Source organism: Geotrypetes seraphini, chromosome 2, assembly GCF_902459505.1.
Source record: "Geotrypetes seraphini chromosome 2, aGeoSer1.1, whole genome shotgun sequence".
Lineage (NCBI taxonomy): Eukaryota > Metazoa > Chordata > Amphibia > Gymnophiona > Dermophiidae > Geotrypetes > Geotrypetes seraphini.
In genome coordinates, this window is record NC_047085.1 from 398136848 (window position 1) to 398208936 (window position 72089).

A 72089-nucleotide genomic window follows, 5' to 3' on the forward strand; every position below is an offset into this window, starting at 1 on the left:
TCCTTTTGATAGTGTGGCCTCCAAAATTGAACACAATATTCCAGATGTGATCTCACCATGGATCTGTACAGCGGCATTACCACTTCGGGCTTTCGGCTGACGAAACTTCTCCGGATGCAACCCAGCATTTGTCTAGCCTTGGATGAAGCTTTCTCCACTTGATTGGCCGTCTTCATATCTTCATTAAAGATTACTCCCAGGTCCCGTTCTGTAACAGTTCTAGTTAAGGTCTCACCATTCAGAGTGTAGGTTCTGCATGAGTTTCCGCTACCAAGGTGCATAACTTTACACTTCTTGGCATTAAAACTCAGTTGCCAAATAGTAGACCATTGCTCCAGTAAAAGTAGGTCCTGTGTCAGTGTCGGGCACAGTACCTCCGCCCACAACATTGCATGATTTAGCATCATCGGCAAATAATGCAATTTTACCCTGAAGTCCCTGAGGCAGATCCCGTACGAAGATATTAAATAGGATTGGACCCAGGACCGATCCCTGCGGTACTCCACTAAACACCTTCGACGTTTCGGAGGGAGTACTGTTTACACTACCCTTTGAAGTCTACCACTGAGCCAGTCTTTAACCCATGTAGTTAATGTATCTCCTAGTCCCAGCGAGCTCATCTTGTTCAATAATCTATGGTGTGGGACACTATCAAAAGCCTTACTGAAGTCCAGATACACTACATCCAGGGACTCTCCCTTATCTAGTTTTTTCGTTACCCAGTCAAAGAAGCTGATTAGAGTGGATTGGTAGGACCTTCCCTTTGTAAATCCATGCTGATGGGGGTCCCTCAGCCTCTCATCGTCCAGAACCGTATCTAATTTGTGTTTAATCAACGTTTCCATAAGTTTACACATTATTGATGTAAGACTTACCGGCCTGTAATTTGCAGTCTCTGACCTGCATCCCTTTTTGTGAAGCGGAATGACGTTAGCTGTTTTCCAGTCTAATGGGATTTTTCCCGTGCTCAGGGAAAGATTGAAGAGCTTGGCTAAGAGTTCTGCTAGAACATCTCTCAATTCCCTAAGCACTCTGGGGTGCAACTTATCCGGTCCCATGGCTTTATTCACTTTGAGCCTTGACAATTCTTGGTAGATGCTGTTGGTGGAAAATTCAAAATTCATGAATGGGTCTTCTGAGCTCTCCCTTGTTTGCAGCTGTGGACCGGATCCCGGCATCTCACAGGTAAATACTGAGCAGAAGTATTTGTTCAGTAGTTCGGCTTTATCGGAGTCCGATTCTGCAAAGTTGCCGTCGGGTTTCCTCAGGCGCACTATCCCGTCAGTATTCCTCTTTCTATCACTAACATACCTGAAAAATGATTTATCCCCTTTTTTTAATATTCCTAGCTAAATTTTCTTCCATCCGGAGTTTGGCGTTTCTGACCTCTGTTTTAACAGTTCTAGATTTCTCTAGATAAGCTTCTTTGGCTTCTGGTCGTTGTGATTGTTTGTAGGATACAAATGCTCTTTTCTTCTGTTTTACGAGTTCCGAGATCTCCGCAGAGAACCATTGGGGTTTGTTATTTCTCTGCCGTTTACTCACGGTTTTTATAAATAGGTTGGTTGCTTCCTGTAGGGTAGATTTCAGAGCTGACCACATTACCTCCACATTATATGTTGTGTCTTGGTTTTGCAGTGCCTCAAAGACAAAATCTCCCATGCTCTCGAAGTCAGTGTTCTTAAAGTTAAGGACCTTCGTTGACGTGTTTGACCTCGTGGATCCCTTCCTGAGGTGAAATCACACCATGTTGTGGTCGCTGGAGGCCAACGCCTCACCTACCGAAACCTCTGTGATGCTATCTCCATTGGTGAGTATCAGGTCCAGAATTGCCTGATCCCTGGTGGGCTCCATTTCCATTTGTTTGAGTCGTGCTCCTCGTATAGAGGTTAGTAGCCTTCTGCTGCTGCTGCTGAAAGTTTATTCCAGTTTATATCCGGCATGTTGAAATCCCCCAACAGTACAGTGTCTCCACGCAGAGTGATGGTCTCGATGTCTTCGATTAATTCTTTGTCTATGTTGTCCTGTTGTTTAGGAGGAGGTCTGTATACAATGCCCAGATACAGGCATTTGCCACTTCCCCTGGCAAGGTTCACCAAGAGGGACTCCCCTGTATACTTGACCCCTGTGATTCTGGTAATTTTGATTTCTTCCTTGAGATGAGAACCATTGTCCTATAATTACCAAACTTTCTTACAAGTCAGTTTACCCCATGGTAGATTTGGCCTCCAGGACAGAAATAGTAAGAATATTCCACTCCATTACATTGTGCTTATTAACCGCGTTAACAAAAAGTTTTATGTGGTTTACAAAAGATTATTAATTATAAACATGATCCAGGGAATAGGATGGATCAAGTAGTCAAGTATTTAGAGAAAAGATAAGGGGGGGCGCTAGTGAGCACCGTAAGGTATGGACGCTTGATCCCTGAGCTCCGTTGCGACTCACATAAAAGTCTCAATTTTCATCGATACCTCGAATAAAAAAATTGCTCACACTTCTACCTGAGGGTAATGGATCCACATGGCAGCTGCTAAATCTGGGAAGCGACGCAACACGGATCCGGTTTCCTCAGCGAAATCAGCTCCTAAGGTGGACGACGACACGGCCTGCTCCATACTGGAGGAAATGCGCACCATGCGCTCGCTAATGGCGGAAATCAAGTCAAAAATAAGAGACCTTAGATATAAATACAGTTTATCCCGTTTAGGACCTCAGCGGTGCTAACTGTGAGAGAGTTTCATTCACAGATTACAAGCACAGAAGTCTTCATCGGTCATAATTTTTTATATTTTTTCATATAAGTTTCGATTATAGTACTTCATTTAGTAAATAGATTTTTGAAAAAAGTACTCATCTCTTTGTTAAAGAAGCATAGCAGGGGTTCTTCACCAACATAGGCTATGTTTCGCCCAGGGGGCTTTATCAAGGTATTTCCCCTGACAAATGAAGAGAGAGTTACCATAAATAATTTCAGCCTTTATCATTCTATATTACAGAACTAACTCATACAGGCATAACTTAGAGCCTATATCAGTAGTCTAACACAGTTTATAAAAACACTCGAAAATATTTTAAGCACATACCTTTATTATGCCGATTCCATGAATACTGCCGGAAGAGTTTGCAGCAGAAACATGGCGGTGGCGTTCTTTTATCAAAAGTGTCAACGTAATGACCTCATACAAACGTACCCTATCAGAATCGAAAGCGAGCATGGAGACATTTAAACTAATGTCATCCATTCCACTTCAGTATTCAAACCATTCGGTTTAACTGTATTAATTTATATGAAAAAATATAAAAAATTATGACCGATGAAGACTTCTGTGCTTGTAATCTGTGAATGAAACTCTCTCACAGTTAGCACCGCTGAGGTCCTAAACGGGATAAACTGTATTTATATCTAAGGTCTCTTATTTTTGACTTTTGTAATTAACCTTAGTATAACAGATATTTACTGCCTTATAAAACTGTACTTTGGGGAAATCAAGTCAGACATTTCAACGTTTCGAGCAGAACTTACAGATCTCAATCAGAGAATGAAGAATGCAGACACCAAAATTAAGGTCAATGCAGAGAATATCTCTACACTACAGCGCCAAACTAAAAGAATTGAACGGCTTGAGACGGAGCTGGAGGAGGCGAACAATCGCTCGAGACGGAGTAATTTCCGGATCTTGGGCCTACTGGAAGCTAGGGAAGGAAGAGATATGCCTCGATTTTTAGAAACCACGCTCCCGAAACTGCTGGGGCTCGAATTCTCTCATCCGTTCGAGATAGAGAGAGCTCACCGGGTGCCGGCTCAACAAAACCTCAATGACAAATACCCGAGAGCGGTGGTGGTTCGCTTGCTGAGGTACACGCAGGTACTCGATATTATGCAAAAGGCCCATTTACAGTCCCCGATAAAATTTGAGGGGCACACCCTGATGTTTGTACCGGATCTTAGCAAACAAACAGCCAAAACTCGCAAGCTACTTCTTGAATATCGGCCGAAACGTAAGTCGCTGGGCGCCAAATTTGGTATGCTGTACCCCGCTAAAATGAGGGTCACATATAATAACTGTACCAAAGATTTCATAAGACCCACTGACCTGGCTGAGTACTTGGAGAAAATTTCCCCTTCTAGCATTGATAACACCTAACTTGTGATAGAACTATGTCTCATCTCTATCTGCTGTTTCATGTTCACACAGTTCCATTTAGTGAATGTGTTTTACTGCCTTGGAATTCCTTACTGGTTTCAAACAACATTAATTGATGAATTCCAGATAACTTTAAACTTCGCACGGAGTGACCTGGGACTGTTCTTCCTGCGGTCTTACTGACCCGTGATTCACCATACTTCATGTTTCATATGTTCTGGTTCACTGTTATTTTTTTCTATAGGATGTCTTACATGTCTTATTGGATATATAACATAGATAGAGATTACAGATGTCACAGAATGTACTGCCCTGCATTATCGTTGTGGGCCATTTCTTTCTGTCTTATGATAATGGTCCTGATTGTACTCACATACTTTCTCTCATAATGCCATTGAAATGTGTTACTCTTAATGTTAAAGGTTTGAACAACATAATTAAAAAGAAAAATTTTTTATCCTACATCACAGAACTGCACCCTGATATTGTGCTATTACAAGAGACACACCTGAATGCACATGACTCTGATAAACTTAGCGTGTCTTGGGCGTTTCCAAGCGTCTCCTCTCCCTCGCAGGATAGGAAAAATGGAGTACTGACTCTTATCAGAAAAAGATCGGACATTACCATAGTATCACAGACTCATGATGATATGGGGAGATGGGCTGTTGTGCTTATCAATGTTGGGGGATCTCCTGTTATGATTATGAATATATATGGTCCTAATATAGATGACTTGAATTTCTATACCTCTGTAGCTGAACAATTGTACAATTATGATAGTATTCCATGTATATTGGGGGGTGATTTTAATCTCGTTTGTGATCCTCTTATTGATCGCCAGTCTTCTTGTACATTTAAGAGATCTAAAATGTGGTTTCAGTTACAGGAACTGATTGCCCAGTTTCATCTTACCGACCCATGGAGACTGCTACATCAGACTGCTCGTGAGTATTCATTCTTCTCAGCTCCACATAATTCCTACTCCCGCATTGACTACTTCCTGGTTACTCCATCTTTGGTGGAACATATTAATCCTCCAATATGCCTGGCATATCTATTTCTGATCACGCACCCGTTTTGCTAAATCTAAAGGGTATTGATAAACCTCCTCCAAGTAAAGTGTGGCGTTTCAATAATAACTTATTGCAAGATCCTGAGTTCAAACCATACATAGAAGCTGCTATATCTGATTATTTTGAATTGAATATCACCGATGACACGAATTGGCGGATTATCTGGGACGCGTTCAAGGCGTATATAAGGGGAATAATTATCTCTTAGGCTTCTCACAAAAAGAAGAAAATTACAGCAAATACCAGAGCACTAGAACAAGAAATCAAACGTCTTGAACTTCTGCACAGCAACGCTACATCTGATATGAACATTCTACGGCAGCTTCAGGCGGCTAAGTATAAACACAATGTACTCCTTAGCGAATCAGCTGCAGATCAACTCCTCTCACAATCAGCCAACTATTACATGGAAGTTAACCGCTGTGGACATGGTCTGGCTACTTACCTAAAAGGTAAACGTGACAAGACCAACATCTCGGCTGATGGTAGTCTCCTGACCACACCTGCAGATATACTTCACCAATTCCAATCATATTATAAAAGGCTTTACATCTCTGAGACAGATCCTGCTGCAGATGTCTCGAGTTTCTTGGAGGCCTTGCCTCATCCCACACTATCTGATTCTGATGCTATCAGTCTTAATGCTCCTCTTACATGCTTTGAACTGAAATCTGCGTTGGAGTCTATGGCAAGGGCCAAGGCGCCTGGTCCGGATGGTCTAACAACTGAATTTTTCCAGGCCTTCCAAGATATATTACTTCCACACATGTTGACATTCTTCGAATATCTATATGAATCTGGTGAGATAAGTGGCTCCTTTACTGAGGCAACAATAATTGTGCTACCTAAACCTAATAAGGATGCCAGGGAAATACAGAACTACCGCCCTCTCTCAATTATCAACATTGACGCTAAAATCTTTGCCAAAACCCTAGCAGCCAGGCTACAAAAGGTTCTTCCTAATATCATCTCCTGGGAACAGAACAGTTTCATGGCTGGACGTCTAGCATCTGATAATACTGGCCTTTTCACACATATAATTGATTTTGCCAATAACACCGATATGGCCTTAGTAGCTATGGCCTTGGACGCTGAGAAGGCTTTTGATCGTATAGAATGGCCCTTCCTTTTTTCAGTTAAGAGCTGGTTTGGCTTTCAGCAGGAATTCATATCATTTGTTAAGACTACCAAAGTTCTTATCAATGGCTTATACTCTGACTCCTTTCAGCCCACCAGAGGGACCAGGCAAGGCTGTCCATTGTCGCCATTATTGTTCAATATTGCTCTTGAACCATTGCTGATAGCAATTCGCTCTCACCTTAACATACATGGCGTTCAATGTGGTAATCGAGAGATTAAATTAACTGCATACGCAGACGATGTCCTTATGTATGTTACACCAGATTCCCTTAACCAGATACTCAAGGTCATTTCGTCTTATTCCATCTCATCTGGATACAAACTAAATTTGACAAAATCTGAAATCTTGGCGCTCAATTGTCCAGAAGCCCACGATGAGATAGTTAATCTTGGCCTCCAATGGTCCTCTACTAAACTAAAGTATCTGGGCCTATACTTTGGAACAACCATTGAAGAAACCGTAACTCTTAATGTGAACTATATCCTGGACTCTATCCAATCTCTCACTTCAAGATGGTCGCCCTTATGCCTGTCCTGGTGGGGTAGATTGCACACCATTAAAATGATGATTACTCCTGTCGTGAATTATGTGCTGAGTAGTTTACCAGTTTTCTTGCCTACTCCTGTTTATACGAAAATTGAATCTAGATTATCTAAATTTCTGTGGAATAACTCCACTCCTAGAATTAGTTTAAAGAAATTGAAATGCACTGTTGCTGAGGGAGGAGTCAAGTTCTCTAGTTTCCAGGATTACCATACAGCTTTCATTCTGCGGCATAACTCCTCATGGCTCTCCGAATTGCAGTCTTCTATTACGACTCCAAAATCCGCATTGGAAATGAAGGCACTTGGCATTTGGGACATGCGTTCAGCCCTGTTTTCTCATGATGGTAGAGCCAATAACCGTAGAGAACCCACTTATTCCTCTAAGATTGCTATTCGTGAGGCAGACAAATTGGCTACAGTTAGATGGATGGACACATCTCACATCTGTTTATGGAATAATTGCAACATTTTGATCCAAGGGAAATCTCTTCACTGGCCTATTTGGCAATCTAAAGGTATTTGGTTTCTACACCAATTAATAAATAACAAGACTTTGGTACCATTTCAACAGTTACAGGAAAAATTTGGTTTACCAAGTACACAATTTTTCCTCTGGATGCAACTGTGTCATGCCATTAAAGCTTCTTTTGAAATAACACAACTCCAGAACCTCCCACCTACTGTAGTCTCTTACCACCGCGTGCTTCAATCCAAGAGACGTGGGAAAGCAGCTTGTTGGTATAGATACATTATTGATTCCAAGTTCACAAGTTCCTCAGTCCTCTGAGACATCTGGATCAAAGATACTGGCAAAGATATTGGAATTAGAGAATGGAAACTACTATGGCGTGAGATGACCCATACTCTACATTCTGCTAGTTACTCGCAATCAGCATATTATCTTCTACACAGAGCGTTCTGGACGTCTTACAAGCTTAGCAAATTACCTAAGTCCTCTTCTAACTTCTATGTGGTCTTGCCACATAGAGGTGGGTACACTTGATCACATGATTTTTACCTGTCCTCTGATCCGATCCTACTGGGATTCAGTGTGGGTTAAAATACGTAAAGTCACCCGTATTGATGAGGACATAAATTTGGCAATCATCATCTTTGGCCAATATGGATTGCAGGTACCAGTGGATAAATGGACTGCAAAACTGTTAAGATGCCTCTTACTAATCACTCTCAAAACCATACTAACTAATTGGAAGCATTGTGCTAATTTGTCCTACAATTCTTGGTGGAACCAAGTATGTCAGATTGCTAAGTTTGAAAAGGCTCATGCATTGAAATTCAATCACGTAGATTCTTACTCAAAAATATGGAGTGGCTTACATGATGAGGAGGATAGATGAATATATGTACATTTCTGTGATTATCTGGGTATATTAATTCTCTATGTCATTGTTCACATTTTCATTCTATGATGTCCTATATGATGTTATATGTTCTTTTTCTTTTGTTTTGACTCTCCATGCAAGACATGTGGCTTGGATATTCCTGTATTGTCACCTGCTGGTATTACTTGTATGGATACTCAGTATTTGTATTTTTGTACTGTACATTTTTCAAAAATTTAATAAAAATATTGGACTTAAAAAAAAAAAAAAAAGAGAGAAAAGATAAGTTTTCAGCTTTTTCCTAAAATGTTTATAGGAATCAGCTGAGAGCAACAGTGAACAAAATTCTTTTTCATGAGAGGCTGTCTGAATACTAAAGAATGATAAAGAAATTTCTTGCTTTTACAGCCCTTTACAGGAGGAAAATTGAACAAAGCATGGGATTTTCTGCTATATTTGTGTGGCTATGGAGAAACTATCAGTCAGATAAATAGGGGCTGAGCCATAAAGAACTTTATAGCAAAAACAGCCCAGTTTGAACAGTAGCCGGGCCTCCACAGGTAACCAGTGGAGTTCACAGTAAAACAATGTACATGATCGTATTTCCTCAATCCGTAGATTAATCTAACTGCTGTATTTTGAATCAGTGATAGTCTCAACAATTCTTTCTTGGTGACTGATAAATAAACAATATTACTGTAGTCGAGGAGACTCAATAGGAGTGACTGAACCAATAATTTAAAGGCAGAAAATTCAAAGTAGGGTCGAATAGTTCGCAGTCTTCATAAAGTAAAATAGCTTTTACGTACAACAGCATCTATCTGACTTTTCATCGTAAGATGTTGATCTAAAACGATTCCTAGTATTTTAATCGTTGGGTGAATTACATAAGATGTTGAATGTATATTAATGGAAAATTCATGAGTGGTTTTACTGGGTGACGTCTCAAAAAACTTTGGGCCTGTTTTCCAAAGCCGTGCGGCAACAGCCCCGAAGTCCTTTCTATGGACTTCGGGGCCGTTATTGCGCTGCAGCCGCTAGCGCGGCTTTGTAATCAGAATTAAGCTTTAGTTTGAATTGCTGCATCCAGAGATTCATACTTTCTATTACAGTCTCAATTTTAGTAGTAATCTGAGATAGAACCGAATTATAAGGTATATAAGAATTGCCATACTGGGACAGATCAAAGGTCCATCAAGCCCATTATCCTGTTTCCAACAGTGGCTAACACAGGTCCCCAAGTACCTGGTTAGATCCCAAGTAGTAAAACAGATTTTATTCTGCTTATTTTAGGAATAAGCAGTGAATTTCCCTAAGCCATTAAAATGGCCTATAGACTTCTCTTTTAGGAAATAAGCCAAACCTGTTTTTAAACCTTGCCAAGCTAACGGATTTTGCCACATTCTCTAGTAACAAATTCCAGAATTTAATTATGTGAAGAAATATTTTCTCTGGATTATTTTAAATTTTAGCAGCTTCATTACATGCCTCCTAATCCTAGTATTTTTAGAAAGAGTAAATAAGCAATTCACATCCACCCTTACCAGTCCACAGTATTTTATAGACCTCTATCATATCACCCCTTAGTCGTCTCTTCTCCTAGCTGCTTTATCTTTTCCTGATAGGGAAGTTGTCCCATCCCTTTTATCAATTTCATTGCCCTTCTCCTGTTCCAGAGTATCTGCTTTAAAATTAAGAAATATTTGGAGAGAAAAGAAACCTATTCTTACCATGGCTGCAACTTTAAGTTGATGAAAACATCCAAGTATCTGAAACAACAAACAGGTTCAATGGCAAGTGTAAAAAGCGATAGCTTGATTTGTGGTTGAGGGAGCAACCTCTATAATTCAATAAGCAACTGTTTTCTTTGGATTCAACACCAGCTTGTGTTGTTGGATCCAATATGCAAAGAACTCAAGTAATCTTGCTTATTAAGATAAGTTAAAAATTATCATTCAAAATGGCCTCAGGGATTATTTAAAAAGGAAAGGTGAAAGAAACAGGGAATATAATTATGTCTCTATTGTAAGGAATCCAGAGGCAATTACCCTAGGGAGGATTTAAAACCCTGGGTAAAACCCAATTATACCCCTCAGTTGTTTCCTTCTGAAGTGAGTTTGTCTTTATCAGTTCCCATTATGAACAAGGCTGAGGGAGGTGTGTTTCAGCCCTAGATTGGCAGGGAAAGGGGAGGTTGCTAGGCACCTTGAGAGAGGACCCTGACAACTCCTGGCTGACCCAGCAATATACAATGCCACCTCAAGAGCAGGAGAAACAGGGACTCCAGAAGCTGAGTGATGGACTACAAAGACAGTTACCTGAGTTTGTCTGTCAAGCCCCTTCCCTTGTTTAAAAGCAGACTGAAAACCCACCTTTTTGATATAGCTTTCAATCCTTAACCCTACACCTCTGCCCTCCAACTCAGCCAGCTGATTAACTGTTCCCCTTAACCGTGTCCGTGACATCCTGTTTGTCTTTGGAAAGTAGAGCTGAGATTGTGATGTCATAATGCCTCATTCCACCAATAAGAGCCAACCTCATCAGTGATGTCACAATGGATTGATTGTCCTATATTCCCCTCTGTCCTCCAACCCAGCCCGCTGATTAACCATTCCCCTTAACTGTATCCATGACATCCTGTCTGTCTGTCTTGCCTGTTTAGATTGTAAGCTTTTTTGAGCAGGGCCTGTTTTCTGACTCTTTGTGACTCTGTACAGCCGCGTGCGTCTGACAGCGCTAAAGAAATAAATAGCAGTAGTAGTAGTTTGTTTCTTATTACTACTTAATTTTTCTCCATTTATATTTTATTGTACACCGCCTAAATTTTCTTAGATAAGCGGTTTATCAAAACCTTAATAAACTTGAAACCCGATCCCCTCTTTTTCCAGTCCCAGCATTATGAAGTTATATTGATTTTATAATGAATTCCAGTGATCCATTTCAAATTATATCATTACTTAAGATTTGTGGCGGGGGAAAAAAAGCTATTTTAGTTTTATTGCTAAGGAAGAACATCTTGTCAAAATTTTAATTGCAAATAAGTAGAACCATTTGAGTCAAAGGGTATACAGCATTTTGTTCTAGGTGAACCTTTGTGTTTGTCCCCTTTTCACCATAATGGATGTAGTTTGTTCTCACTTATGGCCTCTTCTATTAAACTGTAGCTCAGAGAGTCGCACTGAATGGTCCGCGCTGCTCCCGACGCTCATAGGAACTCTATGAGCATCGGGAGCAGCGCGGGACATTCAGCGTGACTCAATGCGCTAGAAACTGCTAGCATAGTTTAATAGAAGAGGGGGGGTTAGAGCAAGTTTTACTGAGGTGTTTTTTTTTTTGTTTTTTTTTAACCCCATTCTGTGCCTGTATGAAAAAAAGTGAATCAGGCCTTTAATCAGTGTGGAAGCTAAGCACATATAAAAGACAAACACAATAACTAGAAAAATGGAAAGCAGGGAGGTTATGTTAATCAATGGAATCCTCATTTGATTTTATTCAGCAATCAAATTGACTGGTTTGTCCTTTTCCAGGGACTAAAGCTGCAATTTCATATCAGTCACTGCATTAGAATGAATCAGTCCCTCGGGAAAATAACTTGTCTTTTGAAAGCCCAACAAAGAAGCTTTTGTGCAGGACAAATGCTAATTATAAACCAAAATGCTGGGTAAGAGGCAGGGCAGCAGGCCATGAGAATGGTTTGATATGGATACAGGTACAGTATGATGGAAAGAAGTCAGAAAAATAAAGCGGCATGTAGAAATTTTGTTACAATTTATCTTAATTGGATTAACCACATGCTAAATGAGTGTAAATTGTATATTGAAGACTCTGTTCTTCCCATACAGTGAGGTAAAATTCCATTAGGAAACAGTAGATTACCAGATGTCTGGACTTACCCAGACATGTCCTCTTTTTCTAGAGGGCTGTCCAGGAGCCCGGATGGCTTTTCAAAACATGGTACTTTGGGTTTTGAAAAGTTTCGAACTCAGTGTCTGAAGGGCATCTGCACATACGCAGATGCAACATGGTCACGTCACACGCATGCACGCATGCATGTGATGTCATCACGTCACACCTGCGCATACTTGGAGGCCCTCCAAATGCGGCTCCGAGCTCAAGGAAGAGGTTTGTGGGTGGGGTGGGGCGGAATGGGACATGACTTGGCCAGAACAGGGTGGGGCTGGGTGGAACTGGATGGGGCTTGGGGGGGGGGAGGGGCACATGTCCAGATTTTACAGTCACAAAATCTGGTAACCCTAGGAAACTCTGTAAAAAAATTCACCTTCTTTGCAAAGAGCATTCACTCTTATTGGCACACAAAGGGATTGATTCTATATATGCTGCCTAAAATAATGGGTGTCAACTACTGCGGCACATTTAGCACTGCCTAAGTAACGTTAGGTGCCTAACGTAGCTGCCTAAGTAACTAACGTTTAGGTCAGGGGTAGGGAACTCCGGTCCTCGAGAGCCGTATTCAAGTCGGGTTTTCAGGATTGCCCCAATGAATATGTATTGAAAGCAGTGCATGCAAATAGATCTCATGCATATTCATTGGGGAAATCCTGAAATACGACTGGAATACGCTCTCAAGGACCAGAGTTCCCTACCCCTGGGTTAGATCATGAAATTCACTGCTGGATGAAGTTAAATTACATACCGTTTCTATCCTCTTCCGGAATCTTAGCACATAAAAATGACTTACTCGACTCTACTCAAACAGCAGTCAAAGAATTGGAAAACTTATTAAAGGTAACATGGAATAAAACACTTCAAGCCCCAATATGGTGCAATCCGGATATCACAATACAAGATCGCACTGTATACTGGAAAACATGGAAATCCTTGGGCATCTGGCGCATCGATCAACTGCTCCACTTTTAATGACCTCTCTTGGGATTTTTTCAATGGTTGCAGCTTAAAGGATGATAAAGGGCATGGAAAACCTTTCATATGCTGAAAGGCTAGAGAAGCTGGGGCTCTTCACCCTGGAAAAGCGGAGACTTAGAGGCGACATGATAGAGACTTATAAAATCATGAAAGGCATAGAGAAGGTGGAGAGGGACAGATTCTTCAGACTAACGGGGACAACAAAAACAAGAGGGCATTCAGAAAAATTGAAAGGAGACAGATTCAAAACAAATGCTAGGAAGTTCTTCTTTACTCAGAGTGTGGTGGACACCTGGAATGCGCTCCCAGAGGAGGTGATAGGACAGAGTACAATATTGGGTTTCACAAAGGGACTGGATGACTTCCTGAAGGAGAAGGGGATTGAAGAGTACAGATAGAGGGTAACTATACAGGATAGTAAATGAATAGGGAATAAACAATTTGGGTGAACAATCACTTGCGGACTGCTGGGCACGATGGACCCCTGGTCTGACCCGTCAGAGGCAATGCTTATGTTCTTATGAAAATCACATGATTTCTCAAGTGATAATCTTGGTTTGATAGCCTTATGGCACAAGTTTGCCTACAATAAGAAGGAAGCTTCTAACTGGTATAAAACATTACAATTACTTAGACCACATTGCCTGCTCCATATGCTGAATGTATGGAATGAGGACTTAGGTCTGACTTTATGTAATGATTCATAGCAATTAATATGGTCTATACCATATAAAATAATGTACTCAGCAGTCTTATATCAATTCTTCTACTTTTTATTGCAATTAGACTCTTTTAAAACACCAAGATAAAAACTGGTGGTGAGTACAGCGAAAACACATTCTCAGCCTTATATGTTTTCGCTGTACCCGCCACCAGTTTTTGAGGCCGAAACACGATCGTGTCGAGTCTGTTTTATAATTAAAGGATTGAATATCATCTGGTCTCATTCGTTGTTCTTTTCGTGTCTTTCACTATTGTGAAGGCAGTTTCTCCTGTTGTCTTTTGAGGCAACATTAAAAAGTACATGGCACATACCTTCAAATATATATATTAGATTTGCAGTGTTGGTGAATTTTAAAGAGAATAAAAATAGTTGCCATGATTATGAATCAACCCTTGTGTATTTTGAATGTTATTAAAATAAAATGTTTTTTTCCTGACACTTGATAGTTTTTCCTCTGTTCTGGTGTACTCTTGGAATTGTGGCCTATTTAATTTTTGCCTTTTTTATTTTATGTAAAATGGGGTTATACACTTTGACAATGTATTATTGAAGCTGTTAAACACAAGCCTCAAAATGATTCTAAAATGTTTCTATCCTCCCTCTTCCCCAAAGTCCTGGCCCTTAGTAACGTAATATTGAGGGTTGACCTGTTCCTATCCTCCTCATTCCCCTGACTCACCCCAAGGGGGTGCCTGCTCCATGTACTGTTTTAAAATGGGACTGGCTGAGCCCTAGTGTTAGTCTTATGGTACTACCACTAGGGTTCCATCTGCCAAACCATGTAAACATGTTATAACAGAACTCAATTTATAGCCAGCTATGTTCTAGGTGGTGTCAGCACAGGATTTACCATCAGTTTTGCCATTTTTGTGTGGACACTTAACATTTGGAACATAATTCTACATTTCCTGATCAATTTTATCTTTCTGTGTGTGATCCTCAGTCAGGTTTTCTAGTGGTGTCAATTTTCCTGGATAAAATGAAGAATTGTATAGTCTTTAGCTCTGACTGATAACTCAAATGAAAACAGAGACTGCCTACATTAACTCTGTAGTTATTATATTATGAATAGCCTACTCTCAATTAACAGGAGAACAGTTCACCAGAATTTATAGATTTTTCTCCCTTCATCTTAATGAATGCTATAGAATATTATCACATATATTATCCTGTTCTAGAATGAACAATAGTGCTTCATTCTGCTACTTCATTTCTTTTTGAATGAGGTTGAAATTGTCATATTTTTTTTGTTAAGAGTAATGATCAAGTATTGATGTTTTTTCAGTTCACACAAATGGACAAGGCCTTCTTGCATGAAAAGTAGTCAATATATTCTGATGTTCACATTAGGGATTTAGAAATCAATGTAGTTTTCCTGTTATTCTTTTATGATTAAATCAATTGATGTTATTTACTCATAGTAGCAAAGTATGGATGATTGTCACCCCTCTGGTCTTCTGGATATTTTCTTACCAATGCCGTGCTCTGGTGCTTATTCCAAACAGTTTGACAGAATCTCTTAGGGTGAAAAAATAATTTATTCCAAAGCTTGTTTCCCCTCCCCCACTCCCATGTTATGCTGGATTAGCATAAGCAATGCAGAATTTTTTTGTTGAATCTTTTAATACTATGGATGGCATCGAACAAAAGGCAAAAACGTGACAAATGAGGGCAAAGTAGGTACAATGGCATCTTGACACATCTGTATTTAAGTAGTTAAGCAGAGACTATTAAGAGCCAATGAAAATTTCAATTAGGTTGAATGGACAGCTGAAGATTTGTTGAATACTTTCTTTCCCTGTGTTGTGGCAGGTTGGAAAAAGTAGAGAGCTGTGTACTAAACTAATTAATGAAGAACCCTTGTTCCAGCAGTATGCTTATAATTTGACATTATAATATTGACAAACCATGACATTTAGGGATGGCAGTGTAAATGAGTCTATATAACATATTTTTAATGCAGCTGTTAGGCAATGCTTGATATGCTTGAAAACAGAATGACATATTTACAGGATCAAATATAGGTCCTAGAAGCACCCATTTTCCTTCACGGAGGTCTATGCATTCATTTAAATAGTACCTTATTCATTTGACTTGTGGCAGATGGATGACATTTAATGGAGTACCTTGTAGAAACACAATGTGACATACAGAATCATAATATGTCTAAATAATGAAGGGCCAGTTAACCACTGAAAATACATAATGTTCCATGTCTGTTTTCAGCTGAGAAATGTACTGTAAATTATTTGAAGCTTTTCCAGGAAAGGGAATCAGTATAATATAGATAGATACAAATACTGTACCTTTACAGTTTGAGTATAAATTAGAGCTAGGGGTAATTCTCAAAAGGTGCCCTAATTGTAGCCGTCTAGCAATGACTAAGTTCAGGATCCGCGCCCAAGTTAGATTTTTTAAATTGGCTTAATCGGCAAGGTAATTGAAAACATCAGTTTTCAGCCAATCAAAAAAAAAAATCAGTTTAAGGGCTAGATTCACTAAGCAAACCGATCGTGTACCGATTGGTTTGCGACCCCTTTGCGACCCAATTTTACTCAGGCCCGATTCACTTACCTCTCCTCCGATCCGATTCCAATCTGTGCATGCAAATGAGAGGAATGGCATGCAAATAGGCAGGGACGCAATTCACTACCGTAATCTTGCAAACTGACTAAGCTGGCCTATCAACACAAGAAATGACTGCTGGGGACCAGTCGCAAACATCCTTTCTGACTGTCCTCGGCCTGAAATCCCATCCCTGCAGCCCATCTCTGCCACTCTGCTCTCTGCCCCTTCCACACATCCAAGACACAGCAAACACCCCTTTCAGCAGAGCCCTGCTCTTGCCGCCCCGACTCTCCTGCTCTCTGATGCCCTTCCCTGCAGTGTGGGCCCATGGTATTAAAGCAGGGTTGCATTGCGGGGAAGGGCAGCAGAGAGCAGGAGAGTCAATTGCCTGTTTTAAATGTCTCTTGTAACTTTTATGAACAGCCTGCCACCGGGGATCGCCATATTTCTGCTTCCTAACATCTCCTCCTGAGCAGCCTGCCACCAGGAATCGCCCTTCCAGAGAAGGAGAGTCAGGGCCAGTTAACCCCCTTCCCCCAGCTAAAACGAACACCAAACACATGCGCAGACCATCTACAGGGAAAACAGATGGTCTGCGCATGCATCAGGATCGCACACCAGAATATTACTGGTTGCAGAATCCATCGGACCTGCCCGGATCAGACACGGATCGGTCACGATCAGGCAGGTTAGTGAATCTAGCCCTAAGACTCTTAGGACTCCTAGTGATGCCTAAGGACGCCTAACGACACCTATGTTTAAAAGTAGGTGCGATTATGGGCAGAGAATAGACGTGGTTGACTTACAGGAGGCATTGTTAGGCATCCAGCATAGGCACTGACATATTGGGCAAGTGAAAACCTGGCATAATGGAGCGGCACCTATGTCTAGAATGCATAGCGATGCTTAAATCTGCTTAGGCACTGCTAGGCGTGATTCTATAAATGGCACCATTTTTTGATTGACAACCGTGCCGAATGGCCCTAAGTGCATATTCTGTTATGGCAATTACATTCGTACATCCACAGATATACATGGAACTTTAAGTGCAAGCACTTATGCTATTTCAATGGCTAGCGTAAATGCTTGCACCTAACTGCTGTCAAATAAGTGCATAACTGACAGTATTCTATAACCTTAGAGGAGCATCATCAAAACAAACATCTAAGTCCGTTATGGGCCTAGGGTGCTAGCCACCCAAAGTTGACAGCATCCAAAGTACATTCTCGAAAATTACGTCCCAATTTTTATTTTCGAAAATCAGCTACGTCCAGCCATTTCATTGTTCAGACCATTGGTAAGTGGAGGGTCACAACCTCAAAGTGCTGAGTCTGTAGCTCTAACCATTACACCACATTCTCCTTAATACACAAGCAAATCTCCACATGCCACGCTGGGTTTGAATAATGTCTTTTGAAAATTACTATTCCGATGCATGTGCAAACAAGTATACAATTTTTTTAATGGCAGTATTGTCACAGGGTAGACCCTGCGACTGAGCCAGGTAGTGAAAGGATGCCGATGACTATGGCTAGGCAGGGGAAAATACTCTCCCAAAGTGATAAAACACTACCCACATCAACACCTCAGCCCAGAACTACAGCCAGGCAAGGAAGGTTCAGTGAAGAGCAAGGAAGTACTTATTTGTTTTCGCCAGAATTAAAGAAGGGAGAACAATGGGTAATTGGAACTAAAAGTACTCAGGTTATTGTTCCTAGGGGGAGAATGCACCACACATCTCCTAACATTCATGGGGGACACAATTCCAGGCAACACCATGCAGAATGTTCTAGTCCTCAATTTAGCCAGGAACAAGCCACACCTGATGCTCATTATCCTGAGACTTATAGGGATCAGCAGCAGTGCTTAGAGGGGAAGCAGCCACTGAACCAACCCACACGGGAGCAGAGGAAACAGAATGGAGAAAGGAGACCAGTTCCAAGGGCACGCAGCAGTATACCTCAGCCTAACACCCAGGTCAGATCTAATTTTATGGAAGCTGAAATATTAAATGAATTCATGAAGGAAGCTTCTGATAATGAAGACTTTTTAGACCAGGAAGAATTCATGGACTTTAAAGAGGGAGATGTTGATGCTGACCAGTGGGCTATGGAAACCAATGGGGTTTAAAGGAAGACTGAGACAGTTGTGCTAGTTAAGAGGCTGGTTGTCTCCGGAACCTTAAGGTAAAAGAAAGAGTTACTGAAAGCCTTAGCAAGGGTTCCTTGCATTCTTTTTGGGCAAGAGCCCTAGTGTTTCTAGGCTGGAGCAATTAGCACTGCACAGCCTTAGCAATAGTTTGGAGACCTTTTTCCTTTGGGTTTTTTTTTCCTTAGACTGGATGATGGGTCCTAGTTGGGAGGGACCACAGCCAACGGTCATTGTGGGAGGAGGTCCCTTCTGCCCTGAGCTCTGCATCCAAAGCATTCAGAGTCTAAAGCTGCCAGAAGTGATTGCCAGCAAGAGACTGTATCCAACTGTGTGAAAGTATTTTGAAAGTAGTTTGGAATCTATGGACTATTGCATTGATGTAAAGAGGAGTCATTTTTGGACTATAACTGGGAAATACAAGTTTATTTTTCTTTTTTGGAACTGCGACTGCAATTGTGGGTTTTGAAAGCTGAGGTTCCTATTGGAATAAAGAGTTTTGTTTTGGAAACAGAACTGGTTTATTTTTACTTGATCCACCAAATCCAATTAATACTGATAATCCGCTCAGTCAGTGCCGTGTGCTCTGGGCTCTTTCGGACACTTCCGCTTGGGTGTGGCTTGGCCTGGCCTGGTGATGCACGATGACAAGCATATATATGTTATACAAAGTTCTGCTTTCAGGAAGCCTTTTATAAAATACTACTGCTACTTTATACATACACAAACCTAAATATCCAATTTATTTCCCTATTAAAAGATTTGAATCTTTTATCCTTTGTTGTTGTCAAATTCATTTTAAAAATCACTTTGCTGACCCAAAATGTCCAAGTCAAATATGTGTAGCTATATGTTATAGCAGCATAGCACAAACACTGTAGCGGTTGATTTAATTTGGTAGGTAGAAAGGAGGCTAAGGCGAAGAGTTTTCCAAGCTAGCACGCAAAGCAAAATATTTGCTATTCAAAACTGGAGCAGATGCTTTGTAGGAGACCAAATATGGGCAAATAGAATGCCGCCTCTGCTTCAGTTTTAAATGGCAGATATTATTATTTGGCAGATGGCCTGAGAAGCTATTTGCATTCCAATAAGTTTCTTTATACTGAAATGTGGGCAGCTGCTTTTGGCTTCATACTTTGACATAAATGGTTTTAGGTTCACCCAAAATCGCAATAGTGAATCATTCTGCACATTAAAATCATGGTTGTTCAGTGGGATACTCGCTGCAGTTCCATTTTATGGGACAAATTTGAATCATCATAGGGAGCTTTCAGGCTCATGCTGTTTAATTTAGTTTAGTTTAATGTGCTTATAATACAGCTTTTCAAATCAAATATCAAATCAACTTAGAATTGTAAAATTAATTTATTAAAAAATCACTTAGAGCTCCTTTTATCAGAGCAGCGGTAGAGCCTTTTACCGTGGGCTGGTGAGGTTAATGCTCCGATGTTCATTCGGTTCCTGTGAGCGCCAGAGCATTTATCTTGCTGGCCCACAGTTCAAGGCTCTACCGCTGCTTTATAAAAGGAACCCTTAAGGAATAAAACCCTAGAGCAGAATAAATGACATGGTTGGGAAAGGGAAGGGATGCTGTTTTACGTATCGGCATTATCCTAGAATGCTAAAAAACTAGTGAGGAAGAATTTCAGCTGGGCAATCTGGATAGGCCACTTGACCTTTTTCTGTCACCTACAGCATTACTAAGTTACTGTATTTACCTTTAAAATAAACAACACTTCACTCAAATATTTGTCACATTTGACTCAGACAATCAAAATAACCAATGGGAGGAAAAAGCCTTACAGAGCAAGTTAAGCCATTATATTGTGTTATATAAAAATAAAGTTATTATTATTATTTAAAGGCTACCTAATTGGTCACTTACAACTATTCATAGGCAGAATAAACTTCCCAATATAACAAAAAAATGAATTATTTCACAAAAATACAACATGAACATTTCTCCCTTCCCCGTTTTACAAAACCGTAGCGTGGTTTTTAGTGCCGGCCATGGTGGGAACAGCTCCAAGGGGTGTGTGTTTAATATAGTATTTTCAATGGTCCATCTCTGACAATGGCTGTATGATATTTATCGGTAAAAAACCCATTGCTTCAGGGAGCCAGAACCAAACAATCTCCCTCCAAAACCTCCACCCAGTGTATACCTAGAGTATGTGACACCAAGGGCAGATCATTTTTTAACACCTCCCACTTATAAACAGAGATTGGAGGAGCACCCCCTAGGAGCTGCACCAAGGAAAGACTGCTCCCCCCCCCCCTTAATACGCCACTGCCTGAGGAAAGGGACTTAGTTAAAAAATGTATTAAATTAATCCAATAAAAAGATTACCTTATTCCCATTTTCTATTTATAAATGTTTATCAATACAGCTATAATACTACTTTATTTTATAGCAACAAAGAAATCTCTTTTCTTTTTGTCATCTCTGGTTTATGCTTTCCTCATTTTCTCTTCACTCTGCAGCATCTGCCCTCTTTCTCTGTCCTTTCCATTTTTCTTTTTCAGTCTCCACTCCCTACCCCATGCTCTGGCATCTCTCCCTTCTCCTTTTCTTTCCTCCTTCCCACCCCAACTCTGGCATCTGCTTCCCTTCCCTCATGCCCCTGGATCTCTCTTGTCTCGTCTCCTTCCATCTCTCCCTCTCCCTCCATGCTCTGGCATCTCCCTTCCTCCTTCCTTCCTTCCTGATGGCCTAGCATCTCAGTCTCCTTCCCTTCCCTTCCCATGCCTTGGCATCTCCCCTCCCTATCCATGCTCTGGTATCTCCTCTCTTTCCTTTCCCTTCCTCCCTCCTTCCTTCCTCCCTGGTCTTGGATGTCGCCTTTCCTTCCCTCCCCTCATGCCTGGGCTTCTCTGTCTCCTACAATTCCATCCCCCATGCCCTGACATCTCTTCCTCCTCCTCCATGGCCTGGCATCTCTTTTCCTTCCCCCCTTTCCCTTGCTTTCCTTCCTCATGGTCTGGCATCTTTCATCTCCTCTCCCATCTCTGGTCTTCCTAATCATTCCCTCCTTCCCTCCCCAATCATGTGCAGCATTTCTCTCCACCCTCCCTCCCTCTCTTTGTCACCCTTTTTCAGCACCAAAACATTCACAATTTTCTGCTCCTGCCAATTTTGGGCCTTCTCTACTGGGTTCATGAAGGCAGGACCCGGAAGAGAGGAAGGCCTGATTCTGACAACAGCGAATTGTCAGCACTGCTGATGGAAGAAGTTCTTTACGCCGATGCCAGCCCTCAGAAGTCATCGAAACACCCCCTGCCCTGCCATCGGTCCTAGAGTCTTCTCGGCACTGCAACCCACCCTCTCTGACATAACTTCCTTCTTCCCCAGGGGCAGGATACAGTGCCAAAAGAACTCCAGGACAGGTGTCAGGGCAGTGTTTGCATACTGCTGCTGCTGCCGGCCATGTTTTGGTATAGGAAGGGGGATGGAAGGAGATGAGGCAATGGCCTCAGGATGCACTTTTGGCACAATTTGCCTCATTAGAGGGCAACCCCTGATTGCCTCCATTTTGTTAAGTTAAAGGACATAGAAAAACATATTTAAAATAGAAAAATGAATGCAGGTAAAAACCATGTGGCCTATCTAGTCTGCCTATCCATGCCATCTTCAATCCCTACCTCTCCTTTAGAGATCCAATGTAGTTATCCTAAGCCTTCTTGAATTCAGATACATTTTTCATCATCACCACCTTCACTAGGTCACCATTCCTTGCATTCACTATACTTTGTGTGAAAAAGTACTGTGTTTTCTGAGGTTACTACTTTGTTTAAATCTTTATTGATTTTCAAACTTTGATAGTGCAATAAAATTTGGTAAATTATAACATACTGCATAGAACGCACTAATAACTATACAATTATTACATTAAACAGTCATTTACTCCCATCCTCATCTTAATTATTAATACAATAAAACATATGATGTGATTTCACTATTATAATTAAATAATTTAACTCCTCATTTCCCTCCCCCCATCCACCCTCCCTGGATGTGTAAAGAAATCTAATGAAAAGAGGTTACTTCTTAATCTAGCTATAGTCATCTTATTCTCCGCAATCTAGAGTTTCCTTTAAATTGAAAAAGGCTTGCTTCATGTCCATTTATGCCATGTAAGTATTTAAACATATCTAACATATTCCCCTATCCCACCCTTCCTCCAGAATATACATAGGGAACTTCCAAGTATTTTTCTTCATTTATATTATTTTATTGCATCTTTTTTGTATCTTTACTGTAAACCGCTTTGAACCTCACGGTATAGCGGTATACAAGAAATAAAATAAAATAAATTAAAATACTGAGATAATTAAGTCCGTCCTCATATGCTTTAAGACAAAGACCACTGACCATTTTAGTAGCCTTCCTCTGGACCTACTCCATCCTGTCTATCTTTTTGAAGGTGCGGTCTCATCAGAGTCTTATAAAGGGGCATCATTACCTCCTTTTTCTATTGGCCATTCCTCTCCCTATGCACCCTAGAAACCTTCCAACTTTTGCCATCGCCTTTTCAACCTATTTGGCCACCTCAAGGTCATCGTATACAATCACACTCATCCCACACCTGAGTTTCTTATTCTAAAATTAGATAAGCAAGAGTTTTGGAATTTCATTGATTTTCCATTCTTTTTACAAGAAAGACATTTCTTTAGAAGGATTATTGGATTTGAACTCAGAAGTAGCCCTGCTGCCTGATTTTAATCCTATTAGGTAACCTTAATATCCATAGCATAGAATGTTGTCGTCTTTACCACTGAAATTAGGTTACATTAAATAATGATCACACTGATTCCAGTCTTCTGGTCTGAACATCATTTTATTAAATTCAGATTGCAAGGTTAGCAACTGGGGAGCTAAATGCTCCAACTCTGCTCTGTTGCTCATAGGAATTCTATGAGCTTCAGAGCAGCGTTGGAGCATTTAGCACTGTGGGCTATGATAGAAACTTCTACTGTGGCTTAGTAAAAGTGTGTGTGTGTGGAGAATTTGTTCATAGAGATATGTAAGCAGCTAATGCAGTGTTATCAACCCAGTAGACCGTAGCATGGACCCATGCCACTCTCTACTGTGCTAGAACAAGGGCCTTTACATTTAAAACACCGCATTAATCCCCCCCCCACTTTAACAAAACTGCAATAGCAATTTTTAGCGCAGGCCGGCGTGCTGAATGCTCTGCGTTGCTCCCGATGCAGTGCAGACCATTCAATGTGCCGGTCTGCACTAAACCGCTATTAAAGGGGTGTAGCTGCCTAAAGCATTAGTGGGCTGGGTCTGGACATGACAGGGACAGGAAGAGGCATCTTTACCATGCACTAGCAGTCCCAACTGCCAAACAATTAACTGTATAAATCAAATTCCTTAATTGGACTTGAACATATGAAGAATCTCGTTGTTATTTAAGGAAGCCTCAGTCCCACCACTCCACCGCTGTGTTAATTCATGTCTGCGGGAAGAATTACGAGGCACTTCATCATTGGCTGCCCGTATATTATTCCATAACTCTCATACAAACTGTGGAGTTGGATGACACGCGTGACCTCGGGAGACCCTTGATACAGCACTGTTTGGTGCGAAACGTCATGTCGGGTCAGACTCCCAGGCGTTGGCTGATGGAAAAGCTAAGTACATAGATAACATTCAGCATAATTATAGAAAAAAAACATATATAAAGACATTTATAATAGCATTAATTTATTGGAATAATATACGGGCAGCCAATGATGAAGTGCCACGTAATTCTTCCCGCAGACATGAATTAACACAGCGGTGGAGTGGTGGGGCTGAGGCTTCCTTAAATAACAACGATATTCTTCATATGTTCAAATCCAATTGATGAATTTGATTTATGCATGGTAGGACTTGGAATAGATATATAAAATATAGTGCCATAGATTTTTGAGAAAAAATTAACTGTAGTCATCTTTTATAAAATCAGGGCCTTTGAGCATTCACAGTGACTGCAAAATTCTGACATATTGTTAATTTTATCATATGAATGATATTATTTTGATGTGCTTTAGCTCAACATTTTTAATTCACAAAATTTGCTAGGTAGTAACCTTAAAATAATTACTGTAAAAGTTGATTTAGTAGTACAGGTACAAAATCCTTTATCTGAAATCCTTGGGATCCTGCATATTTGGATTTTGGGAGTTTTTCGGTTTTCAGAATGGTGATGTTAAAATCAGAAAGGGACAGACTGTAAGACCATAAAATTGCCACCTGAACTATTTTTATTTCAAAATAAGGCAACCATTAAACATTTCAAGCACTTCAAACACAAACTTGTTCACCAAAGCCTGCACTGGCTGACATGACCCTGCCTCAAATTTAAAATAAAACAAAACACAAAGAGTGCACATCCCAAATATTTTCCAACACTGACAACACATGATGAACGAACACCATGTTTATAGAAAGAGTGTGCACTATTCAAGAAGGGCCCCCTTTTTACAAAGCTGCTACCACGGCTTTATAAAATGTGCCGAAAGAGTGCACAGTCGCCAACGTTAAGCACTTCAAGCTCTTGAAACACAAACTTGTTCCAAACATACCCCCTCCTTTTGGCGGCTCAGCATTTAGCTCACACTGCTCAGGAGCGCAGCTTGATAAAAGAGGGGGAGGGGCGGGAAGGATAGTCTTTAGTCACACATAGCCAAAAATCTCTAACATGTAGCGACCTGCACTAAATGGCTTCGTAAAAGAGGCCCTTAGTTTGCTAATCATAGCATGCCTTAAAACTTTAGCATGCTTAAAATCGATTTAGTAAGTTCAGATTTACCTAGACATGTCCTCTTTTTTACAGGGCATGTCCGGGCGTCCGGACGGCTTTTCAAAACCTGGCATTTTGTCTGGAGTTTGAAAAACAAATCGTGTCGGGAGGGGCATTTGCACATGCGCGGATGCCCTCCCGACTGAGATGAGCAGGCTGAGGGGGCGGGGCTAGGGGGTGAGGCTGGGTTGTGGTGTGAGCGTAACGGGATGGGGATGGATGGAACTGGGCAGGCCTGGGAGTGGATCTAGGGGTCCGGATTTTACATATGTAAAATCTGGTAACCCTAAAGTATGCTTGTGTATGTTAAAACCTTTGGAGTCTTTAAAAAAAAATTTTTTTTTACTAAAGTGCATTCGATTTTGCAGTTTCCATGGTTTAATGCAGAAAATTAGCATGCAATAGCTGCAAATCTAATGTGACAACTATTAAGGACATGCCCAGCATTTTACATTGCAGGTTGTGCATTAGATGCATTAATACACAGTAATCAGTTTGCAGTAATGCAGAGGCACTTACCACAACCTACAGTATTTAGGAGGCGATAAGCATTCCTGCGGTAATTATATGTTAATTGCTACTGCACAGTAAGTGAAGAGTGTTAATTGCCATACACTCTGCACGACCATTCTCTGCCTATGCTCCACCTACTTCTGTCCCTAACCCCAAATTTCCATAATGTGTGACTTAAGATTCCTTTTATTATAGCTTAGTGCAAGAAGCACATAAGATGAACTTCTTAACATTTAGCATATGCTAATTTTGTTAGGAGGAGGAGTGGCTTAGTGATTACAGCTGCTATCACAGAACCCTAAGGTGCAGGTTCAATGCCAGCATTGCTCCTTGTGACCTTGGGCAAGTTACTTAACCCTTCATCTCCCAAGGGTACCATAGTTAGATTGTGAGCCTGCCAGGACAGATATGGAAAATAATAATATCTTTATTTTTATATACCACAATACCCAGGGCAGGATTAACCAATAGGCCAAGTAGGCACATGCCTAGGGCCTGAAATGGTCAGGGGGGCCCAATGAAGGAGGGTTTCAACATTGTTTTTTTCAAATGGTGATGGCCCCCCCTCCGGATTGGCAATGCGGCCCCCCATCAACGGAAAGTAAGACAAGCAAGCAACACAGGTAAGAAAGGCAATAGGAACTGTAATTGTGCAAGTGGTGCTGCTTGCCCAAAGCTTCCCTCTGATGCAGCTTCCTATTTCCACCTGGGCGCATGGTGGGGTGGGGCGGGGCAGGGGGCCCAGTGTACTTTTTAAACTTATTATGAATAAATATATGAAATATAAAGTTCTAAATGCAACATTGCTGAACAAGGAAGCAAAATACTTAGCTCTGGCACCAGAGGACAGAACTGACTCCACCAGTATGAATTGCTACTTCTTTTTTCAATGGCAGGCAAAAACTCCCACAGCACACAATCAAGTCCAATCAAGTCCACAGCAGAGCCAAAGCCTCCAACAAGCACTTGTTTCACCAACACATTTGTTTTCTTCAGGGATTCTCAAAAAGCTTCCAACAGCCATAGTATTCTCCTTTAAAAGTTCACCAAACAGTTCATCTTTTTACATTGTGCGGCGGGTGTGTTTTTTGCTTATGATAAGAAAACAATGCCAGCTGTAAATCATCAACAATTGCTGCATATTTTAAATGTTTTTGAGGCTTTTTCTCCACCTGTTTTTGAATTTCAATGTTGGATCTTAGAGAGGTAGCCCACTGCTGGTGAGTGACATTTTTTTTTTTTAATCGTTTGGATTTAAACGTCTTTCATATCTCCCCTCTCCCGCCTTTTCTCCAAAGTATACAGATTGAGATCTTTAAGTCTGTCCCCATACGCCTTATGATGAAGACCACATACCATTTTAGAAGCCTTCCTCTGGACCAACTCCATCCTTTTTATATCTTTTTGAAGGTGTGGCCTCCAGAATTGTACACAATATTCTAAATGAGGTCTCAGTCTTATACAGAGGCATCAATATCTCCTTTTTCCTACTAGCCATACCTCTCCCTATGCAACCTAGCATCCTTCTAGCTTTCGCCGTCACCTTTTCAACCTGTTTGGCCACCTTAAGATCATCACATACAATCATACCCAAGTCCCGCTCTTCTTTTTTTTTTTTTTAATATAATTTTTATTGAATTAGTAGTCAATGTATTGTAAACTGCTTTGATATCTGTGGAGGAAAGACAGTATATCAAACCACCATGCTACTCTTTAGTAAGAGAACCCTTTGGTTTGTGGTAACCTTAAAAATATCACAAAGATGGTTAGCACTCTTGTGCATTAACTGTTGCCATGCACAGGACCCTTTACTACAAAATACTGTATGTCTGAAATGATCAACAAGAACAAAAGATCCCCAAGTTGTCCAACAACCCCCCCCCCCCCTTACACACCCCCACAATCTATTTTTCAGTAGAATTACCCAGGTAATTGAGAGCTGTGTATTCTGCTTGGCTATCTGTGTTTGCAAGACTGTTCCCCAGCCAAAAAGAGTTTGTAATAATGTGCCGCATAACCCAAAAGCTACAAATCTCTCAAGAACAATCATTGTGGATATCCTGAAAACCTGACTGGATGGTATGCCTCCAGAACCAGGTTTGGGAGTCACTGCCTTAAATGAAGATGCAGATGAAAATCTACCTAATATCTTTAAGCAGTGACCTTCTCACTGAATATTGTCCTCAGATTTATTTATTTTTATTTTGGGTCTATTTTTTAATAAACACACACACACAGTTTGTTAAATCATGCCAGAGACTAGTCCATGCCACTTGTAAAGATGGGACCAGTCCAATAGTCTTGAAATTTGCTCTTTTTCCTTTAGGTAATGTTGTTTTTAGATGGGACAAGAAAAAAATAAGACTAGTTAAGATTTAACCTGGTGACTTCTGTTTCAGTTGTCTGTAATCATCAAAGGGAGAACACAACTTGCAAACTTGATTAGTCCCTTGTACCAGACAGCACTTACGTCTTAAGTGCCTGGACTCAATACATGCCATACTTCAGAAAGCTGAGGAATTATAAACCCATTGCCAAGTAAGTCTCCCAGCAAACACTTTTTGATTTTCACCTGATCTAGTCAGCTTATCTCTGTATTACAGTAATAACTTAAACATGTCTGAATAACTTCTGCCATGAAAAACCAGCATTCGGAAAATAGCAGGAAAAACAGTGAAATACCTGGATGAAACATAATAAATTTTTAAAACATAATTTATCATGGTATGCATGGCAGGTTCTGTGGAAAAGGGTTAGAAAATGTTAGACCTTGGTGACTTCAGGCTCGGTTTGCTAATAGAGACAAGACCTTGCTCCCTGAAATCGGCTTCCAGCTGCAGCCCCCGAAGCACACACTTTCAGCATGTATCACACAGAACTGTCAGCTGGTACTGGAGCTAGAAAATTGTTGTTTCAAATGTTACAGTACAGGAAAATCACCTCTCTGCATTTGCTGCCAAAAAAATGACAGCTTAATTTATGCCACGCTGAAGCTATATTACAGAGCCATTCAGTCTGGCAGTTAAGCACACTCCACGTTCACATTTTCCCCCTATGCAAGTGCACTGGGGAGAGATACACTGGAGCTGTAATAAGGACAATTGGTTGCAGTGCTTTCCATGTCAGGGGAACTAAATACAGGTGAAACAATGTCACCAGTAAAGCACACCACCTGAACCTCCTGTGCACAAATGCCTTTCAGCATGTTGAATTCAGAAATATCTGTCACAATGTCTGGCAAAGAATTGCTATTCATGAAGTGGGTTATGGAGAGGTTTTCTACTAGCATCGACCTGCTGGGTTATGTGCTGGTGGGATGTGCTCCACCATTATCCAAAGCTACTGGAAATTATGTTGGTATCCTTGCCGCAGACCTTCAAAACTTGGCAATGTTTATCCCTTCTGGAATTAAAATCTTGACAGTATTAAACTGCAGGCTGCTGTCAGTATTTGCCACTAAGGTTATACCTCAAAGATATAAAAGATTTGACCTGCCTTTTAAAGCTAAACATAATTTTATTTTGTTGCTTCCATTAAAACATCAGTTCTAGATAAATTGCTGCTTTTTTTTCCCTTGGTGTATGTGATGGTGAGAATGAAAACATCTGCATGGTAAAAGTGCCTCCCAGATGTGCTCTGTTTCAGACCTTTATTCTGGTGTCCTGTACCTTTTGGCTGGGCTAGCATGTTGATTTTCAGCTTGTGCACTGTTTAATTTCACGTAACCAGTAGGGGCTCAATTCATCCATTTTGAGGCCAGAAAGGAGGCCTTGGTGAATAGCTATTTGGGAGGGTTGACTGAGCTGTGAAACCTCAATTCTGAGTTTGAAATGATTGGCGATCAGGATGCCAAAAATCCGCAATAGGCTAACATTGAGTGTATAAATGAAGCATTTTGGGGACAGCTGGACTCCGAGGCATGGAATGCATTCCCAACCTTATTGTAACATGCAAGATCCACATTGTGCTGTTACAGACAGGCAAAGTCATTTCATTGATAACAGTTCCCTTTAGAAAAAGGTGGAAGAAGCACAGGGAGAAAGCTTGTTCTACATATAGCACTACTTCATTCTCACATTTATCTCATTTGACTGTTCCTTTTTAATTCTTGTTCAGCCTGGATCTACTGGATACAAATAAACAAAATAAAACAAAGGTCCCTCCTCTCAGAAACCACCCGCAAATGCTCCTACAGCCACTTCATTCCCCAACTCTGGAACCAACTCCCCCCTCAACTCAGACTACAGAACTCACTAATGACATTCCAGGAAATGGTAAAGACCCTCCTCTTCAGCTAAAGGTCACCCTCAGTCTACACCCCACCCCCCTTAAACCCCACCTCTACCCTTCTTTCTCCATTCTAATCTTCTGCCTAAATTTCTGTATAGACCACTCTCAGCCTATACTCAAATAACCTGTATTTAAACTAAACTACTTATATTTAAACTACTGTTCTTAATTTGCTGTATAGTCCCTATATTTAAACTGCTGCACAGTCTCGTATGTCCAAGTATTTATGCTTAAATCTTTTATTGATCTTCAATTTAAATTTCAAGTATTACACTAGCACAGAAAGCAATAATAGAATAGATATCAAATACAATGCACATCTAACTCATAAGTTAACAAATTTACTATTTATGCTCAAGTCCTCAACTTAGGATCCAAGAATCAAAGAAAAATTGGCAAAATAATAATGAAAAATAATAACACATAAGAAACTGAGAGCTATAGCAGTGAAATGAGGTCATCAATAATCAAGTTATAGGGCTCAAAGATTATTTGCATTCAGACGAGACATTGCCACAAAGTTTGTCAATTGGGATGGGTCAAAAAACACAATACATTTACACGGATGTCTCAAATAAAAAGTCGCCCCCAAAGATAAAACCCCAGGTTTCAGAAGAAGAAATTCATGGCGGCGCCTTTGCGTCTCCCGTGCCAAGTCTGGAAACATTTGTATTTTGTGACCAAGAAAACTTTTTTGTCTATTTTTAAAGTAAAGTTTTAACAACCATGTTTCATCAAATGGCAAGGCTAATGTAATAATCATAGTGGATGATAATGCTAAGTCCTTCTCAGATGTCTCTAAAATTTGTGAGATATTTAAGGGTTCTCGGGCTGAAGATTTTACTTTTTGTTGTTGGTTTTGTTCTTTATCAGGCAAATAATAAACCCGTGAGAATGGTGGTAATGATTCTTCAGGTATCTCCAAAATTTCCACTAGATATCTCTTAAGCATATCTCTAGGTGTTATCAAATCAAGTCTTGGAAAATTAATTAACCTCAAATTGTTACTACGTGAATTGTTCTCAAGCATTTCAATCTTCTTCCTTAGGTTAATATTGTCTTTAACTAAAGTCTCTTGCAATTGTTTCGATGTTATGATTTTCTTTTCTATTTTCTGAATGGATGAGTTAGAAGTATTCATTTCTTTTCTTAAATCCTTCAATTCTTTATTATGCTCCTTAAGTTTTCCTTCGATTTGTTGAAAAGTAGGAGTATTTTTAACAAAACCAGCCATTAAGTCCCAAATGGAATCTAGAGTCACTTCTGCAGGTTTAATCAATACAATTGGAGTTTGTGTGAATGTAAAGTGCTCACCGTTCTGAAGTCCTTCGGGGCTTGTCTTCTGTCCTTCCCCCTCATACTGAGATGGTACTGCCCCAGATATCTCCATGGGGGCCCTTGTAGTGTGAGCCCCAGCCTCCAAGCTCTCCTGTAGATCCTTCCTTGCCTCTGGAGAGGAGAAAACCTCAGAATCCGGGGTTTCCCCACCCCTGGAAGAGCTGGTAATCTGAAGCTGCGGGGGTGGTGCCCTAACATCAGGGCTTAGAATAGTTTCGGGCCCAGGAGTATCCACCGAGGGTTCGCCTCCCTGTGTCCTCAACAGGCCGCCATCCAATGTTGCAGTGACCTCCTGCATGCGCCGCAGAAGATCTTGAATATTTCCGAGACCCAGAGCTCCAGGGCGCCGCGAGGCAGAAGCAGCACTCCGGCCCCGTCTCTTAGGCATCGCGGTAAGTGAATACCGCTAGAAATTATTCCAAACAATCGCTATTCTGGGACAAGCAGCTCAGCGCGTCCTGCTCTCAGTCGCCATCTTGGATCCATGTCCAAGTATTTAAATCTACTGTATAATCTTGTATGTCCAATTACACTCCATTGTGAATGTTTACTTGTAGACCGTTCTGAGCTACTGGGAGGACGGGATAAAAATCTAAATGAAAGAAAGAAAGAAAGAAGAAACAATGCCATATCAAGCTCTTTTTGCTTTCAATTTTTTTTAATATTGTTTAATTCTTCATTTCTGTTTGCCTAGGCGATATGCAATTCTGTTTTAATGGATGTGTTTTTATACATATTTATCAGATTTTTAATTTCGGGTTTTTTTTGTTCTGTTTATATTGGTGACCACTGATGCAGGCGTTTTGGCTCGCCGAAACACAGTACTGTGTCGAGTCCACTGTACTGTATATCATGAACTGAAATAAACGAGCATTATTTTATCCTGCTGGCTCCTGTGGCTTGTCCATTCCCACTGTTTTCCTTGTCTGTATATCAAGCTATGAACCATGAAAAGATGCTGAATACCAGGGTCTTATTTCTCCATCTTTACAATTTAACTGGAGGTGGCCTGTTGAATTGCTCCCTAACTGAATCACCCAATTAAGATTTCTACATATTTCTCCCCTTCACCTTTTGAGTTTCACAATGCTCCTTTTATACTTCTTCCTATAATTAATATCTAAAAAAACAGTCTTGTCTCCCTGTTTTACTGTGTCAGCTAGTTTTCCTTCCATTTGCATGTTTGCTTTCCTGACTACACGACCAACTTCTCTTAACTTTTCCAGATATTTTTGCCTGTCTTCCTCTTTCTGCAATCTCTTGTAGTTTATTAAAACTTATTCCTTACCATCTCAGCTACTACTTTTGTGAACTAACGTGACCTTCTTTTCCTCTTACTTTTACTTACTTGCCTCACAAAAAGGTTTGTTGCTCTTACAATTACTCTTCAATTTTGCCCACTGCATTTCCACTCCTTCCAGACGTTCCCATCCAGACAATTCCTTGACGAAATTCCCCATCTGAACAAAGTTAGTTTTTTAAGTCTAGAACCTTTGCTTTGAATAAGCCCTCTCTAAATCAATCTTAATATTAAAACATACCATGCAGTGATCACTAGATGCCAGATGATCACCTACTGTAACATCAGTACTAAGTCCCCCCCGTTTGTAAGTACTAAGTCCAGTATGACCCCATCTCGCATGGGTTCCATTACCAACTGCTGGAACAGTTCTTCTAGAGAATCCAGAATCTCCCTACTTCTAGAAGACCCTTCAATAGGGATACCCTAATCAACATCTGGCATGTTAAAATAACCTATTAGTAAAACTTCCCCTTTTATAGATATATTCTGAATGAGGCCTGTATATTATACCAATGTAAGTATATTCACCGTTCCCTCTTTCTAAATTGATCCACAGTGCCTCTTCCTTGCCCTGCAAATCCTACAATTGTGTGGCTTTAATATTATCTTTAACATATAACGTTATTCCCCCCTCCTTTTCTACCTACCCTGTCTTTCCTGAACAGGATTATAGCCCAGTATAACTACATCCCTGTCATGGTTCTCCATGAACCATGTCTCCGTGATCACCACTATATCCAACTCATCTTGTTCCATCACAGCTTCTAGATCTGGACATAATCAATAGACAATTTGAACAGAAAAATTATTCAAATAAGTGTAAATACTATAGCATAGTAAACTACTTATGTTAACACAACACACAATAAAACAAACAAACAAATAGCATAGTGGGTAAGCAGAGGTGGAATACAGACCGATAAGGCAGAGTAACATGGGTTAGAAAATAAAAGAATCAAGTTAAAAGAAGCTACACATGAAATAAAAAAAAGTATGAATATGATATTAGCTAGGGTAGGAGTGGATAACAAGTCCCTGCTTCCTGAAGTACAGAAAATCTTGCGTTGAGGAAAACCTTTCAGGGAGTGCATGGAAGGGTGGTGCTGATGGAATTGATGTACAGAGAAAAGGGAGAGACATAAGGAGGAAGGATATTGGAGGGAAAGAAAGGGGGCAGATGCTGATTGAAGAGGGGTGGATGGAGAGAGAAAGGGCAGACGGATGGTAGTGGGGAGCCTATGCTGGATGGAAGTGCAAATGGGAGAGCAAATGCAGGAAGGAAATGGGAGGAGAGAGAGAGGGGAGCAGATGCTGGATGGAAGTGGACAGAGAGAGGAGAAGGTACTAGATGGAAGGGTTAGAGAAAGAGGGTACATGATGGAAGGAGGGGGATAAATAAAAGGAGGGCACTTGATGGGGAGAAAAGGTTTGAGTAGGGAAACACTGGAGGGGTGAGAGAAAGAGGTGGCAAGCTTTAGGTAGACAGTAAAAAAGGAAATTGATGAGAGGGTAATAAGAATGTGATCTAGACAGATGCAGAAAATAAATTTAAAAGGAAAATGAGGGAAAAAAGGGAAAGGGATTGCAGAGGAGAGGTGTGGGAGAGGGAAGGAGAGGAGAGAGATGCCAGACCAATGGGGGTGAAAGGAGAAATGGAAGGGGGAAGCATACAGTTTCTGGAAGGGGCATAGAAGGAGAGAAGATGCCATATAGGGGAAGAGAGACAGCAGACCAGTGGATGGAAGGGAGCTACAAGAAGATGAGGAAAGCAGAAACCACAGAAGACAAAGGTAGAAAAAAAATTTCTATTTATTTATTGCTTTAGGAGACATATGTCACTGTTTCTGTGTTGCATTGTATGCAGAGTCCAGCTTCTTGCTGGTTCAATTTAACCTTTGTCTATGTATTTCTATTTTATCCCCCCTTTTACAAAACTGTGGAGTGTTTTTTAGCGCCAGCCGTGGTGGTAGCAGCTCTGATGCTCAGAATTCTATGAGCGTCAGAGCTGTTACCTCTGTGGCTAAAATCCACACTACAGTTTTGTAAAAGAGGGAGAGGTTAGTTTTTTTTAGGATTGACTGCAGGATTGATCTGTACTTGGCTTATTTAGTTTTACAATGGGTGTATTGATGTTATACTGCTCATTGCAGTATGTAAGATGCTGCCTTTTCCTAGGTACTCATGTATGATGTGTGGATTGTTTCTAAAAATCATGTTTTCATACAGATGGGGGGGGTAAAAAAATGATGGGCCCCCAGATGTCACATATGCTAGGTACGCCACTGCCAAGAGAAGCTCCTCATGAGAACTCAGGGGATGGACAGAGAAGAAAGATTGCTTGGAAACATCTGAGTAGATCCAGTGAATGAGTAGAGACTGAAAGTACCCACTGAACAAGGAGAGGTTGTCAGATTTGCTGCCTATTTCACATTGAAAGGAGATAATATCTGAATGGATCCAGTGATTAAGTGGAGAGATTGAAAGTGACCTGCTGAAGCAAAAAAGACTGTCAAACTTGCTACTTGTTTCACAGTGAAAGAGACTTGTAAATACATGGAGGGGCATAATTGAAAGGGACGTCTAAGTCTGTTTACGTCCATCTCACAAGTTGTCCAAAGTAAAAAATAGCCTAAGACACATTTTCGAAAAATACGTCCAACTTTTTTTTTCGTTTCGAAAATTGTCTAATTATATGTCCTGTCGATCTAATCGTCCAAGCTGCTAAATCATTCATCTTTATACTACATTTTCGTCCAACTTTCCGTCCAAGTCCAAAATGCCTAGAACAAGCCCTGTTGGACGTGGGAGGGGTCTGCAAAGTGATGGACTGCACACCCAGATATGCCACCTAAATAGTGGGGTACCTTACAGGGCACTGCGATAAACTTCACAAAAAAGGTGCCATGTCTTCTCCTCCCTACAGCTCCCTTATAGATTATGGTGAGCCCCCAAACCACCTCCAGAATCCCCTAGACCCACTTATCTACCACCCCAATAGCCCTTATGGCTGCAGGAGTCACTTATATGCCAGTAAAAAAGGGTTTTGGGGGTGTATAGGGGAGTGCACATGATCAATATCAATGCAGTGATTACAGAGGCTTATGGGCATGGGTCCTCGTCTCTATGGGTCCCTAACCCCCTCCCCCCCAAGATGACTTAAGCTGCCTCTGTGCTGGACGACTAGGCTTTCCTATGCCAGGCAGCCAGGTGATGATGGTCTGGAGGCTGAATTTTAAAGCTGTGATTAATATTTTTATGGGGGTGGGAAGCGGAGGGATGTCTAAGTCAAAACATCCAAGTTCCGTCGATCGTGGGCTGTATAACTTTCAGTTATACATGCTGTACGACTACGTTTAAGCCGGCCCACGTCCTGCCCAACTTCCACCCTTGACACTCCTCCCGAAACGCCCCGTTTAGCTTTGATCGTTCAGCGGCACTATGAAGGCCTAGGTTATTTAGAATACATTCAAAACCCGTTTTTACTATCGGCACTTGGACGTAATTGAGAAATGTTCATCCCATGCCGACTTAGGCCGTTTTTTGGACATATTTCTCTTTCGATTATGAGCCCCATAGTTTATAGTTAGTGTCTCTGCAATCAAATTAAATAAAGTTCCAGTTGTTTTCATTTATACCCTGGACTGAGCTATCCTTCACTGGAAGGGAGTATGAGGAGTTTGAGTGGGGTGAGTGAAACCCCGGAGTTTCCCATCCTCCAGTCTACTGGAGTTATCCGGTCCCGGCCTACACCCAAGCTCATGCAAAAGCTGTGAACAAAGAGACTGTGTGTGCTATAGCTATATTTTATTATTGTTGGGTTTTTTTTTTGTGAGTCCTGGTGTCAGGCGAGTGCCCCTGACCCAAAGAGCTAGCCAGAGCCTACCGCTGGGTATGAGCAGGCAGAAGCCAGACTATATATGCATTCTATCTTAGTCCCAAGATAAGAACAGTAGACAGCGCAAAGGGATAAATGAACAACCATAGCAGAGTGTTCTGAGCTAGTGGGAACATACGATGAAATCAAAACATAGAGTTATGATGGGGAACCAGATTGGAGAACTTTAAAATCTAATGCAAGAACTTTAAATTGAACCAGAAAAAGATAGGAAGCCAATGATGTTGTGCTAAGAGATGCGAGATGTGATCAGATTGATGAACCCTCATAAAGAGACAAATAGCAGTATTCTGGATAGTCTGGAGATGAGTAAGAAGAATTTTGTATATAATATTGCAGTAGTTCAAGCGTGAGGAACCGAGAGCAGAGAGCAGCGTTGCACAAGATACATCAATATAGGATCAAATACAATGAGGTGAGTAGAAGCAAGACTTTACCACCAGTTAGTTATCACCCCAAGATATCTAAGGGAAGTAACTAGTTCCAGGGAAGTGTTCTGAGTGGAAGGAGATAAAACTTGGTGTAAAAGACCTACCTGTAAGCCAGAAGGCTACTGATTCCAAAGGATTAAGAGCAAGAGGATTCAGGGACAGCCATAAAGAAATGGCATCAAGACATGATTGAATAAAGAAGAGGTTGAGATCATTAAGATCATAGTGGGCCATCAGAAGTATATTGTCGACATAGATGTAGAATTTTATAGAAAGATTGAATCAGAACTTCAAGAGGACTAAGAAAGATATTGAGCAGAGAGGAGAGAGCCTAATGGCACCATGCAGTGGATAATTAAAGAATTGGATCTAGAATCAGGAAGGGAAACCAAGATGGAATATTGAGAAAGCAAGGATGCCAACCACTTACAGACTGAACCCAAAATGTCAACAGAAGACAGTCTAGATAGGATGGTGAAAAAGAAATGAGGGGAAGGGGAAAAGGAAATGGAGTGAAAAAGAAACAAAAACAAAAAAAGGGGTAAAAAAAAGGGAAAGGGGAAGAAAAAGCATAAGGAAACAGAAATAAAGGTAACACATGAGATGCAAACATTACTGAACTAAATAATACCTTAAGTTATAGAACCAAGGTTATTGAGCTAAAATGGTAAAATAATGAAGCGGGGAAAGAATACAAGAAAAAAGTTTGCATTTGCAGAGGTTGGAATTGAATGCTTTAAAGGCTCCTTTTACAAAGCTATGTAGCGGCTGCTGTTGCGGTAATCGCTCTGACACCCAAAGGGATTTAATGGGCATTGGAGCATTTGCCATGCAGCAGCTGCTACTATGGTTTTGTAAAAAAGGGGAGGGGGTAAATTTGATGACATCATTTCCTTTTAAAGATGTAATCTGAATATGAGCGACATATGAAAGTTCAAATTCTTTTGAAGGGAAAAGGTTTTTAGCAGATGTGATTGACTAGTGGAAGTATAACATTTGTGAGCAAACAAACCAAAACTGCAGACTTGTACACGGTGCAGGCAAATTTTATTTTGACAAATAAATCTTAACTAAAAACCTTTTACCAGACGGGGGACCCAACACGGTCCGTGTTTCAGACAACCTTCATCAGGGGTCCATGGTAATAAAGGTAAAAAGAAAAATATCACAAAAAGAAGCCTGGAAAAATAGCGTTTGGTAGTACTGTGACGAACTTGTAGTGCATTTCGGAGATTCACTGGTGTGCTACCAAACGCTATTTTTCCAGGCTTCTTTTTTGTGATATTTTTCTTTTTACCTTTATTACCATGGACCCCTGATGAAGGTTGTCCGAAACACGGACCGTGTTGGGTCCCCCGTCTGGTAAAAGGTTTTTAGTTAAGATTTATTTGTCAAAATAAAATTTGCCTGCACCGTGTACAAGTCTGCAGTTTTGGTTTGTTTGCTCTGGTCTGTTTTTTCACTGCAGATGAAGTTGGACCTCTGGTTCTTTTGTTGTTTTGTTGCTTTAGTATAACATTTGTGCCACAATTTATATTGGTCATTTAAAGAAAATTTAGAGTGGAAGCCCTTAGACTTTACTTGACAGATCAGTTTGGGTCATGAGATTTTCTTTTAGAACTCCATTCTACTGAGGTTTTAAATTGTTGGTTTTCTATAAAATGCATCCACCCTGATTGTTCTAAAGAAGTTTTATAATAAGTTTGGAAGGGTATGCATTGATGTTCCCATTTATTTCAGCATATTGTTTGTATCCAAGAATAATTTCAGTAACTATGGCTAAAGTTACTATATCAATCGAAATAGTTGATACTGCTTGCTCAGCAGGGTAGTTATGCTAAGGAAATCCAACCCAGTAGCTCCTTGATCTTGAGATTAAAATTTTCTCTTTTTAGACAGTAAAACTCAAAGATGGTAAATTAGCCTATTCAAACTTTAATACTTCTAAAAGACATTTCCTTAGGAGGAGCCATTAGTAATTGAGGGAAATTTAGCAACAAAAGATTAGGAACTTCAAACATTTTTCTTCAAATTTTCCACCGTCAATGTAAGTACTGAAATATCCTTGATCGTAGTTGATTGAAGTTCCTTAATAGTACTGCAATATTATTCTACATTATCTAAAAGTGAGGTAACAAACTAACCACTCAAATGTTGAGTCACTTAGCCTCTAGAAACAAAATCTTCTGTGAAAGTTGATTTATGCATTGAAAGAGTTCTGCTTAAATCACTGATGCCCTGCCAAATTAATTCTAATTACAGTGGCATGAGCCAGAAGACAGCTAGGCAAGGATACAACTGATATTCTAGTGGTGGTTGTTTCTGCCAGAGCAGCAGCCTAAACTGGTGGCTGAAAAAGCTCTTGCACTACTTTATGATTGGAACTCCCTTATGAGAGTCAACTTTCAGGGCCAGGTAATCCTGGTCCTCTTCAACATTCTCAAGGGCTATGTTTTCAAAAACTCTTTCTCCTGCAGCTTTACACCATAGCACAGAGGCAGCCAAAACTGGAGAATACTATGCTTTGAGTGGTGGTTGTTTGAATGGTAGTGGTGGTGGTAGAGTTCGCTCTTTGATATGGACTCAGAATAATAATAACAATTTATTTATATACCGCAAAGCCGTGAAGTTCTATGCAGTTTACATAATTTAAAATACAATAGAAATTGAAAAAAATTAGTTAAAAACCAATGACCAAAAAACCCTAAACGATATGAAAATCGGATAATAAAAATTTACAAATTAGCTATCTCAATACTTCAAAAAACAGATGTGTTTTTAGATGTTTTCTAAATTCCCCATAAATTTCGGTTAGCAGAAGCAGTTGATCTAAATCTTTTCCCCATGCTGCTGCCAAATGATGCCAATGCCATTGAAGTCTGAACTGGACTGCCAGTGTACAATGAAACTTGGGCTTTAATATGTTGTACTAACATCTGTCGGGTGAGATTCTGGGGCACTGAAAAGCTTTGAACCTTGTGCCTATGTTCCTGCTTCCGTATAGGTAATTATCAAAGAGAGAAATTCAGACTGCTGCTGAGCTCTAGCTAGCTGGCATCATCTTAGATGCCCCAGATTTTCTCAATTTACAGCATCACAGAGAACCATGACTGGGATATAGTTAGGGTTACCAGATGTCCGGGAAAACACAAACATGCCCTCATTTTAGAGGATTGTCCGGGCTCCCTGATGGACTTTCCAAAACCCAACATTTGTCTGGGTTTTGGAAAGCCCCTACAAGCTCCAGCCGCTTCTGGAGGCCCTCTAAGCATGCGTGGATGCATGCTCCAGGCTCTCCAGATGTGGCTGGAACTCATAGCAAAGAGAGAAGGCTTTCTGGGGGTAGGGCTGGAGGGAGGAATGGGGCGGGACTAGAGGCAGAACGGGGCAAGAGCGGAATAGGGTGGGGTCATGTAGCCAAGGTTTTATTTTATTAAATATGGTAACCCTAGATATAGTTTTATCTAGTTATAACCTATTCGGGAAGCACAGGACAGGAAAAAAGAACTGAAGAGTGTCATATGCTATTGATAATATTAAAGTGACAGTATTTCAGGAGATATGGGATAAGAAAGATGCACTGTGGGTTAAATATATTTATAGGCCTCCTTCACAGTCAGAAAAAAATGGACAGAGATTTAATTGAAGACATTTGCATAATAGCTATGAAAGGGAAATCACTAATTGGTGATTTTAATATTTCAGGCATTGCTTGGGGCATCCCTGTTGTAGGATCATATAGAAGTAAGGAGATCTTGGATTTGGTACAAGATGAACTATTCCAGCAGTTGGTAATGGAACCCATGCAGGATGGAGCTATTCTGGTCCTGATGCTTATGAATGGGGACAGTGTTTCTGATGTTACAGTGGGTGATCATTTGGCATCTAGTGATCGCCAGATGGTGTGTCCAATATTAAGACAAATGAGGAGAGGGTTTATTCAAGAATTAAGGTTCTAGACTTCAAAAGACCTAACTTTTTTAAGGGGGGTTGGGGGGTGTATGAGATCAGCTGAAGGAAGTAGAAAATCATTGTGTAAAACTAAAAGCCCATTTCTAAACTGTCCAATGCAACTCCTGGGATGTAATGATAGGTCAAAGATGACCTATCTATGTAACTATGTATTTGTAACTATGACCTAACTGTCTTAACTGTACTGATCTACCTATACTAGCAACTCTATCGAAAGTCTGTATCAAACTGTCCATTGTAACTTCATGGGTAACTAGCCCAACCTCTTGTAATGTAATCCGACCTTGAACTGAATAAGTAAAGGCAGAATAAAAAAATCTGATTAATATAACATAAGTTCAAAATTTAAGAAGATATTGTGGCCCAGATTCTATAAATGGTGCCTGAAATTAGGTGCCTAGATCAGCATGCTTAGTCGATCTACTGGTGTCATTAATGAAAAGTGCCATTAAAAAGCAATTAAAAAACAATTAATTAGCTGGTAGGCACATAAGTTGATAGGCACCTACTACTTCCAGGAAAGCATCTACTCCGAGGCGCCTACCAGAAAGTAGGCATGGTTAGGGGCAAATTCTAGGCAGATTTAGCTCATGATTTGACCAATCCTGGCATAAATGGGAATGTGATTAAGGTTTCAACGCCTACCAGTGCATATGATCATTAGGCGCCGCTAGGCTTGATTCTATAAACGTCACCTAGTGGATTATTATGGTAGAGGCGCTGGTAAAGGACCACATCATTGATCACCTTGACAGACACGGTCTGAGGAAACAGCCAGCACGGATTCAGCAAAGGCAGATCTTGTCTGACGAACTTGTTGCACTTTTTCGAGGAAGTAAACAGGCAGATAGACAAGGGCGACCTGGTCGACATTCTATATCTGGATTTTCAGAAGGCATTCGACAAGGTTCCGGATGAATGACTACTTCGGAAAATTGCAAGTCATGGAATCGAGGGTGAAATACTCATGGATCAAAAACTGTCTGGAGCACAGGAAACAGAGAGTGGGAGTAAATGGACAATACTCGGACTGGAAAAGCGTCACCAGTGGGGTGCCTCAGGGCTCGGTGCTTGGACCCATGCTCTTCAACATCTTTATAAATGATCTGGACATTGGTACGACGAGTGATGTGATTAAATTTGCGGATGATACGAAGTTATTCAGAGTAGTGAAGACACAGGGGGATTGTGAAAAACTTTTGTTATACGCATTGAAAATATTTGATATTGCGTTTATATCAAAATTTTAATAAATTTTAAACTTGAAGATCTGCAACGTGACATAATCAAGCTAGAGAAATGGGCATCGACATGGCAAATGAGGTTCAATGTGGATAAGTGTAAAGTGATGCATATTAGGGAACAAAAATCTTATGCATGAATACAGGATGTCTGGGGTGGTACTTGGAGAAACCTCCCAGGAAAGAGACTTGGGAGTTCTGATCGACAAGTCAATGAAGCCATCTGCACAATGTGCAGCGGCGGCAAAAAGGGCAAACAGAATGCTAGGAATGATTAAGAAGGGGATCACGAACAGATCGGAGAGGGTTATCATGTCGTTATACCAGGCCATGGTATGCCCTCACCTGGAATACTATGTCCAGCACTGGTCGCCATACATTAAAAAGGATACTCGAAAGGGTCCAGAGAAGAGCGACTAAAATGGTTAAGGGGCTGGAGGAGTTGCTGTACAGTGAGAGATTAGAGAAACTGAGCCTCTTCTCCCTTGAAAAGAGGAGACTGAGAGGGTACTTGATTGAAACGTTCAAAAAACTGAAGGGAATAGACTTAGTAGAGAAAGACAGACTGTTCACCCTCTCCAAGGAGAATGAGAGAGCACTCTCTAAAGTTGAAATGGGATAGATTCCGTACAAATGTAAGGAAATTCTTCTTCACCCAGAATGGTGGAAAGCTGGAATGTTCTTCCAGAGTCTGTTATAGGGGAAAACACCCTCCAGGGTTTCAAGACAAAGTTGGACAAGTTCCTGCTAAACTGGAATGTACGCAGGTGAGGCTGGACTCATTTAGAGCAGTGGTCTTTGACCTGAGGGCCGCCGCATGAGCGGACTGCTGGGCAGGATGGACCACTGGTCTGACCCAGCAGCGGCATTTCTTATGTTATGTTCTAATTACGTTCCTCGGCACCTAGAAGTTAGGCACCGCTTACAGCATCAATGTTTGTGTATTTAACAACCCAGGCTGACATAGCCCATCTATCATCCCACTCTATTTCCATAGATAATATAATTAGGGTTTGCTATGTTTAAATTTCATTCTTTTCCAGTATAATATTTGAGTGAATTCTCAATGAAGAAACCGATTGGTGAAACAGATCTATGTTGGGACTGAAAACTAGTTATACATACTTTAATGGAAGATTACACAATATGTTTGAAGGTACCATATTAAGAAAAATTTCCTTTAGCAGCATTGGACTTATGAAGAACAACTTAAGATAAATGCACAGCTTGGATTTTGTTGGGAGAACTCAGTGAATTGTACTAAGTGCGATAATGGAAACTGGGGTTACCTTCTTGGTTTTGATCACATAGAGCACAATATTTGCTCTCTGAGCACATTTGCACAAGTTTATGTAAATATCATAATTGAAAATAAAATAATATATATAATAAAAAAAGATAAAGCTAGAACACATACAAAATAAACAATTAAAATAGTGAATGTTTTAACATAACCTTTTTTGAAAAAAATTACATATATATTATTATCAGGTTATAATATTTTATTTTTATTTATTTTTATTCTTTATTGATTTTCCAAACGTCAATAGTACAAGACACAAATACATATCATAAGTCAATAAAAGCACATTCATCTTACAAATATACCTGACCAACCATTTTATCCCACCCACCCACCCATGATTAATCAATAAAAACATTACTTCTTTCAATAATCTTTTCTTATTCAAAATAGTAATGTCATCCCACCCACCGTAGATGTATATACTCAAGGGCAAAATTAGAACAGAAATAGAAATAGTCCCCCCTCCCACCCTCTCACCCTTCCCTGGATGTGTATTTTAAACTTAAGGGAACTCTCATACTGTTATGCATGTGTTCATATACACCTGTAATAACATGAATACTGGCCCTCATGTGCATATTTGCCATCTAAGTTTAGATAACACCTCATAGAATTACATTATCTCCTTTTTGCTTGGAAAACGTGTTTTATCTGCAGAAGCTAACTCTTACAAAATCGCACATGGGTGAAAACATGTAAAATGTAAATGCATGAAACACTGTGCCAACTTTTATTCATTTATTTAAAACACTTATATCCAGCATATCACAAAAATCTATGTGGGTTACAATGGACACACAAATCTAATCTAATCCTTAGGTTTGTATACCACATCATCTCCACGTTCGTAGAGCTCGACGCGGTTTACAGTAGGAGAAATAGGAACAAACTACAACAGAGGGTTAGAGATAGAAGTGTGAAGACTTGGGATGCCAAGATATAAGAGTTTCCTTAATTCCTAAGTTGGAGGGAGACTTACATTTTTTGAGAAAAGCCAGGTTTTCAGATGTTTGCGGAAAACTTGGAGAGAGTTCAAGTTCCGAAGAGGGGAGGTAAGGTTTTCCAGAGCTCAGTGATTTTGAAGTGGAGGGAGGTCCCTAGCTTTCCTGTGTGGGAAATGCCTTTTAGCGAGGGGAAGGATAGTTTTAATTTGTGGGAGGATCTGGTGGTATTAGGGTTTGAGGAATTCCAAGAAAGAGGGATAAAGGGAGGGAGGATACCATATAGGATTTTGAAAGTTAAACAGGCGCATTTATAGTGGACCCTGACGATTATCGGAAGCCAGTGGAGCTTGGCCAGGAGCGGGGAGACATGGTCAAATTTACTTTTAGCGAAGATGAGCTTGGCCGCGGCATTCTGAATCCGTTGGAGTCTGTGGAGGTTTTTCTTAGTTAGGCTTAAGTAGATAGAGTTGCAATAGTCCAATCTGGAGAGGATGATGGATTGGACAAGGAGGGTAAAATGTTTTTGATGGAAGCAGGATCTAACTTTCCTCAGCATGTGAAGGCTGAAAAAGCATTTTTTTTTTTTTACCAAGGATTGGAGGTGGTCATTGAAGGACAAAGTGGAATCAATGATGATGCCCAAGACCTTGCTCGAGAACTCAAGCTGCAGAGAGGAGCCGGTGGGTAGGTGATCTAGTTTTGGACCGAGCCAAAGAAGTCTTGTTTTGGACTCATTCAATTTAATTTGCACAGTGTGGGCCCAGGATTGTAGGTTCATTATACAAGAGGATATGTTCTTAGACAGGTCGGTGAGGTTCGAATAGGTCTCGAGGAGGACGAGGATGTCGTCTGCATAAGTGTAAATTGTTTCAAGGGGGGATAGGTGGAGGAGTTTTAGGGAGGACATATAGATGTTGAAAAGGATAGGGGATAGTGGAGAACAAATGCATTAATAGACAACACATCACTCCCAAATAAAAAAATAAAGCTGTTATAATAATAAACTACATACCAGACATCATCAATAAAATACAACAACTTCCTCCCTTCATAAATTGCCAAAAGCTTCATGGAACAAGTAAGCCTTCAAAGGCTTACAAAAAGAAAGAAACAAAGGAATTTGACGAATATCATCATTAAATGCATTCGAAGCTGTGGGCCTGCTATACTAAAGACCCCAGAATGAATTGGGGCTTTAGCAATGGACCTCAATGGAGGCACTTCCAACAGGTGCTGAGACTCAGACCTCAGAGTATGAGGGTTTACATATGGTGCAATTAAAATAGCCATTGCTTTTGGTAGTGCATGCTATATGGCCTGGAACACTAACACCAAGATGTTGAACCAAATTCTCCAAGAAACTGGGAGCCAATGCAACCTGGCCAACAAAGGAGTTCATTACGAGGAATGCCCCCAATCACTCTAGCTGCTGCTTTCTCCACCACCTGCAATGCCCTAGGTACCATTTTTGGAAGTCCTCAAAAGAGAGCATTACAGTAATCCAAATGGGGCAACACAAAACATGGCATGGCTTGCTGAAAATTTTCTGGAGAAAGCAACTTACGCATTCTCAGTACTAGATGAATCTTATAAAAAAAAGTCTTAACCCCAGAAAGTTAAGGAGGAATCTAACAATACCCCTAAATAAAATAAATACCCCTTAACTTTGAAACTCTTGTTGTATCGGGAGCAAAACCCCATTGTACACAAAATTCAAAGGAGCACCCTAGGTGTAATCTGCACCTAGGCATTACTGGACTCTAATGATTTCAGCGCAGCAAATGAGACGAAACCCATTCAATTCCTATGGGCTTCATTGCATTTACTGCACCAGAATTGCTAGCATGGCTTTGTAAAAGGAGCCCTTAGTTTGGGCAGAGCTGTGGTGAAGATGCAGTGTAAGATATATTTAATAGAATATGCACATGGATGCATTGAGGACATGTATAGATTTATACCTTCTTTGGAGCAGATATGGATTTGCGAGAAAGAATCTGTTTATTAAAGAGTCTTTTTATAAACCTATTTTATAAAGCCACATAAGGATTGTCAGAGGATAATTTTGGCCTTTTCATTTACAGTACATGCCTTTTATGAAATTACTCCGTAAGTGGGCAAATTATGGAAGCAGCCAATTGTGCTGGTTAATACAAAGAGTGTTCATTTTAATGCTAGTGAGCTCCTTGTAATGCATTTGCATAGGGTTCTCAGTGGTTGCTATAATGATTGGTAAAAGTACCCCCCCACACACAAATCTTTTTGAGCAGTGGAGCCAGAACTGCCTTACAAGAAAGACTGGCTACAATCAGCCTTACCATCTCCCCCTCACATACAGTAAGGTGACAAGGTGGGTTTTTCTGTACATTCATCTTGTACTCTGCCTAGAACAAACGGGTAATATAGGAAATTAAAAATAAATAAATAGTTTCTACTGCCTTGTGAGACAGACATACAATATCAACAGAGGCAAAACGGTATAAGATACTGATAAAATCTATCATAATAAATCCCTTAGCGCGCATGTGTACTTCAAACTCCGTGATCCCTGCCTCCATGATCCGTGCTTCTGTGTCACACATGCACAGTAGAAGGAGCCAGCGGCGGTTTCCCCATCGCCCTCCCTCGGTGACACTGACTCCTTCTACTGCGCATGCGAAGGCACTTTAAGCACGGATGCATGGAGGCGACAACCATTGCTGTGACTCCCCCCTCCCGCCCTCACTCCATCTAACAGGACCAAGGAGAGTACAAAAATAACGGAAGTAGGCATACCGACACTCAGCATCCAGACTGTGGTTTGGCGGTTGTTCAGGTTGGGGAGGAGGCAAAAGGAGTGATTTAAGGGTAGGTAGGAGAAGGGGGCTGGAGCAGAAGCGTCTCAGTGCACGAGAACAAAAGACAGACACACAGAAAGACAGCTGGCAGGGAGAGAGAAAGAAAGAAAGACAGACAGTGGGCAGGGAGAGAGACAGATAGAAAGAAAGACAGACAAAGGGGCCAGGGAGAGAGATAGACAGAAAGAAAGACAGACAGAAAGAAAGAAAGATGACAGGGGGCCAGGGAGAGAAACAGAAAGAAAGAAAGAAAGACGACAGGGGGCCAGGGAGAGAAACAGAAAGAAAGACAGACAGGGGGCCAGGGAGAGAGACAGACAGATAGACAGGGGGGGCCAGGGAGAGAGACAGTGACAGTCAGCAGTCCAGAGAGAGAGACAGACAGAAAGAAAGACAGACAGGGGGCCAGGGAGAGAGACAGAAAGAAAGATAGACAGACAGTAGGAGGGAGAGAGATAGATAGATAGAAAGAAATATAGACAGCAGAAGGGAGAGAGACAGGGGCAGGGAGAGATACAGAAAGAAAGAAAGACAGACAGACATATATTCTAGCACTCGTTAATGTAACGGGCTTAAATACTAGTAAATGCATAGTTCCATTAAGAAAACTAGCATAATGCAATTAATGTGCTATTTAAACTGTAAAACAGTCATGATTGACTTATAGTTTTTCCTTAGGCTTTTTTAATTTCAGACAAAGGAATACATATTTTATGTGCATTTAAGATGAGAGATTTCATGTAGATCCCTTGTTTGCACACATGCCTTAACTTGATTGTCCATTCATATCAGAAAAAGACTGACATGTACAGGAAATGCTGGCAGATGTTGGCACACCCAGAAAACTGTAAACTGCAGAAGCAGAATTATCTGCTGTGGTATTAACTGAGGCAACAAGTTATCACTAGATCATGGAACACTCGCTGATGTTTCTCTTTAAAAACTGGCTTATCGTATGTTCATAAATGCAAAATATTAGTGGGCTGCAATTACTATGTGGAGGTTGGATGCTGGGCATCAGAGTATTCAGTCCACAAAAATGTTTTCCTTTTCTGTAGACATAATAGTTCTTTAAATCAGGACCTAAAGATTAGAGTCATATTAAAAACAGATCATTTTGGCAGACATGATGGATCTAAGGTTTAAGATGGGTATACATTCCAATCTTTGAAGCACAGAGCATAGCAAATGGAAAATCCTGCTTGCTAAAAGATTCTCCTCAGAACTGGAGATATCCAAGTGCACCAATAGCAAGAATTGTCCCAGTGTCTACATTTTTAAAACTAATGTTTTCATGTCAGTGGGACTAGCAGATTAATTATGCTGCTAATGAACTTGGCTTGCACCAACTATTCCAATTTTGCTTAGCACGTCCCTGCATAACATTCAATAAGGTAGCTGATAACTAGAAAATAAACATTATGGTGTCAATATTTAAAATAAGGATGCAAGTTAATCACAGTTAAATCTATAATTAATGCATTAATTATTAATCTTGATTTAAAAAAAAATCAATTATGTTGCATCTTCTGTTTTCTCTGAATGTCTTTTCTGCTCTTTTCCAACTCCTCTCCTCGGTGCAATCCAGCATCTTTGTCCCTACCTGCAATTTAACATCACTTTTCTCCAGTAACTTGTCCAAACATTTCTTAAACCCAGCTATGCTAACCGTTGTAACCACATCCTCTGGCAACGAGTTCCAGAACTTAGCTATTTTTTTTTTCAGTAAAAAAAAGTATTTCCATGTAATTTCATTTAGTGTCCCCTGGTTTTTGTACTTTTTGAAAGGGTAAAAAATCAATTTACTTTTACCCATTCTACACCACTCAGGATTTTGTAGGCCTTAATTATATCCCTCTTAACCATCTCTTTTCCAAGCTGAAGAGCCCCAACCTCTTTAGTCTTTCCTCATATGAGAGGAGTTCCATCCTCTTTATCATTTTGTTTACTCTTCTCTAAACCTTTTCTAATTCCTCTACATCTTTTTTGAGACACAGTGTGCAACACTCAAGGTGAGAACACACCATGGATTAATACAAAGGCATCATAATATTAATGGTCTTATGTACCATCCTTTTCCTAATAATTCCTAGCATTCTGTTTGCTTTTTTAGCCACTGTAGTACACTGGGCAGAAGATTTCAGCATAGTGTTTACAATAACACCAAGATCTTTTTTTTGGGTGCTGACTCCTAAAATTCACACTAGCATAAGTATGATTTGGATTATTATTTCCGATGTGCATTATTTTGCATTTGTCCATATAAAATTAAATTGCCATTTGGATGTCCATTCTTCAAATTTCCTAAGGTCTTCCTGCAATCTTTCACAATCCTTATCAGTTTTGATACTTTTGAATAGTTTTATGTGATCTACAAATTTAATTACCTCACTTGTTCCAATTTCCAGATTATTTATAAATATGTTAAATAACACAGGTCCCAATACACAGATTCCTGCAGCACTCCACTATTTACCCTCCTCCTGTGTTTCCTGTCCAATAAGGGGTAAAGGGAATTGTATACTGCCTTTTTGTGGCTAACACATTCAAAGTGGTTTACATGTATACAGGTACTTATTTTGTACCTGGGGCAATGGATGATTAAGTGACTTGCCCAGGATCACAAAGACCACTGCTGGGATTTGATCTCATAACTTCAGGGTAGGAAGGCAGTAGCTCTACCACTAGGCCACTCTTCACATCACCAATTCCTAATCCATTGCCTTCTATCCCATGACTCTAATTTTCTCAGGTGTCTCATGAGACACTCTGTGAAAAGCTTTCTGAAAATCCAGTTACACTTTATCAACCAGTTCAACTTTATCCACATGTTTATTCACACCTTCAAAGAAATGAAGTACAGTGGTACCTCGGAATCTGAACGCCCCAGAACTCAAACAACTTGGATTCCGAACTATTTTTTTAAATTAAATTTTACCGCGGAATCCTAATGCTGTTTTGGAATCCGAACGCACGAGAACTGCAAGCGTTGCTCAGCCCAAAGCTTCCCCTCTGACGCAGCTTCCTGTTTCCGCCTGGGCGGTTCGCGTCAGAGGGAAGCTTTGGGCTGAGCACCACTTGCAGTTGCCGTTGTTGATCTTGCTACCTATGCCGGCGTGGGCCCGATCTTGCTGTCTCTGCCAGGGGGGCTCGATCTTGCTGCCTATGCCGGCAGGGGGCCCAATCTTGCCGTCTCTGCCAGGAGGGCCCGATCTTGCTGTCTATGCCGCAGCACATTGTTCCTGCACAGCTCTCAGGCCATCTATATTAGTCATTTGTCCAGCGGAAAATAAGAGCAAGAGGAAATCCAGTGTGTTTACTGTTAAATTTATTTGAAAATCTGAGTTTGTGGGACCAAGGAACGGATTAATCCAGTTTCTATTATTTTCAAAGGGCAAAATTGTCTTAGAACTCGAACGTTTTGGAACTCTAACGGGGTTCTGGAACGGATTAAGTTTGGATTCCGAGGTACCACTGTAGATTGATGAGGCAAGACCTCCCTTGGCTGAACTCATGCTGACTCTGTCCCATTAAACCATGTTTCTCTATATGTTCCAAAGTTTTTATTTTTTATAATAGTTTCCGCTATTTTGCTCAGCACTGAAGTCAGGGATACTAGCCTGTTATTTCCCAGATCATCCATGGCACTCATTTTAAAAATAGGCATAATATTGGCCACTCTCCAATCTGCAGGTACTATGGATGATTTTAGCGATAGGTTACAGATCACTATTAGGAGATCAACAACTTCACGTTTGAGTTCTTTCAATACCCTGGGATATATACCATCCAGTCCTGGTGAATTATCACTCTTTAACTTGTCAATTTTGTTCAGTATGTCTTCCCGGTTCACAAAGATTTCTTTCAGTTCCTCTGCATCATCACTTATGAAAACAATTTCTGTTTAGGGGAGGGACCTTAGGTATCTGGGCCAATCAGAGCCAGGAAGGGGAAGGCCCATCATTTTGAAGAGGCGGGCCTGCTGACTGGAAGGAGTAGGCATCCCTCTGGCTGGCCTTTGTGAACGAGGTAGGGGGTGGTCAGTTGTCAGAGGCACAGGAGGGTCATCAGGGGCATGTCGGAGTGGGCATCCCTCCTACTGCCAGGGGGGTACGTGTGTGTCAGGGGGTTGCTTTATGGCAGTGGTGGGAAGGAGTGGGCATCCCTTCTGCTGCTGGGGTATCTGTGTGCCAGGTAGATTGCTTGACAGTGGTGGCAGGAGGGAGTGGGCATCCCTCCCACTGCTGGGGATGTGTGTGTCAGGGGGGTTGCTTGATAGCAGCAGCAGGAGGGAGTGGACATCCCTCCTGCCGATATACGATTTAAGGTCTTTTCTTTTTTTTAATTTGTGGGTGCATGTGCCGATAGCTATCATCAGTGATCGACTCATGTAAATTTAGAGATCCTCCATGACTCTCAGCAACCCTCATTTGCATGTACAGTTTTTTAAAACAATGACTTGCCTTTTTGAGATCATTACAACAGTGGCTGCAATAGCGGCCCATTGGATTTTACCACAAACATTAGAGAATCTTTCCCTAAGTTCCTTTTGCTTCAGATGGAGGCACCAGAGCCATATATAAAGGTGACCAATGGAGTTAGCACCAAAGGGTTCCTGTCAGGTCACCCCCCCTCCCTTAATCCAGGTATGCTTCTGAGAGGGTGTTACAAATGTTATTTAACAGAGCCCAGGATGAATAGGAAGTGACCTTCTGCTTTAGTGATGCCATGGCAGCAGTTTGGACGTTCAACAGGATTTCCTCAGCCCAGAAGATCAGGACTCCAGTTCAATGGAATTCCGATAATAGGGGTCTGTCTGCCCTTAAAGGGAAAGGTTGGTTTTTAGATCCAGTTCAGTTTTCTCTAAAGATTGTTCTTTTTGACTGTGCTTATCAGCATTGTTGGGGAGGGATAGCATGCAACCTTTGCTACTAGTCATTGCTTAGATTAGCTGCCCTTAGACAGAAGAAAGGCAGTTAGTCTCAAAACCCTTTAAAGATTGCCGAGTAAGGGCTAGATTCACTAAGCAAACCGATTGTGTTTGCGACCCTGATCCGATTCATTAACCTCGTGGCCGATCCACACATGCAAATGAGGGTAAACGGCATGCAACTCCGTAAGCATGTGCAGACCATCTACTAGCGATCCATGTGGTCGGTGGAGGGTCGTGGGGGGTGTTCCTCTGATCAACCCTATTTGCATGCTGAGCCTTGGTGAATTGGTCGGCCTGCCGCGGATCGGCCATGGATCGGGCACAGAGAGGCAGATTAATATATCTAGCCCTAAGAGAAAGGAAGATCTAAACAGCTTTTGCTCTTGTAGAATTACATAAGCTGCATGCAAAACTGTAAACTGGACTGATATATAAGGGATGAACTGCTAGAGCCTTTCCAGGCTGAAGGGGCAGGCCTTTGCGCTGTTATTTAGAGGAAAGGACCCCTTTCTTGGGCAAAGAAACACTGAAGAAAAAGGACTGCTGTGTTTTGGTTGAGAGTGGTTTGAAGGACTTAAAAAAAAAAGAAAGAAAGAAGACATTGTTTGGTTAATGATTATACCCTGAACTTTAATGTGAACTTTTGAGTTGCAAGCCTTTGAAAGTATCCATGTAAAGCCCTCTTTTTACAGCAGGGGAGGTTCCAAATCTGAATAAATCTAGACCCAGTGCTACAGCGTCTCTCTAAGAGGTACCTAGCACATTTGGTGCAACATTATGCATGTGGTTTACATTTACCTCCATACTATGAAGCAGAAGGATATAAATTTCTCTTGTATATGGATCTCTTGCCTGGGTTTTAATTGCAACCCCCAGAGCATTTTTCTTTTACTCTTTTTTGGCCTCTAATTACTTAGCAAATATTTCAAATGAAACACTGTGGCTTCATTCTTAATAGGCAACGGTTAAAAACAATCCATATTCTCTGTTAATAGAAGAATGTGAGTATGGTTTTATTGTGCTGAATGTCTTTCTCATATGGATAAATGTAGGGTCTGTGATATGTGCAGGCACAGTTCACATTATTCTGAAATCAAACACTAATTCTGTAATTCAGCCTATGGTATACTCACGCTATAGCTATAGAATTCTTTGTTCTTTTTGACCTGATCAAAGAAGCATTAGTTGAGAAAAGATAGTTACAAAGATATTATGTTAATCCAGTCACCCCCCCCACAATATATTATGTTAATCCCCCCTAAAAAACTACCACCATCAAAAGAATATACCCCCTTTTTACAAAACCGCAATAATGTTTTTTAGCGCAGGCCAGCGCGCTGAATGCTCTGCGCTGCTCTTGACACTCATATGAACTCACGGTTTTGTAAAAGGGGGGAGGGGGGATAAAGCATATTATAATCTTGTGGTACCACTGTATGGAATACTATTAAACTATGGGGTAATATATAGAAATAAAACAAAACATAAAGGAATAAAGGTAATGCTTTTTTAAAAAATTGGATTAACAATGTTTTTTTAAAAAAATTATTTTCTGATCTGAAGGAGAAGGGTTAACTTTGAAATCCAATTAAAAAAAAAAGTGTTTAGTCCAATAAAAAAGGTATCACCTTCTTTTTCTTTTATTTCTATATTTTGCCTTTAAAAGTGGACTAACCTGGCTCTCACACCATTTTTACTGAGCTATGGGGTAGATATTCAAAGTGATTTAAACAGTTATAAAAGGCTTCTGGCCATTTAAATCACTTTTCTGGAGCTAACCGGGCATATTCAGTAGCGCTTAAACCAGATAGCTCTGCTGAAAATGCCTGGTCAATGCCTATGTTGTCGGTGTTCTTGGAGTGGAGCTGGCAGTTAGCCAGTTAAATGCTGATATATTCAGCACTTAAGTGACTGGTATAACTTTATAACTAGGACTGCATAAAACAGAGTTCTATCTAAAGCTGCTTAAGTGCTGAATATTGCACTTAGGGGTCCTTTTACTAGGGTGCACTAACCGATTTAGCGCGCTAACCGATTTTGCGTACACTAATTGATTTAGCGCGCACTAAATGCTAAGGCAACCATTTTATTTTATGGGTGCCTTAGTATTTAGCACATGCTAATCGCTAGCGTGTGCTAAATCTATTAGCGCACGCTAAATTGGTTAGCGTGCGCTAAATCAGTTGGCACACCTTAATAAAAGGACCCCATAACCAGTTAGGCTTTGTCTGGCTGTGTATGCCCAGATATTTGATGCAAGAGCCTGGAAATGGCCTGGCGTTGATTATTCTGACATGAAGCTGGCAGTGGTGAGCTAAGCGTTAAGTGCTGCTGGTTGAATATCTACTCTTATATTTTTTCATTGGTTTGAAACCCAAATTATCCCCTCTTTTACAAAGTCATGATAGCCTTTTTAGCGCCGGCCACAGTAGTAAGAACTCCGCCGCTCATAGAATTCCTTTGAGCATCGGGGTTCTTACCGCTGTGGCCGGAACTAAAAATGCTAGCACGGCTTTGTAAAGGAGGGGGTTGGTAAGCAATTAATAAAATTAGCCCCCTCTTTTACTACGTTAGATAGATGGTGAGCCTACCGGGACAGATAGGAAAAAATGCTAGAGTACCTGAATACAAACTGCTTAGGCTATAAGCATTATATAAATAATAAAATAAAAGAATTCCTATGAGCGTTGGAGCATTTTAGCCCAAGGCCATGGTATAAACCTCAACCGATGCTTAGTAAATGAGGGCCTAAGTGTGTTTTCAATTCAGCAATAGATTACGTATTGTTCAGAATACTGCTGTTCAATTGATCTTTAATTTAAAAAAAGTCAGACCATGTCACTCCTTATTTTCTCAAATTACACTGGCTTCCATTTGAGGCTAGAATGATATTTAGATTTGGTTGAATATGTTACAAGGTGTCACGTGGTCTTGCACCCAGTTATCTTGTGAACCATTTCATATTTGCGAATCTCAGACGTTCACAATGTACCCATGCTCTGTTTGGTTTTCCATCTGTCAAAGGTTGTTTATATACAAGATACTTACAACGGCTTTTGGTGTTTCAGGCTGCAATTTGGGATAAAGATTTTAGTCATTTGATAGCAAGTTTTACCTCCTATCAGCATTTTAGGAAATTGTTGAAGACTTATTTATTTGTAAAATTTTTGGAAGATTAATGCATTGTATTTTACTGTGACTGTTCGGTTTTTATTTTAAGTTTTGCTAACCACATAGAATGTTAAGGTACTGCGATATATAAACAAATTTTAATGTTATGTTTATATGTTATAACTGTCTACAATGGGGGATCCTTTTACAAATAGAAAGGAATTTTATGAGCAATATGTTTTTTAAGTATTACCTATGTGTTGACCACATCTCGCTGAGTGTCTTTGATCTTCATGTACGAGAATTTGGCTGCAGGCCAGCAATAATAGCTAGGGAAAAAAAAAATCCTTTAAAAGTGAAGGACTTTTTTTATGTCATGAAAATTAAATACATCACCAAAGAGCATCATAAATATACTTGATCACTATTCAGAAGTTTCAGAAATGGACCCCTGAAAAGCTTCCTTCACTGCAAAACCAATCCTAGGATATATCTCATTCAAACGTTCAAAAAAAGACTAGAATAAATGAATGAAACACACCAAATCCCTAAGAGTCTTTCATAGTAAACACTACATTTCCAGGCCTTGTTTTGAGGTCATAGAGCAGGGTTTATATTCAGTCAGTCTAATAACAAAAAAAATGTCATGCAGAGGTTTGTTTTGCACCTCTGCAGAGACACATACGTCTTCCCCATGGCTCATCATGATACTACATTATGGGATTTATTTGCTAGAGTTGATAAGTGCATGCTCTGAATATTGCCTGACAGTGTGTTTCACTGAGGGAAGCCAGGCTGGGGTACCCATGCTTGAAAGTGAGGGAGCTAATGAGGGATTATGAATGGCAGGGGGCTGAGAGGATACAGGAGTTATAACTTGTAGGGGCCGAGCGAGAGAGCCTACTGGGAGGTTATGAGTGGTGTCATGGATTGATTGAATGAGTCGATGTGACCTAGGAGTGTTGGGAGGACTGAGGGGATGGAGGCTTTGAGTAGGGGAGACTGAATGAGAGGATTAACGGATATAGGTCTTATGATGTCTACTTGAGATTAACTCCCATGCATTGAACAGTAGTGAACTGTTCGATGTTGGGCCCCCATCCCATTCCAGTGATTTTAGGCCAGCATGGTGTTCCACGTAACCCACGGGGACAGAGGGGATGTATTTTGAGTACAGTCAAGCTCATATCAAGAAGATTTGATTACCAGACCTCAAACACCCAAGGCACTACTTCTTGATTTTTCGTGCCCTTACTGGGGAGATGTGTTCATCATCGGGCTTGGTAAAGTGACGTGTGCAAATTAATTCTTAAATTATTATTAACAGGTTCTGTGAAATTATAAAGTGCTTACAGTGCTGTGAAGGGAAGGCACTTATCTTTTATGCCCAATGGCTGCCCAAACATTTCAATCTTGATTTCATCAGGGGCTATGCCTCCTTAAATACATGCACCAATTTCTTTTTAAAAAAAATTATTTATTTGTTTTATTAAACATATCAAAAGTGCAACAGAAATACATTCAAGAATTCAAAACAATAGCACTTACATACTTGCCAATTGCTTAAATCTCATTATCTATCCCCCCTCCCTTTCCCTCCCACCCTTCCTGGATGCATGGAGCTAAAATCAACTCTGGAAGTAATATTAATCATTAAGATATTTAACAAATGATTCCAATGTACTCCAAATTTCCTTAAATTTCCTAAACTGCCCTGATTGGTCTGCTAACAATTTTTCATAACAATACCAAACAAATTGTTTCCCACCAAAAAAGTAAAATTCAGCCTATTCCAATTATTCAAATTTCTGGTGATTAATTGTATGGCCACCCCAGTCATTATCAGAAGAAGTCTATCTTTGTTTTTGTTAATTGGACTCTTGGATTGTAACGATGTCCCAAATAAGATCACCTCATAAGTCAGCAAGATATCAACACCTAAGACAAAATTAATTGTGCCCCAAATAGTTTTCCAAAAAGTAAATATTAATGGACAGTAATATCAAAGATGATCCAGTGTCCCCACTTCAAGATGGCAGTGCCAGCACCTATTTGAATTGGTGTTATCTAATTTTTGTAATCTGACTGGTGTCCAAAATCGTCTATATAATAGAAAAAAAAAGTTTGTCTCATAGATGCTGATTTGGTTTCTTTGAAAGATATTCATATATGATTTTATACCATTGAGAGGCCTGGTGACCATGAGCCTCCACTTGGAAACATATGGCCGGCAAGCTATGTTGATTTACTAAAGCACACCACACAGGGAACCCTTTCTGAATGGCCTGCCTTAACTGTATCCATTTATATCCTTGAGATTTCAAAATTCCAAACGATTGTAATTGCAAAAAAGAAACCATTTTATCATCCATAATTACATCACTTAGGGCTCCTTTTACTAAGCTGCGCTAGTGGTTTTAGTGCGCACTTAGCATGCATTACAATGGCACGCGCTCTAGACACTAATGCCTCCATAGAGCTGGTGTTACTTTTTTCCATGTAGCACGAGGGTTAGCGCGCTAAAAATGCTACCGCAGCTTAGTAAAAGGAGCCCTTAATGCTCGAATGCCTGCCTTTAATCAATGCCTCCATAGGATTTTAGAATTGCCTAATATATCTTGGAATTCAACCATAGGGACTGACCGGTGGTTTTGTAGGGGTGTTTCCTTATTTGCACCTGAAGGTTAGGCCTCTCTGACATCATCAAGCCTGAACCATTGTTTGCAAGAAATCATTCCAGTCTAAACCTAGCAAGAAGAGAAAGAAGAATACATCTTTGATGTTTCTGCCTGATGCATTCTGGGTATGTACCAGAACTGTATTATAGTCAAGGACATCCAGCTATGCCTACATACTCAGCCTGTGTGAATCGTGGGGGAGGAATTGCTCCTGTACATCTTATCTAATGAAGGCGCCTCTGTTTCATGGCCTGAGTGAGACTCTATACACAAAGGCTATTCATCTAAGTTATGTTTCTGGATTGGTCCAGAGAGATCATCTGACGAGATCCAAGTGAAATGTGCTAATTATTAATTTAGTCTATGCTGGGATGTGAGTGAACTTGCATCTTATCATAGGTTTCTCTGTGTATTTTCTATAATAATTAAGACCTGAAAAGTTACCTCTTGTGACTTTCTGCCTGAGAGAGAGAGAACCGGACTTTTATGCCTCTGGATTTCATCACATAAAGGAAACTTTTGCTGCCAACCTAATTTACAGCTGTTCCAGTGATTAACGGACTCTTTCCTGTACCAAAAGAATTCTTATCTTCAGTGCTGAGTAGAGGATGTCTTCCCTTTCACCTGATTTTGTGCTTCGGCCTAATCGGATGGTGAGAATACAGAATTCTATTATCTTATCAGCTGGGGTTAGATAAATGAATTCTATTGTGGTTCGGGACAAGGAGAAGTGAAGCACCTGCGGTGATAAGCTATATTTTAGTTGCTGCTGCTGCTAATCAGGAATTATTATTATAAGGAATTATTTAGAGTGTAAGAATTAGTTTTACTCATTTATCTAGTAAGTGTGGTGTGATAGTTATGTACTGAGTTTCATATATGTATTCGGATATTTTGTGAACAATAATTAGTTATTGCTGCTGGCTTATGAACTATATTTTTCTATTTTCATAATAAAAGTATTTCTCATTAGCCTGGGTCTCCGTGACGTGTAAGTAGGCAAAGCTAGCTGAACCTGGATGAGATATTATGGTCTTCCCTAGAAAACTAACAGGCATGTTCAGTGGAACCTTGGTTTACGAGCATAATTTGTTCCAGAAGTATGCTCGTAAAGCAAATTGCTCGTATATCAAAGTGAGTTTCCCCATAGGAAGTAAGGGAAACTCACTTTGATCCGTTCCACCTCCTCCCTCCCGAGGCTACTGGCGCTGCTCCATTCCCTCCCTTGAGACCACTGATGCTGCTCCATACCCCCCCCCGCGATCCGGCATCCCTCTCTGCGAATCGGTATCCTTCCCCCGCTCATGTCGCCCCCTCCCCTGCAATTCTACATCCCCCCTGAGCACCAAAACGAAATCCCTTACCCCGATTTGGCACCGGCACCAGCACCAATGCATAAAACATGCTGGTATCGGTGCCCGAAGATCCTCCCTCTTCTGGGCTGGGCGGTGCGTCGGAGATCCTCCCTCTTGCCTGTGCTGGGCTGGACTGGGTCTTGAGCTGGACTGGGTCTTGAGCATTTGCGCATGCTCAAGACCTTCTGGTCTTGCTGTCTCCGAGATTCTGAATCTGATAATCTTGGAGAGAGCGAGACCAGAAGGCTTTGAGCATGTGCAAATGCTCAAAGCCCAGTCCAGTCCAGCACAGGCAAGAGGGAGGATCTCCCAGCCAGCCCAGCCCAGCCCAGCCCAGAAGAGGGAGGATCTTTGGGCACCGGCATGTCCTATGCATTGGTGCTGGTGCCGGTGCCCAATCGGGGTAAGGGATTTCATTTTGGTGTTTGGGGGAGGGAAGTAGGATCGTGGGGGGACGTACGACGTGAGCGGGGGGGGGGGGGATGCCAGATCACGGGGGATGGCACTCGTAAATCGAGTCAAACTCGGTTTCTGAGACGCTGATTTTGCGAATGTTTTGCTCGTCTTGCAAAACACTCGCAAACCGGTGCACTCGTAAACCAAGGTTTGACTGTATTTGTTTATGTAACTGATTAGTACAACCATAAATCTTACTACAGTTTTATGTATCAGGACTGGAATTAACTGATCAATACATTTTAGCGTTTTCTATGTTGACTGAAAAATCATATTGTTGTTATAGAGTCTGGGAAGCTTGATACTCAACACGTGGTTGAGATGAAGTGGGGCCATAAGATGACTTTCCAGAATCAACCAATCCAGCAGATGTTCCATAAGTTCAGGAAGGATCCAATACATACGCTGACGCAAAATAAAAGCTTGATGATATCTATAAAAATTTGGAAAATTTACCCCTCCCAATGATTTAGATTTCTGTAATGATATTAAGACTATTCTAGGATTTTACCAAGCCAAAGAAATTTTAAAAGAATCCCATTAAGTTTTTTATAAAAAGATGATTGGAAATAAATTGGTCCTTAGAAACACCACTCTGTGTTCAATAATTTCATTACACAGAGCTTTATGTGTTAAATCGTCACAGGATCCAGATTATTCTTAAATTTCATATAAAGTATTCATAATATCAATAAATATATTTCATTATTATTTTTAAACTTTTTAAACTTTAAGGGCTCTTTTTATGAAGGCGCAGCAGTAGTTTAATGTGCATAATAGTGTGCGCTAAATTGCCAGATGCACTAGCCGCTACCGCCTCCTCTTGAGCAGGCGGTAGTTTTCTGGCTAGCATGGGGGTTAGTGTGTGATGAAAAGTCATGCGCGTTAAAGCCGCTACCGCGGCTTCATAAAAGGAGCCCTAAATATTCATAAATATAATTTAACAGTTTTAGCTATTAATTAGCTTTTCATTGTGGTCTGAATACAGGGACAGCTAGTTCACCGACATGTTTCACATAAATGCTTTCTCAAGGTGAAGTCCCTCATAGACAAGTCGCTATCCTTATAAACCATTTTCTCACAGAATTCCCAGGATAGCTGACTATTAAATTATATTTATGAATATTTAAAGTTTAAAAAGTTTAAAAACAATAATGAAATATATTTATTGATATTATAAATATTTTATATGAAATTTAAGAATAATCTGGATCCTATGATGAGTTTTGAAATTATTGAACACAGAGTGGTGTTTCTGAGGACCATAAAACTATAGAAAGGTGTTATATTATAAGAGAAAATATAAGAGAATATCCCTTAATTCAAGTTCTGATTGAAATAACACCTCTATGATATACTACAGTTGCCTAATATCTGATGGAAATAAATTGGTAACATACTCATTTGGTAACAAATTACAGGCGAAATCATCATTTGGACTCTCCCCCACCAAGAAAGATATAATGGATTCCATTGCTCACACATTTCTTTGATCTTCAACAATAAAGATCTTTCATTTACCATCATTGTATCTTTCAGCATCTTTTTAATCATTATCCCTAAATATTTTATACCCTCTTCCTTCCAAAGGAAAAGAGTCAAATAATCCCTTTACACAATGAACATTCAATGGAAGCACCTCTGATTTACTTCAATTTATCTTATATCCAGAAAATTTTCCAAAATGCTCTATCAGTTGTAACAAATGAGAGATAGCTACTTCAGGATTCATCAAATGAAGAAAGATATCATCTGCATAAGCCAAAACTTTATAGACTCAACCTGCATATGAAATTCCCTGTATCTCCTCCACCTGCTGAATAGTTAACAACAAGGGTTCCAAAACAATATCACAAAGCAAAGGAGACAATTGTCTACTGGGTTGTTTATCTATAAGTGGATCCACTACAGCATTGAAGTCCCCAGCTACAATCAAATTTGGCATAGCGATTAAATAATTATCTGTTGGAGTTTTCTAAAGAATTCCATTTGATTCCTCTTAGGTGCATAAATATTGAAAAGCATCATTTTAATATAGAGCCATCTACCCATGAAAGTCATCAAAATTAGCAGATACCGTCTTATAAACCAGGATTTCTACACATGCTTTTTTTCTCCAATCGCTGGAGAAAAAACCCCAATGTTTTATCCAGCCACCTTCTAGCTTAGCCGATTCTATTGCTGACAAATGGGTCTCTTGTATAAATATATGTCAGCTTGTTGTTTTTCAAAAAGTATCTTTTACTTTTTGATGGGATGATTGAGTCCATTAACATTCAATGAATAAAATTTCAAAGCCATTTTATTTGATACATAGGTTCTAGGAACTGGAAATTCAATATCATTCCCAGAAAATTTAAAAATAAACCTTCCACACACATCTAGGACCCCAATTTAATAATATCCCCCTTCCCTCCAATAACCCACTCTTTAAAATAACATGAAAGCTTGGGTGCATGCACTTAGATGAGTTATTTCCATCTTCCCCTAAGCACCAGAGACTTTCCCTAAAGATTACCCACTGCGTCATAACATATTCAGATAACACAATGACATTATATTTCAATTATACATTAGTAACTTCAATACAGTACAATTTTGAAGTAAAAATATTAAATTAATCTGGGAATGTAGCTGATCATTATATAGAACATCCTATCATTAGAAGCCATAATCAAGATAAGTAATTAATTCATTTTGTCACAAACCCGAGCCCAAGGCTGGCCTTGTGCCAGGGAAGAATCATAAAAAACATCCCCTGAAACTGGTCCGGGCTAACCACGTTGTCCCTGTTAGGCAGGAACAGGACCAAGAAGCACAGGCTGTGTTCAGACCTGCTTTAGAACACAGCCTGGTGAAAACTGGTAGGGCCCCTTTAAATCAGCCATTAGGCTGGCTAAACAGGGTAGAAGGCAACCTCAGCTGAAAGAAGTCCGTCCCCTGAGTAGGACTGGGCGGGGCACAGCAGCCTTAGAACACTTGGAGAGCTAGCTGTCCAGGAGGAGGAAGGAAGGAAAGGAAGTTCCCAGGTGGAAGGAACCTCCATCTTCTCCCGAGCCCACAGACGTGGAAATGTTTGACCCAGAGGCAGACCAGCAAGCACCGGAGACCCAGGTACCAGAGGACATGGATTGCAGTTCTCTTCCAGAGCTGGAATGTCCGGAAGCCATGGAAGTAAGCTGAACTGGCTGGGTGTGTGTTTTTCAGAGTTGGATTTTGTTATGGACTTTTTTGTGTGCTGGGAGGCTTGCTGCAGGAACTTGGCTCAAGGACAATTAAGCCACATGAGCAAAACATTGCTGGGGAGAACTGTGAAAACCCTGAAGATTGGGAGTCAGTTTGCATGACTGCCTGATAGTATGTTTGGGGGTTATATTTTTCATGTGGGTTTTGCTGTACCAAGGAGCTATATTGGTGAGGCTCATATCCTTCCACTCCTTTATGCTTGAAGGGAAGGGAGAAGCACGGCTACATTTTGACTGTTCAGAGTTTTTCCATTGTTTGAAAGTTGAAGTCTGCCAGAGACTCTATTATACTTTGGACTGTTCTCATTACTTGCCAGTAGAACTTACCTGGGACATTAGTAAAACTCTGGGAGACTTAACCAGAACAGGCTGGTAAACACAATTTTATTTTGTTTGCACTATTATTGCCATGACCTTTTGAGACTGTTTCTTTTCATGCATTTTTGTTTGGACCTGTTCGGATGGACAATAAATTTGAGTTCTTTCTTTTGAAACCTACCTGTGTGAAGCCATATTGTTTTGAATACAGGATAGCTTAGCCACAACAGGGTCTTCCTCCCTCTTGGGGAAGCACGCTGAGGAAATTTTGTAAGCAGGGGGCCGGCCACACTACAATTTAGACCCTCTAGTCATAAAATAAGCTAAAAAACCCAATATATTAGATATTACCAGCAACGAAACAAAATATATTAAATTCCCTAAAGACATTACTCTATAAGCAAGATCAAAGAATCATACACAATCTATTAAAATATCACCAACAGTTTACACAGTTGACTAATTTGATTATTAAAGAAAATCTGGAATTACAGAAGTGTTATCTCTAATAATTTGAATAAGCAAATTCATCAGACCCTTAGAAAAGAACATAATATCTTAAACAATCCATTAGCTATTATAAGCAGGGAACAAAGTAGATAATTGAAACAAAAAAAACTCTGTAATAACAATAGGAATTTCATCATTATATTGAATAAGTTAAATACATCAATATAATGTATAAATCTTGAAAACATACACTATCTAGTGGTTAGTACTAGCAATAGAAATAATCAAATAAATACTAAAGGAATACTGACATTAACTTTAATAAATTAAATAAGCTAATACATTTAACCATTGGGGAAAAAAAAAATCTAAAATTGATCTATTAATTATATTATATATTATATTGATCTATTAATTATTAATTATATATCAATAAAGATAAAAATATAGCATATCAATAGATAATGTCAGCAATTTATATAGAGCTCAAAACATCAACATCAAACCTGCTAGAAAAACCCAATATCTAATAGGAAGAGCTCCCAAAATTATAAACTTACAAAATCCATAAAATAACAAGAGCACAGTTCAAATAAACTCATTCTCCTAACTCTAATTACAGGGTTCAAGATGGCACACAAATACAAAGTGAACTAGGCATATTAAGCTAGGGATTGCACCTCTAAAAGGTAAGCAATTCTTGAGCAAGCACTCATCAAAGTCTAGTGGTGGAGAGGATGATGGTGGGGGGGGGGCCTATGTTGCTCAATAAGATGATAACATACAAACCAAAAGTCGCTGTTGCTAGTGAGGGAAACATTGTAATGCTGCTATTTAAATTGTTATTGCTCTTTCCTGAACAAAATAACAAGCACCACAATCAGCCCGATGAACATCTCAAATCTTTCAAAATGATGGCAATTCTTAAATCAGATGCTATTAAAAAATAATCGCTTATACTTGATATGAGAAACGTTTTGAAGCTAGCATATAAATTCTAATGTCCTCACACAAAAAAAGGACTAAACAAGATCCCAAAATAAAAAACAAAACAAAAACTAACTTACTCTGGTGAAGAAATCACTCCTCCTGGTCTAAATAGCAAGCACAACGATTGGTCTGTGTAATGCCCTGAAACTTTCAAAATGGCATCGATTTTTTAAATAGGACACTCACAATAAGCATCAATCACAGCAAAGAATAACGTCACTCATGATGAATAGCTGCAAAATGACACTCAAATTGCAAACCATTGGCTGAAAATCATAAAAACTAAAGATTGCATTTATAATTTTAGGACACCAAAATATTAATTGCTGTTCGGAGATTAACTGAAACTGCGAGAGAGAAACACTCCCTAGCCTTTAATCTTCCAAGGAGGGCACTGCTAGTTAGATGAAAAGGAAGATAAAAAGATGTTATAAGAAACTGTCAAAGGTCAAAAATAATGAAAATAACTGATATACAAAAAACAAAAAAGTAAAAAAGAGAGAGTAAGATGAAAAAACAGTCAATCATAATCTTCAGACTGAGCAAGGTTGCAAGCACTAAAAGAGATCAGAAAAAATCTTCCATTCTATGTTGTTGTTCAATCCAACGGGCTCCAAAGAATTCAGTCTGTGAATCCATCTTTGTTCTTGTTGTGTGAGTAATTTATCTCTATCCCCACCTCTGTAATTGATCTTCTCAGTGTTTATGATAATACATCTCACTTCAGAGAAAGCATGTTTATTCACACAACAGTGTTGAACAATTGGTGCCTCCATCCTTTTACACTTAAGATTGGATCTGTGCTCGTTTATGTGAATTTTAAGGCTCCTCTTGGTCTTTCCTACATAAATTTTGGAGCAAGGAGCATAGGGAGGGGGGTGCCGGGCAGGAGGAACTGGGCATCCTTTCTGCCATGATCATTTGGGGAAGGACGGGTGGCCGCAGTTGTGGCCATTAAACTTATCGCAGCAGGGAGATCTCTTGCTGTGATAAACTCAGCGGCCGCGTCTACTTACAATGTAGGGCAGCATTTTGCTAGCTTGCATTGTACGCGTCTCCCGCTGGCCTAGGGAGACAAATATGAGCACCTAGGCCCGCCTAAGGCTACTTCCGAGCCAAAGTATGTCCACGCCTAGCCTTAGGTGAGCTTAGGTGGGTTTGGGCATCTCCTTAAGCTCCCGGAGGCATCTCCAATGTAGGTGGCCTGCCTTGGGAGGTTTTTTTTAAAAAAAATTGCATCCCGGTTGGCTGGTTAGATAATGGTAGGATGCCTACCACCGCCTACAATCGAAACACCATTTTTAGAATCTGGGCCAAAATATCTAAACTCAGATTTGATGTCATATTGAAAATGCCCCTCCATATGTGTTAAACAAAGAAAGTGTGATCGGACAATGGTCTTATAAAATGAAAGGAGCCCAAAGTGCCAAAGAGTCATTTTCATCTTGCTGCCAACCTGCTGGTGATCTACACTGGAACTTAAGCAGTGCCGTGGGTTTTTTTCCACCCAAAACGGAGCCCCATTGAACTGAAAATTGAGCACGCTTTCATGCGGTTGTTAAGAACAGTTTCCAGGCATTTGATCTTGGACGCTCATATATAATTGATTCAAGGATGGACAGCAATGGCTTTATTATTTTCATTCACATTGATTCACAAATTTCACATACAAGAGAGCTCTGGGGATGTATCGCAAGTATTATCTAGTTACTTGTGGCAATTCTGAGTTAGGGGTTGGTCCCCATGTTAGAGTTGTGATAACTGAGGGCTCTCACATTTACTCATTATTTATTGGATCACATTTTGTGATAGTGCTTGTATTTCATGCAATGTATCCTTTATTTCTCATATTTTTTGAAACAATATTTTTTAGTTCTCTTTGGGCATTCTTTCTCAGTGGGTTCTAGCATTTTTGAAGTTTTGGATACATGGGGTGAGCAGGATCCATGAGGAGAGGGTTCAGAGTTTAAGTCCTGGGCAAGTAAGAGGGAAGGGGGGCTTTTTTCCAGAGATATTTGGAGGTTACATAGAAGAAAAACTGTACACTGGCACTGGTATGGTAATCTTTGTTGTTTATTTTGGAAATAAAAAACAGGTAAATGGGGGTGGGACAGGGCCAGGGGTCCCAGTGTACTTGTGTGATTAGGGGCCCTTGAAAAATTAATCCTGCTCTGCTACGCCATTGGTACAGCCATCTGAGCAGTGGCGTACCTAGCATATGTGACACCTGGGGCCCATCATTTTTTGACACCCCCCCATCTGTACGAAAAACATGATTTTTAATAACAAGCCACACATCACACATGTGTACCTAGGAAAAGGCAGCATCTTACATACTGCAGTGAGCAGTACAACATCAACACACCCATTATAAAACTAAACAAGCCAGACTAGTACAGATTAATCCTGCAGTCAATCCTAACAAAAAAAAACAGGTTTTTCGAACACACAGAACATAGAAAACACCTTTGCTAGTATGTGAAGGGACACATCTTGTAGTTTTCTTTAGGCTATGTTTGAAGCTGTAAGAAAACCAGACCCTGTTTGTTTTTCCTTCTCTGAAATACTGCAAGGCCATTTTTATGTTTGAAAAGATGTGTGTTATCTTGTTGTGAAGTGACTTCAATTGTTTTCATAAGCTGTATTTGCAAGCAGCTTTAGATAAGAGGCTCTGCTGATCAAGGCACCCTTTGGACTTCAGTCTTTAGATAGAAAAATGCTTGTAAATTTCTTTAAAGTTTCATGTGACCTGTGTCCATATATGGTTTGCATTTACGTCACATGCTGACAACACTGATTCATGTAAAATGATATAAAAGAGTGGTAAAGCTGATAATAAAGTGGACATGTTTGGAAGATGATTTCTTGTCTTTAAGATATGTCCACAGATGCATCTGTCTTACAAATGACAGAGAGGGAGTATGGGGCAGGAATTGGGACCTAATCCTTTTCAGTATGGAATAAGTAATCACAAACTAACCCCTCCCTCTTTTACAAAACTGTAGTGTGGATTTTAGCCATGATGATAACAGCTCTGATGCTCATAGAATTCTGAGCATCAAAGCTGCTACCACCACAGCTGGTGCTAAAAAATGCTCCATAATTTTGTAAAAGGGGGGATAAAATAGAAATACATAGACAAAGGTTAAATTGAACCAGTAAGAAGCTGGACTCTGCATACAGTGCACCACAGAAACAGTGACACGTGTCTCCTAAAGCAATAAATAAATAGTATAGGTGGGGCTATTCTAGCACCCGTTACTGTAACACATGTAACGGGCTAAAACACTAGTTTTATATAATATGTACTTCAAGCCTCTAGTTGAACTGGTTCATTTGATGAACACAATTCTATGCAAGTGATATATATCTACTCATACCCATTGAACCAGATCTGTGAAATCACACAATTTGGCAATACAGTAGCTCATTAACTATTGATATAAATAACTTTTTTTGTGCTTAGAAGCACTATTTGGGTTTAGATGTGCATAAGCTGGAATTTCTACATTTATATTGCATATTTATTTTTAATTTTTTTAATCCGCTTAATCCTAAGTAGTTTACAAAATGCAAACATAATCATAGTTTGACATACAAGAATTAAAGACAAACACAACATAATTCAGTACTATAATCCAATCAGCTAAAAGCCTCCACAGAGTTGTTTTCATTATCAGGGAGCAACCTTAATGGTCCAGTCAAATTATTCAATAATGAAACACCAGCCAATGAAATTGCAGGTGTTCTTGCATTTGCATGGTGTACAGTACACGTACTCTAATATAATAAAGCCCTAAGCGCACTCCTACCTGCATGATCTGTAGGTCCGTGGCAGGTAGGAGTGCACATGCGTGCTAAGGTCTGGCTGGTTCCATTACACTCCCTGCCGAAATGATTTTAAAGTTCAAAGCTGCCGCGGCTGCTCCTCTCACGAACTGCACCTGCGTCGGAGAAGGCTTCTGACGCAGGTGGGGACCATGAGAGGAGCCACCGCGACAGCTTTAAACTTAAAAATAACTCCGGCAAGGAACTAAGGGAGCCGTTTTAGCTGTGTTTTTGTTGGGAAGTAATGCTTCTTCGACTGCTGCACAGGGCAGTTGGGGGGAGGAAAATGTTGCTGCTGCTGCACAGGGAAGTGGGGTGGAAGTAGGGAAATGCTGCTACACAGGGAAATGGAGGGGGAGGGAATGCTGCTGCTGCTGCACAGGGACATGGAGGGGGAGGGAAATACCGCTGCTGCTGCTGCACAGAGAAGTGGAGGGGAGGGAAATACTGCTGCACAGGGTACTGCTGCAGCTGCTGCACAGGGAAGTGGGGTGGGGAGAGGGAAATGCTGCTGCACAGGGAAATGGAGGGGGAGGGAATGCTGCTGCACAGAGAAGTGGAGGGGGAGGTAAACACTACTGTTGCTGCTGCACAGGGAAGTGGGGTGGGGGAGGGAAATGCTGTTGCACAGGGAAATGGAGGAGGAGGGAATGCTGCTGCGGCTGCTGCACAGGAAAGTGGGGGGAAGGGAAATGCTGCTTCTGCACAGGGAAGTGGGGTAGGGGGAGGGAAATGCTGCTGCACAGGGAAATGGAGGGGGAGGGAATGCTGCTACTGCACAAGTAAGTTGAGTGGGGGAAATGCTGCTGCACAAGGAAATGGAGGGGGAGGAAATGCTGCTGCGGCTGCTACACAGGGAAGTGGGGGGGGGAGGGAAATGCTACTGCTGCATAGGGGTCAGGGAGAGAGACAGAAAGAAAGACAGACAGCAGGAGGGAGGGAGAAAGAAAGAAAGATAGACAGCTGGAGGGAGACAGAAAGAAAGGAAGACAGACACAGGGGCAGGGAGAGAAACAGAAAGACAGACAGACAGACAAAGGGAGCCAGGGAGAGAGACAGACAGAAATAAAGACAGTAGAAGGAAGAGAGAGACAGAAAGAAAGACAGGGGTAGGGAGAGAGACAGAAAGAAAGACAGACATATATTCTAGCATCCGTTAATGTAACGGGCTTAAAGACTAGTAGGTCATAAACATCTAAGATCCCCAAACAAGTGGGAGTAAAACGGCACAATGGATAAAAACGAAGTGATCAATTCTATCAAAGCTCTTTATTGATAAAATTTCTCATAAAGGACTGAACACAAGCTGTATTTCAGCTTTCAAGCCTTCATCAGAAATCTACAAAAAAATTAACAAATAGTAAACAATTACATGAAATAAATATTTTATATTAAAAATTTTTTTTTTTTTAATTATTATATGTGGCTTCTTACCAGACAAATATCATACAGCTATATAAGAGAATACATAAAGAGCTCCTATAAAAGCAACCCAGAAATAGATAAAATAGTATGGTATGCAAGGGCAAAATAACATAAGAAACAAGTAACAAAATTGATTGCAATTACATTACAAAAATAAAATAAAAAAAAAAAAAATATATATATATATACAGTGGTAACTTGGTTTACGAGCATAATTCTTTCCAGAAGCATGCTCGTAAATCAGAATACTCGTATATCAAAGCGAGTTTCAACCGGCTCCGGCATGTCCTGTGCGTTGGTGCCGGTGCCAAATGGGGGTAAGGAATTTGATCGGGTGGGTGGGTGGATGCCTGGGGGATGCCGGATAGTGGCGGGGAGGGGTGTGTGACGCGAGCGGAGGGTGCCGGATCACGGGGGGGAGGGTGCCAGATCGTGGGGGGGGGAGGGGGCACTCGTAAATCGAGGCACGCTCAGTTTCCGAGGCGCCAATTTTGTGAATGTTTTGCTCGTCTTGCAAAACACTCGCAAACCGGTGCACTCGCAAACCGAGGTACCATTGTATATATATATATGTGTGTGTGTATATATATATATATATATATATATATATATATATATATATATATATATATATATATATATACACACACATACACACATTGATATTGTGATGGGGCCAGGAGTAAGTCTAGTGCTGGTAACCTGGCTCCTGCCCCATGCGCGAGTATTAGGTCTCTTAGGAGGACCACTCTGGAATAAGCACAGCAGAGAAAAAGAAAAGAAAAAACAAACAACTTTCCACCAGTAATTTCCAGTTCCAAGTTTTATTATCCAGTTCAGTTTGCATTAGTTCTAATACAGCCACACCGGCTGATGATGCTTGGAAAAGATTTGTCACAAAGTTCTCCTTTACAGCGACTTTTTGCATCAATCAGAAAAGAGAGAGAAAAAAAACCCCCAAACATTTACCTTTAAACAGGGTTTCTTGCTCACAGTTCTGTTGCCATGCTATGCACAGTTCTGGGCAGAATTCTGGTTTCAAGAGCTTATATACAAGAACCCCTGTGGATCAGCCGGCCCTGGGCTTTAGCTCCACATCTTCTAGGCTTGGCACACTGCTGGGCTTAGCCCACTGTTTTTCAGGAAGTTCTCCCCACCTGACTACCTGAATTATAAATACCCCACTGACCCTTCTTATTTCAGGGCAGTGGGCTGGGAACCATCCACCCTTGTTTTAATGGTCTAAGATTCCCCTCCAAAAAGTTCCCACTATCAGGGATGTGAAAGGTCAGGTCATTGAATCAACTCAGGCTTTATTTCTCCTTTGAACGTTAGTTAGCTTTAACACCTCCCCCACTCATTAAGCTTTGCTTGCATACAAGGAGTCTGGTTTAATTTCTGCTGCTAACCAATCCTCACATTCACACACCAAACATTCATGAGGACAGAAATGTTTTTTTTAAGTACTTTCATTGTTATAGAACAAACATTCATTCCCTACCCCCAAACAGTACCTTACTGACTCATACTGTATTCATACATTCCCTTCATTCCCCTCAGAGATATCGCCCTCTACCTCCATAAGAGACTCCTCACTTTCTGAAGCTGGATACAAGCTATCCTCTGGAGCAGCATTTGGCCAGCCCTGCTCAAGGAACTTTTCCCTTCCAGTTAGCCTTTGCTTTGGAAGCAACATTTTGTCAGCATGGCTGTGCTTTGGGACAGGAGGTTTCTTTGCAGAAGGCAGTAAGACATAGCTTCTAGCCTTCTGTTCCCTGTTCTGTAAAGAATGTCATAGAAACATAGAAACATAGAAAAATGACGGCAGATAAGGGCCATATAGCCCATCAAGTCTGCCCACA